The 72,089-nt window shown below is 35.4% G+C and overlaps 4 protein-coding genes across 5 annotated transcripts; all 4 read right to left on the reverse strand.

The window, feature by feature from the left end:
* Window positions 1–15,234: 15,234 nt before the first annotated feature.
* Window positions 15,235–15,833, reverse strand: LOC115931863 (keratin-associated protein 19-3-like). The gene has a single exon (XM_055373841.2). The coding sequence runs from the start codon at window positions 15,794–15,796 to the stop codon at window positions 15,551–15,553; it is 246 nt and encodes an 81-aa protein (XP_055229816.1). The 5' UTR covers window positions 15,797–15,833; the 3' UTR covers window positions 15,235–15,550.
* A 7,371-nt stretch (window positions 15,834–23,204) lies between these two features.
* On the reverse strand, window positions 23,205–23,597 carry KRTAP19-2 (keratin associated protein 19-2). Its single transcript, XM_031005246.2, has one exon. It carries the CDS (start codon window positions 23,507–23,509, stop codon window positions 23,351–23,353), a length of 159 nt encoding a protein of 52 aa, XP_030861106.1. The 5' UTR covers window positions 23,510–23,597; the 3' UTR covers window positions 23,205–23,350.
* A 4,030-nt stretch (window positions 23,598–27,627) lies between these two features.
* On the reverse strand, window positions 27,628–33,275 carry LOC109024460 (keratin-associated protein 19-3). Of its 2 annotated transcripts, XM_031005245.2 has the most exons (2): window positions 33,191–33,275; window positions 27,635–27,970 (listed from the first exon to the last, which is right to left on the reverse strand). In XM_031005245.2, exons 1-2 carry the CDS (start codon window positions 33,273–33,275, stop codon window positions 27,879–27,881), a joined length of 177 nt encoding a protein of 58 aa, XP_030861105.1. In that variant the 3' UTR covers window positions 27,635–27,878. The 2 variants fall into 2 exon arrangements, with proteins under 2 accessions (XP_004062722.1, XP_030861105.1); XM_004062674.4 differs by lacking the exon at window positions 33,191–33,275 and having other exon boundaries at window positions 27,628–28,180.
* A 4,502-nt stretch (window positions 33,276–37,777) lies between these two features.
* Window positions 37,778–38,284, reverse strand: KRTAP19-5 (keratin associated protein 19-5). Its single transcript, XM_019019960.3, has one exon. It carries the CDS (start codon window positions 38,231–38,233, stop codon window positions 38,015–38,017), a length of 219 nt encoding a protein of 72 aa, XP_018875505.1. The 5' UTR covers window positions 38,234–38,284; the 3' UTR covers window positions 37,778–38,014.
* Between the last annotated feature and the right edge of the window lie 33,805 nt (window positions 38,285–72,089).

Below are 72,089 nucleotides of genomic sequence, written 5' to 3' on the forward strand. Positions count from 1 at the left end.
AGATAAAGGTATGAGGAAGATGAGAGAAAAGTGGCTTCCTTACTTGACTGCTCCCTCTTCACCATATTCCACTAGATTCGGTTCCATTATTTTAACCCTGGATCTTATGAATTTGCCTTCAATAAAGTGACTTTGTTGTTAATTATCTACTCAGATTATGGCCTTTGTTTAACAACAAACACAAAGTATTATTGGTATCCATACAATCTAAAATTAGGTATACTGAAAACAAATGCTATAGATAACTTCACAATTGCCTTATACTAGAGGCTCCCTGCATGTTCTAGTAAAAAAAACCTGATGATTTCAATCAAGATCCATTTTCTCTCTCTTTAATTCAGGGTCTTAGAACTCTATTGAGTTTTACCAAACTTATACTCAGTCAGTGAATTACTCTAATTAACCAGTGAAGACAACAAACTCAATCTACCATCTCTCTCAGCCCACAGCTCATCCAAATATCACTCCTGATGCATGCTTTCTGGCAATAACAAGAAGTAGTAAGAAGAGCAAACATGGATTTTAGATCAAGATTCTAATCCTAACTTTACAACCTATTGGCTGTGAGGTCTTGGAAAAGTTACTTAGCCTCTCTGATTCAGTTTCTTTATTCTTACAATGGGAATCATAATGTTTTCAGAGTTTATGTAAGGCATTTAAACTATGTGCTTAAATTAAGTAATCAATGGTTGTCCTATTTTGGTATACAATGTTTCTATTATTATACTTGTCACTTCTAAATTTCGTAGCATATTTAATGCTAGTTAATCTCATTTCTCTTTTCTCCATCTATATTTTTCTCTCTATTAATTGTTTTGAACGACTCAATACTTTATAAAGTCACCCATGGACGTTTCAGTACCTTTTACTCAAACAGAAAAAGCAAAGAAGCGGAGAAGTGCACCAAGTGAGAACTGACAGAGTTATATAAAATTTTCCTTAGATCTAAAAATTTATACAAATTATCTAGCCCTAATCATGGTACTTCGCAGTTTGATAAAAACCCAACTCGTCTAAACAGGAGTTTATTAAACTTAACAGAAGCTGATTTTTAAACACCAAATCAAAGACAAGTGTTGTGATTAACTTTCAGGGAGCAATTAGGTAAATATGAGAAACTAGTAAACTCCTTGTTTCTTATCCATTGTATGACAAGGGTAAAAGCAATTTAACAAAATATTTCTTTTGTTTCCTTTGTACTTCTCAGTTTGATGACTGAAGATTCAATTCTCTTCCTTTAGAGACTCAAAGAAAATACACAGGAGGGGATACATTTGAAATTATACCTTCAAAATCTCAGTGACACTAACTGATGAACACTTAAGCAGAAACAATCAACTTTAATACTTTTCAACACATATAAAAATATATTCCTGTTTTATTTCTTTCTTGATTTTAGGTTAGATTCTTAAAATCCTTTCAGCCACATTATCTGCATTCAACAAGGAATATATTCCTTTTAATATTGATACAGATGAAGATTGACACAAATATGTTAAATGGCCTGCAGGGATAGTCTTCACATATAAGGAAGAAAGTTTAAAGTCAGATGTAAATACACATGTGCATTTGTTCAAACGTCAACACTTTACTTGATATTTACAAAACTGAGGAATATTTTTGACACTTATTGTTTCTGTCCAATTTGTTAAAATAATATTTTGTTGATTTTATGCATTCTTCTATTTTCCATTTCTTCTATTTTTTTTAACTTTAGAAACATACCATACTCTAGGAAGAACTTAGGAAGGCAAACATGTTATAAAGAAATTTTTGTTTGTTTTGAAAGTGTTTAATGGAAATTTTAGAGAAAAAAATGAGAAATTTGAGTAAAAGAGATAAGATAGTCACCTAAACGATGTATAATGAAGAAAGAAATTAGACAAATAAAAGAAAGTTGGGGAGTCTAAGGGTAATCCTGACAACTAGTATCTCATGAAAAAAGAGACAAGAAACTCAAGGAGTTTCATGAAGTGGAAAGGTTTTTGTGCTTCTTCCATATACATTGTGTGTGTGTGTGTGTGTGTGTGTGTGTGTGTGTGTGTGTGTGTGTGTTTTCAGATACATATAAATATAATACAAATGAAATATTCAGTGTCGAATTGCATGTTAAATGGTGGACTTTTTACTACATTCAAATAAATTTGACCCGGTTGATTAGATTTGAGGCCCACTAGAATAACTAATTACTAAGCATTATAATTCAAGCTCATCATAAAGCATATGTTCACTTGTTTTTACAGTAAATATCAATTCATGAAAGGAAGAAAAGTCTTAAAAATAAAAATCAGTTAACCCAAGTTATTTCAAGTCATAAATTTAAATACCTACTAGATTCTTCAGTGAACGCTGAAGAGCAGTTATTTTTATGGTTTTGTACTTTATGTAAAGCTGGCGACATATATTTGACTTGAAACGTGTAGCACTTTTTAACAGATCTTATAAGCTACCTATTAGATAACCAGATGCATAAGACAGGCAAGCAGCATTATACACAATTCTCTTAAGACAAAATTAAAAATGCAAAAAAACCACATACATTATATAACAATAAGAATTATAAATAAGAATGTAATAAGTACATAATAAGTATGCTTAGCCCTTTTTCCTAAAACAAGAGGACTTACATTTTTAAAAGGTATTTGGCTTTATTTTCTAAGTGAAATTTGAATGTTCAAAAAGAAGTTCTGCTCAATAGTAATGGCAGAAATAAGATCATAGAATGTAACCTTGGGTGTAAAACTTGTGTAACACTTATATTTTACAGATGGGGAGAGCAAGCTTGATGACCTATAGAAACTTATACCTGCCACGAGCATCACCTGTAACTGATTACGATGTACTATACCACTCTTTGGAGTAAAAGTTGAAAAAAAATCATCCACTGATAAAGTCACTTATAAAGTCACCATAGATTATTGACTGGTGTTTCCAAAAGGAAAATGAGATCGGTTTTTGCTAGAGGATTATTGTATCAGCTACGTCATTTAAATTCACTTTGAAAGATACCCAGCCATTATAATCAGGTGACTATGGGGATAGCATATATTATTACTAAAAGCAAGAAATCATTCTTCATTTAGAAGGCCCAATCAACACCAAAGAAGCATGATTCTCACAAATTATTGCCTTTTGAAACAATAATAAATAGATTCAAAGGAAACAATACAGAGGGAAAAATAATGCCTCACATGGTCATTATGAAAGTTACAAATTGAATACTGGAGTGAAGGTCAAGTAAATGTTAAAAAGTTAGTGCACAAACAATCACCATGTTAAGTGAGCTGCAGGTAAAACTGACTTTCTAATTTGGAGGATTAGTACCATCAAAAGGGTCAAATAAGTTGTACATGATGACATAATCTTGATGTTCATCGCTTAAATCTTTATTGAGATTAGGTTGTCATTTCTTTCAAGTCTTTTGTCATTAGTATGGATTTTTTTTTGCCAAAGACTGAACCTTTTATAAAGCAAGAAAAGTATTAAAGAAAATTAATAAATAAATGAGTATTTCTCTACATAGTATAAAATCAATTTGTTTGATCATTTGCTTGGATTAATTTATTTTCAATGATAGAGACTTAGTTTTAAAATAGCATTCCATGCTGCTCCTGAGTATTAGTTACACATTTGCTTTACTTGTTTTAAACATTATGGTCTTTTAATATTTTCTACCACTAAGAATAAGAAAAAAAAAACTGTCCATACCAACAAAATACTCCCATAAAGAACCTGACTATGATATGCCCCTCAAATGAAAAAAATCCATCAGAAGAATAATGTCCTTTCAATAACTCCGTCACATCACATCTCACTCATTGAAAGCACCTTGTGAGTTTATTTCTTCCTTCCCACGGAAACCTCCTTTCACGTGGTATCTCTGAGGTCGAAATTCAGCAGCCTGGAAGACTCAATATGATGTGAAAGGTATCCAAGCTGAGATTTATTCTACAACAATTAAATACCAAACTAGTCATATTCCAAAATAGTTTGAGAAAAAAATGTATGTCATACTTTAAATATCCTGGCTCACAAATGATCAACACAGGTCCCAGGGATGGCACAAAGATGGTTCTAATTCAATGAATGCAGAATGTTAGTATCTTCTTAATGGATATTGATCTAGTTACAGGGAATATGCACCTTACATGACCACAGAGAGGCCAGAATTTTATTTTTATCCTGTTTGCCAAGGTCTTTATCTCTACAGCCAAAATAAGAATGGTGATTTAAACAATTGAAGTCACAGTACTCACCCCAAAGCTTTTGTGGAAGCCTAGATTGTCAGTGACTGCAGCTATTAGGGAAATGAATTCAGCTGGGTAGAAAAAGCCACATGACTTGAGTTCAAATGTCACTCTCTGTTCTCTGTACAGTAAAATTGTAAACCCTCAGAAGTGGGGCTGGTAAAGCCTACAGGCTTTACATCTCAAATAGCACACGAGCCCCTCAAACCCTTTAATATTCCCTTGATTCCAGGAAGGGAGGGCCTCTTGAATATTAACATGTTTGAATTTAGTATTCCTTTAATCAACTTGTGCCTGTAAGAGGTAATGTTTCCATTCTCAAAGCCTTGGCTTTTATCTGGCCCCAATTGAGATCCCCATAAATTTAGTCCATGACATGAGGTAATCCCTCAACTGTATTTCAAAAGATTATTTTGCTTCACTAATTATACATGATGGCTTCTGACATTCTCTGTAAGAAGGTATTTATGTAAACATCATGGTCTGTCCACCATTATTCAAAACCAACTTCTATTAAAGGGTTAACCACTTAAACTGAGTCCCTGGGATAGACACATCTCTTAACCTGGCAACAATAATCTTAAGAATAGTAAGTGTTTATGAATACTTATTATACGCCAGGAACTTTAGATGTTTCGATTCACTTAACACGATCCCCTATGAGGTAAGTATTTTTATTACCCTCATTTTATAGATGGCCTAGAGAGCTGAAGTAATGGAATGCCTGACGTCATCATGGCTATTAAGTAAGTGTGCGTGTTGAATCTGAATTTAGGTAAGTTGACTTCAGAGGCTATGCTTTTCCACTTCACTGAATTGCTGATTTATAGAGCTCACCAGAAGGGGAAAAAGCAGACACCTCTTGATGGTGTTTTCTATAACACACTTAGATCACCTAAAGGCTTGGGGCATAATTTTTGTAGACATGGTTTATCTTTGTTGACTTCTTATCCATGACCCTTTGATCTCCACCCTTTGCCCCTGCCACATCCATCCTGAAGACGTCAGTCACTACGTGGCCTCTCTTGGGGGCTAGGTTTTATTACTGAGTCACTCCATCCATGTGAGTTTCTTCCCTTGACTCTGCATCTCTGGTTCCATGTGTGTTCCTCTGCTTTCTCCTTTTCCTCTCCCTTTTCCCTCCCAACATGTGGGTGGCAAGTATTCCAGAAGTAAATGGTAATAATGTACAGGATGGTTCTCTTCCCAAACCCTCAGGAAATGAATTTACATTCTCACCATGACCACAAGTCTTAACCCTATGTGCTAGGCAAAGGTTTAATTCAGAGAATTTTAGTCACTTTAGAAAACTGGATAAATTGTTTGGGAGGTATAGTTAAAAAATAGATTTCAGTAGCACTCTTGTTACTTAACTAAGAGTGTGCTTATTTATATTCTGGGCTGAATCTGGTATGGAAGAAAATATAGACATTTGCTCTAACTTGGGCTCTGTGTCATTGACATTTATGACTTGTTTTTGTGAGGCTACTCAGTATCTAAGACTTGTTTCTGTTTAGGAGGAGACAGTACTGTGGCTCCCAATGCAGACCTTAAAGAGGACTAGATAATTCCTTTCATTGCTCCCAGTAGCGATGTCTTAGGCATTTGAATTAAGCTTGGCTAATCAACTGTCTCAGCTGGTCTTGGATTTTTAGCAAAGTAACACAAAGACAAAAAACGGTATTCAGAATGTATCTAGAGCAGAGGTATCCAGAAGTAGAAAAAAATGGCAAGAGGAATGTCAGTAGTAGCAGGACCCCACTCTAGTGGTGGCTAAAAAGAAAAATGGCAGTAATGACAAAAACAATACCCTAACAAGACTATTGCTGTGTCATTGATTTGGGTGCTATATTAGCTATATTGACAACCCTGGGTCACATCCCACTTCTCAACCCAGTCTCCCAGATTTCCCACAGTTCGTCAAACTACCCACAGTCTCAGTAAAGTTTTTCCATGCTTATTAAATAGTCTGCCTGGTAGACAGGGCTTGCGTTTCAGTCTCTTCATACAGTACAGACTGTTGACATAAAAGTTCTAATAAATTACTGTACTTATATTTTCCATTTACTCTTTGCCTAGGAAGTAATCCAGGTGTTTCATAGGAGCTGTTTAAATCTTTTGAGCAAACTATTTCCCTTATTATTTTAACATGAAAATAGAACATATAAGGCATACAATTTAAAATGGGAACATATCAAGCTTAATAGCCATCTTGCATTGTAACCATGACTGATATAATAAGTAATACATTTAGCTTTATGAATCTGTAATGATTTTCAATTCAAATGCATTAAAGTTGAGTAAATCTAGATTGCAAAGAAGAAGCTCATTATTGAGCAGGAGAGAAAGATAAGCAAACATCACATTATATGATAAAAGTGGTTGTAAGAAAAGAAAACGTGAAAAGAATACAGTTGAGGATAGGGTGTTTGTTCATTTTTCATGAACTATGATGTCAGAGTAGTTTTTACACATTAAGACTTGCAAGATGAAAAGATATTATGATGGGATGAAATAGAGACACCAGGTATTATAAAAGAATAAGTGCATTATAGTAATAATAATCATTATTATTACAGATAATATCTACCATTTATTCTGCCTGGCCATTCTTTTGTACTTTGCAAATAATAGATCGTTTAGTCCTCACCACGTTACAGGGAAAACAATGAGATTATTTTCAACTTGCGGATAACAAAAATGAGATTTAATGAGATAAAATAAATTTCCCAAGTTCAGAGAATTAATCCGCAGTCAAGTTAGTATTGGAATCCAAGCAGTTTGACCTGAACTTTGAGTTTCTAACTAGTAAGAATGGCACCTTAAGATGTAAGCAAAATAAAATTTGAGTTAGGAATATCCTTAATAGAGACTATTGTGATGAAGAGATGAAAAAACATAAAATAAGAAAGAAGAATTGGTGATGCAGACAGTGTGCCATCTTTGAGAAAAATATAAATGCCAAGGTTAAGGGGAATTAGTAGCCAATAAGTGAGGAGAGGGACATAAATGGATAATTATTTTCACAAAAGTTTAATTTTGCAGCACTTGTTGGATCAAAATGCTGGAAAGGGGTTTGTAGAGAGGCAAAAAGGGTGCATGTCTGGGAAGAAGAATCTATTGGTTAGAATAAGTTTAAGCTCAGCTGTCTATGGAGACTTGCATTTGGAAACATTCTTCTGGTAGATAAATATCAAAAGAAAGACCGGACTGGGAGAGATGCCATATATGGCAAATAAAAATACAGGATGCCCAGTTAAACTTGAGTTCTAAATAAACAACATTTTGTTTAGCATAAGCACGCTCTATATAATATTTTAGACATACCAAAAATGTTTCTGTTACTTATCTGAAATTCTAACTTCATAATTTGTTCATTATTGTGTCTGGCATTCCTATAGACTGGGAATGTAGATTCGAGCACCACAACTTGCAGAGAAGTTGTCAACTACTGCTTAGAGTAAAGGCGGTTAGCTTTAAATAAACAAAGGCTAGACAGTGGGTTCTCTGGTAGAATAAAAAGCTTTATCTTTTCCCTCTCATCTACTCTCTTTGCGTTATAACTTTGAAATGTTCTTTCACTCTGATTCCTGGCACAGTCATATAACATGGTGTTACCAGCCAAAAGGCAGAATTGATGATGTTCTGGTTCTGAGCATGAAAGTTCTTGGAAGAATCTAGTTTGCTCTCATACTCTGGCCATCTTCATGAGAACACAGTAAGTAGATCTAGCCTAATTTTAGAGTGAGAGATTGACGGAGCAAAGCCAATTCCCACTTTTACCCCAGTCAACAGTAAGTTAAACGCCAGTCATGTGAGCAAACAGCAAGGCTATCTTACTTCCCCCAGCCGTTGGATGGTTGAGCATGAACCATCTTATTATACAGCACTGAGGCTTATCGTTGTGTGTAATACAGCAGTATGATGGCAATAGAAAATGGAAACCAAGTCAATTATAATAGTGTCAAAATAAAAGTAGCAATAACTAATATATATTGATTGCAGACTACATGACAAGCTATGCTTTGAGGTTTTGTATGCATTACTCATTTAATTCTCACAAGGATCCTATGAAATTGTTGCTATTGTTACCCCAGTTTTACAGATGAGAACGCTGAAATCCAATGGGTTTAAGTAACTTTTCCAAGGTCACCTTGGGAAGTAACAGAGCTGACAGTCTGACTTAGGTGAATTTGCCTTCAGAAAGTTCATGCCTAACCACCTAGTGGCACTGCATCTCAACAAAACTTTGAGGATGTCACTGGATTTGACAATAAAGAAGTTGTTTGGAACATTTACCACATTAGCTTCAACTAAGTGACAGACTGTTGGAGGAGGATGGAAGACTGCACTAGAAATGAGGTACAGAGGAAGAGAGAGAATGCAGAGGGGGTGCAAGTATTCCTTTAGGTCATTCAGTGACATGAAGAAAAGGGGAAGAGATGACAGTCAACTTAAAGATAGACCAAGATGACACTGAGGTTTTAACCTTGGTTTCTTTGGTTGTGTTTTTCATAGGACTTTGTGTATGTCTGAAGATAGTATATTGCACTCAGACTTCCTGGGTTGAAAACCCAGCTTTGCCTTGTATAAACATCCAACTTTAGGAATTTTTTAGCCTCTCTGAGCTTTACTTTTTTAGCACACAAATACCTCAAAGAGTTTTGAAAAGACTGAAGCACAGTATCCCAGAATATAGATGGTGGTTCCAGGTAGGTCAATTTCAGGTGTCTTCCTACAAGGGGAAACTGCAAATAGAAGGATAGGTAATAGTGAATAAAACAATAAGCCACAAGATAAGAAAGAGAAAAACAGGAAAAATGAATGCCTCAAGTCTTACAGGGGAGAAGGAAAACTTCTTTCTCAGAGACAGTTGAGAACAAAAAATGGGTGAACATAAATCTGCAAAGTGAGAGAGGGAGATCAAGGTATATCTCTCCTGATGATACCATAGAAGAATTTTGACTGGCGCCTCTACTTCTTAAATGTGACCAGTGACATCCTATGATTAAAACATTGGACTTTCTTTAGGGGCATTTGCCTCGCCTTCACTGCTCAGGTGCACAAACTTATGCTTAGAGTCAAAATACTTTTTAACTTATCACAGGTTATATAATACCTCACAACTCACTACTGCATGGTTTGTGGAAGTTATTTAAATTTTCCAAAGTGCAATTTCCTCACCTATTCCACAGGAATAACAAAATCATATACCTTATAATGTCTGAAGTTTATGTGTGACATGTCATGAAAGACAGAAAATAAATATGAACTATCTTTACTAGCTATATTGCAGTTGCAGTTGGCTTACGTTTATGCCTGTATACTTAACAGAGCGTCCAGCACATTGCAGAAGTTAATGTCTACCTATGGAAAAGATAAATAAAACATGATATTAATTTAGCATAAAAGTAGAGCTTTTCTACATTTTCATCAATAAAATCATATTATTATAAGAAAAGGACACAGGATTCAATGAGGATACTGGCATATAAATTAATAACCAATGGTTTGGCACTATGATAGATTTATTTGGCACATATTTTATGAAATATTTTCTGTAAGCCAGGCATTATTCTAGGCCCTGTGGATGCACAGATGAGTAAAAGAGATTAAATTTCTGCCCATATGTAGCTTCCATTTCCTGGGGAGATACAAAATATGTGAGTCAACTAGCAAGTGTATAGCATCTCTTGGTGATAAGTGCTATGAAGAAAAGGCTATATAAACGACCACAGGCCAATAGCGTCTCAGGGAAGACCTCTATGCAAAAGTGACATTTGTGCATGATGCTGTCAAGTGATTGCTGGAATCTGGAAGGCATCTCAAGAGAAGATACTTAAATTTTTTTAATTTGTATTTTACTTTAAGTTCTGAATACATGTGCAGAACGTGCAGGTTTGTTACATAGGTATACATGTGCCATGGTGGTTTGCTGCACCCATCAACACAACATCTCAGTTTCAAGCCCTGCATGCATTAGGTATTTGTCCTAATGCTCTCCCTCCCCTTGCTTCCCACCCCCTGACAGGCCCCTGTGTGTGACGTTCCCTTCCCTGTGTCCATGTGTTCTCATTGTTCAGCTCCCACTTATGAGTGAGAACATGCTGTGTTTGGTTTTCTGTTTCTGTGTTAGTTTGCTGAGAATGATGGCCTCCAGCTTCATTCATGTCCCTTAAAAGGACATATCTCATTCTTTTTTATAGCTTTGTAGTATTCCACGGTGTATATGTGCCACATTTTCTTTATCCAGTCTTTGCTATTGTAAATAGTGTGGAAATAAACATACATGAGCATGTGTCTTTATAGTAGAATTATTTATAATCCTTTGGGCATATGGGAGAAAATGTTTGCAATCTACCCATCTGACAAAGGTCTAATATCAAGAATCTACAAGGAACTTAAACAAATTTACAAGAGAAAAACCAAACAACCCCATCAAAAAGCATGCAAATTATATGAACAGACACTTCTCAAAAGAAGACATTTATGCAGCCAACAAACATATGAAAAAAAGCTCATCATCACTGGTCATCAGAGAAATGCAAATCAAAACCACAATGAGATATCATCTCACACCAGTCATAATGGTGATTATTAAAAAGTCAGGAAACAACAGATGCTGGCGAGGGTGTGGAGAAATAGGAATTTTACACTGTTGGTGGGAGTGTAAATTAGTTCAACCATTGTGGAAGACAGTGTGGCGATTCCTCAAGGATCTAGAACCAGAAATACCATTTGACCCAGAAATTCCGTAAGTTAAATTTTGAAGGTGAGTAGGAACTCTTTATGAGAAGTGAAGAGCAGCGCATGCAAGATAGTGGAGGAGCTAGTATAAAGGCAGATATTTAACAAGATTATGGATCATTTAGGTAAATACATATATTAATTCAGTCGGTGTTTGCTGAGTGTAATATCATACCTGATGAGCCAACTGCATGGTCCAGGCTCTTCTGTAACTTGCCTTTTAATGAAATTTCCTTCCATATCAGCATATTGAGCGCTTCATTGTTTTCATCATAATAGCAGCATTATGTGTCATTCCAGGGAGAGATATAAGCAGTCATTTTAAACAAATAGCTTTTAACAAAGGGACTAAAGAAAGGTGGCAGGTTTTTAGTTCTGGAGATCAGATAGGAATAGATGAAAAGGTGCAGCCATAGTCCAAGTGGCAAATTATGACCATGAGCATTAGACAAAAGGTAAAATGAAATTGAATATATTTATAAAGAATTATATATTTTATGTATCTGTTAAGAAGATAGCACAAAATAGCTACCAATTGGCTATGGAGATGACAGAGGAGACATGTGAAGCTTCTCCATATTCTGACTTGAGTGGCTGTAGCGATCACAAATTGGTTGTCCTTGTCAACCAATTAAACAATAGAATCCACATGGTCTCTACAACCCATAGTAAGGTGCTTGGCAGAAACATAACTAAATATATAACAATATTAAGCCTCAGAATCTCCAAGTTAGTAGCTCAAACCATAGATGGATTCATAGCTGCAACCTAGTCCTCTAAACTTCAGAGGCCAGCAGCGATGTCTGCCAAACGTATTTCCAATAAAAGGGAATACTTTTATTCAGATTACCAAATTGCTCAGGTATCCTGAATTTTTATTCTATACACATATCCAATACAATATTGATTCAATTGATCTTTCATAGTAATAGAGCATTTTTAATTGATTAAAGAGTTTTTATATTGATTTGCATTATTAGAGGTTTCTGTGACCAATCTGAGTGCAGTAGTAAGATGTGACCATGATTATTATGTCTGAAAAACCTTTTTCGGTGGAAGAAAGAAATTTTAATTTTTTTATCCATGTTTCAAGAAATTATTCATTCTCCAATTTTATCCTTTAACATTAATCTTGGATCCTAAATTATGCAATCACTATGCACAAGCATGACTAGGTACACATGACACTATTATACCTTCCTCAAAATTAGAATCTATAGTTTTCATCAGGAAATTCCCCCTCTACTTGCATTCATAAGAATTGTATGTTCTATAGTATATTTTAAATTTTGAAGGTGAGTTCTACAGTATATCTTACTGATATACTGTAATAGACATCAACAGAAATTCAGTTCTCCCAGCAGAACTACTTACTGACTGCAATTTAGAAATATCTTTCACGTTCCCAGCTTCCAATTCTTTAACAATCTAATCAAGAATAAAAACATCTTTTGCAATATACTTTTAAAAGCCATGACATTCGGGAGTATCACAAATTATATTTGGGAACAAATCAAATTTAACAGCTCCTGGACAGTTCAGATCAGAAATCAAAAAGACCTTCAAGTAAGGCCAGCACTTAAACCTAATGAGGATGATTTTTGTTGTTTTTGCTTCCCTTGTTTGGTTTTCTAATTTGAAATAGAAAGTGTGGTGTAGTAAAAAGGTAACAGATTTTCTATCTACAAGGTCATTTTAGTAGGATATAATGTCTGTCTGGAGAAAATTAGGTTGACTAGTCACATACTGTACATTCTAAATAATTGTTCTCTAAAAGCACCCACCATTTTTTATGTTTATAAAGGGAAGCTTTATATATGCTTACAACCCTCATAGAGCAAATATAAATATGCAGACTAATTCACACATTGTTAAATTTTAGAGTTGACAAAGGACAATAAAAAAATCAAAGATCAAAATCATACAGAATGGTAACTACAGTTCCTATAATCTACAGGGGCTACGGGCTATTCTCCTGTAGATTTTTTGTTGTTGTTGTTAGAACATAAAATAATTAGCTAAAGCTAAAAATTAGCTTAATTAAATAATTAATTAAGTCTTCTATTTTGTCCAAGGAATTTAGAACATACTAAAACTTAGATTGCAAAACCTCACTAGCAAAATTAAGCATTTGCCAAGGGTATCTGCTGAAGGGTCTTTGAATCACTGTCTTTCAGTTTAACAGCACTTGGACAGGTATTATATCTGGTTCTCATTTCAGCTTCACAAAAGATCAATTATCCATGCTCATTATCCTGATCTGATTACATTATATATATCAAAGCTTCACTCTGTGCCCCATAAATACATACCATTATTGTGTCAATTAAAAAATAAAATAAAATAAAACATGGAATGTGTCCTAAATGTGATTGGGCCCTTAACCTATGAATTTTTCTCTCTTTCTTTTTTGATTTCTTTCTTGCTTCTTTCTTTTCTTCTCTCCATTTTTTTGCTTCCATTGTTTAGTTTCTTAATTTGAAATCAAAACTATAGTATAGACAAAAAGGTAACACTTTTTCTATGAGAAATTATTTATAAATGGTGTTCCTCTTTTAGATTTACAAAAGGATAAAAAGATTTTCTAAGATAAATAGTAGGGTTCCAAATTTGAATTTAAGTGGATCCAGACATGCCTAGTCATGTCAGACAAACTGGTGAAACAGGCTTCTCTCGCTACTTTGAAAGTTGACTGAGAAACATCGCAGAGGACGGTTCTCTCTGTGTTTACTGTTGGTGTTCCAAGATGCCTGGCCACGGGTGGTGAACTTGTAAAACAAGCCTGAAAGGAACGGAAGAATTTTTTGGGTGAGAATAAATTCCTAGAGAAAAGAGAGCCAGGCTCCTTGAACTTGACTGAGAAATGAAGCCAGAGTTGACAGCCAAGAAGGGCTCTTATCAGTAAAGACTCCTGTGTATTATTCTCATGTGACTTTGTGTCATCATCCATTCATGACAAGCCGTATAGACTATTAAGAGCCTCTAATAGGGTGCAACAAAAAAATCAGAAGGCGTCCCTCCGGCTTATCCCAATTTTTCTTTCTTTTAATTTTTTTTTAATTTTTTTACTTTTGTGGGGACATAGTAGGCACATATATTTATGAGTTACATGAGATATTTTGGTAGAGGCTTTCAAAGTGTAATAATCACATCATGGGAAATGGGGTAGCCCTGTCCTCAAGCATTTATCCTTTGTGTTACAAACAATCCAATTTTACTCTCCAAGTTATTTTAAAATGTACAATTGAATTATTATTGACTATAGTCCCCTAGTTGTGCTATCAAATACTAAGTCATTATTTATTCTTTCTATTTTTTTTTGCACCTATTAACCAGCCCCAGTCCCCTCCCCAAATACCCTTCCCAGACTTTAGTAACTGTCCTTCTATTCTCTACCTCCATGAGTTCCATTGCTTTGATTTTTAGATCCCACAAATAAGTGAGAACATATGACATTTGTCCTCCTGTGCCTGGTTTATTTCACTTAACACAAGAAACTCCCAGGATGCTGGTCTGGGCAAAAATTTCTTGAGTAATACCCAGTAAGCACAGGCAGTCAAGGCAAAAATGGACAAATGGGATCACATAAAGTTAAAAAGCTTCTGCACAGCAAATGAAACAATCAACAAAGTGAAGAGACAACCCACGGAATTGGAGAATACATTTGCAAACTACCTCCAATTTTTTGTACAACATTGTGCCACTGGGTTTCAGTGCCGCATTTCAGTGGGAGTTGCCTCAGTCAAATATCGGACAATGGCCTTCAGGGAGATGCTAAACATAGAATGTAGTTCTGAGTAGGAAATGAGTGAAACTTCCCAATCTCCTTGCCGCAACCTCAACTGAAGGTGGACAAAAAGCAAACACATGCCTGGCCAGAACAGGGGTACCAAGAAGACGTTCAGCTAACAGCAACCAACGTTGCACAGCAGAATATGAGAATGACACTGTCCTTAGTGATTCCAGGAACACTTGAGGGACACTTGAGAGGGGCTGACATCCTGAGTAAATAGACAGGCAAGTTATTTTTATCTCTTGTTAATATGATATCTTATTTGTTCTCAAGCTTCCGTTAACACAGTAAACTAGAAACATTTTCATCATATTCCACCATGGAGCCACAGATCTCACTGCCTCATAAGTAAACTTTTTATAGTAGTTGCAAAATAAAATGTTAAATATGACAATGGAAACATTGACAAGAACCAAAATATTTATACTTTACTTCATTTATTAGATAAAAGCAAAATACAAGTTTTTGCTAGGATCTTGATAGAAAGATAACATCACGGTAATGGTGGTAAGAAAAATAAAGCAAATTTAGAAGAACAAACTAGAGTAGTTATACATGAATATGATTTCAGGTGATGGATTCCGAAAGTAAAAAGACAACAAATATTCACAGAAGCAGCTTAAATCTATTTTAAAGATTTAACATAGCTAAATATCTCTCCATTGATGCTGAAGGCAATAGAATGGATTTTTGGAATGAAAGCATGGGACAGGACAAAACGTATTTGGAGGTTTCTCCTCTGCTTCCGATTTCAGCAGTTCTTTTAATAAAAGCCAGAGAATCCGTATCCTCCATAGTATGATGGGCGGCAGCAGCCATATCCATAGCCTCCAAAGCCAGAGCCATATCCGTAGCTTCCAAAGCCAGAGCCATATCCGTAGCCTCCATAGCCACAGCCAGAACCCAGTCTGCGGAAGCTGCCACATCCACAGCCATAGCCATAGCCCAGGCCACCGAAGCCTCCACAGCTATAGCCCAGGCCTCCGTAGTAGCTGCCGTAGTAGCTCATGGTGTCAGGGGTAGTGAGTTTGGTTTGCTGCTCAAGGCAAGGTCCTGAGTGTGAATGCCAGCATGTGTAGGAGGTTTATATACCCTGGTCAGAGCATGCGATAAACATGTGCCCCTCTTTTTGTGTCATTCCATGAATTATACTTGCCTGAGGCAGCTCGTTAATCTATTGTCCCCTGACAACACTCAGTAAGAATGCCTGAGCTTGTTTGGCTACCTAGTTAGGTTGTCCCTGAGCTTGCTGCTTTAATTTTATTAGAAGGGATTGCTGCTTCTTCAAAGTCTAAAACATACCAAACCTTAAATAGAATTCTTTATTACCAGTCACTTAACATCAGTCACATTAAAAATTCTTGAATTTCTATTCAAATATATTCTCATCACAAGCATTTTTGGACGTTGTTATAATTGATTCCACAAAATTTCAAGAAATAGCCAAGGTCAAGACTCTTACATTCATCAATTTCTTCATAAAGCACACATATTTTGTAGAGTGAGAAGCAAGAAAGATTTGATTCACCTGTGTATGTACCTGAAAGAAACAAATGTCACCTAATTTGTAGACTTTTAAAACTTTGATCATGCACAATTGTTATATTTATTTTGGGCCTTGCACAACAGCATGCAAAATATTTGTTTTGTTTTAAGAACATAGCACAGTTGTAGTCATAAGTGGAGAGACTCTTACAGGGATCAAAAGCCCATCTCATCTGGTCTTTCCAGAGTTTTCTATTTATATCTCAAGTCCCTTCTCCATTATATGTTCTAACCTCACTGTTACCAAAAAATGAAGATTATAATCTACCTTCATACAGAATCGTTTCTCTTTCTCTACCTTTTGTCATTAATTCATCCCTCTTGCATCTTTTGCTGATCTCACTTCAAACTTCACCCAACTTCCTTTCCTCCACAATTCATTACTATAACCAGGTAAAAGTTTGAAGTAGGTAAAATGTTCTGGCTACAACATATTTACTCAAATCATCATTCATTCTTTCCATTTAGATCTCCATAGTCAATATTTGCCCTTGTCGTTACCTATTCTGTGCCCATGTTTTTTGTTGTGCTTTGTTTTAACCGCTTTCTACTTAGCTTTTCCTGAGAAATCAACTAGATCTTCTAAGATATTGATTATGGTGTTTCTTGTTTAAAACATTTTTCAGCTCTTCAAATTATCTGAAATTTAAAAAAATATTTGTGCAACTTAGATTAACACGAAATTTTCTAAATGTAAGGGACAACTGTTAAAAATATAGAAAAGAAGGAGTAGCTCTTTAGGGAGAGTTGACCAGAGAGTCCCTCAGCTCAGCCCATAGAGTTAGAAATGCCCAAGGCTTACCTCATACCTGATTAAGCCTCATCCAGATGTACCTGTATCTTGAAACTTGGAACTCCAGAAATGTATCAGTTTTATATGACCATAATCATACTACTAAGATTTTTTTGAGATTTATGAGTAACCGAATGACACATTTTAAAATTTTTATTTTATTTAAATTTTTTATTGATACATATTTTACATACTTATTAGATACGTATGATATTTAATTGCATGCATAGAATGTATAATGTTCAAGGTAGGGTAATTGAAATATCCATCACTTTAAATATTTATCATTTCTTTATGTTGGGAATAAATCAAGCTCTCTCTTCCAGCTACTTTGAAATGTACAGTATATTGTTGTTAACTATAGTCACTCTACAATAGAACTTATACCTTTCATCCAACTTTTATCTCTCCTGCACCCACACACCCATCCCAGCATCTGATATCTATCACTCTTTTCTCTACATTCATAAGATTAATTTTTTTATCTCCCACTTATGAGTGAGAACATGTGATACCTCTCTTTCTGTGCCTGTTTATTTCTCTAAACATAATGACTTTCTGTTCAAGTCACACTTTTTTTTTTTTTTTACAATGCGGTGTTTCTCTGACCTGCTGAGTGTCAAAACAAAGTCTCATATTTAGTTGGCATTCAAAAATATTATTTGAATGAAGCATATGACTTTGACATCAATGCAAGGGCCATGAATAGCATAACATGAGCAACTTACTGGCTATTCTGGGAGATGTTGTAAGGCTGAACGCAAGTTCCAACAAGATTCCTGCTGTCAGAGTAGCATTTAACCCAACACTAGCCTTCCTCTTTGATGTCTGTGTTACTGTAACCCAATTTCATTCCATTTTTATTCTCCATTTCAGAAAATCAGTCAAGTGATACAATTCATATATACATTTCTAATGAAACACTTAGAATTATGAATAAATTACATAGCATTAAGAATTTCACATTTTCTTGTGTAGCTCTGTCAGAGCATGTGACCATGATTAAAGGCTATTTTGTTTGTTTTTGATACATAAAACTGTCTCTATATGGAAATAATATGAGACACAAATGCGAAACTTCAATAGTACAATAAACACTAAATGGATTTTCAAAGAATAAAACATATGACTACGACACGCATAGCTTATTTTGTCCACTAGCCATGTAAACTAGAAAAAAAATTTGAAGAATATGTAAAAAATCTGATTTATTTTCTGTATATGCAAGTGAAAAAAGTTTCAATGAAATTTCCTTTGAGGGGTTATTCTGTTTCTATCCATTTATTGGATCAAAAGTAGATTTGGATCATTATTGCTTTTTAAGAACTGTTAGCTCATGACCCTATTTTCTGCTCATGTTGATAGGTGGAAGAGTGAAAAATATTCTCACATTTTTCCTGGAAGTAAGGAAATTTTTGTTATAAATTTTCTATCATCTCAGAAATTATTCAATACAACCTTAAACAGCATGAAATTATAATATTGATTATAGTAATAAAAATAGCAGTAATAATTATATTGATTACTGCTTTTCAGCCCCATGGAAACTATCCCTGGGACATTATCCAAATGAGAAGAAAATGCTTCTAGTGAAATCCTATTCTACTGGGTCAGACAATATTGCTGACCTCCCATAGAGTTACTTAGCTGTATTTCCCCTGTTCAGCCCGTTGTTGTAGTACACAGAATGCCCTGAGAGCATTGACTCAAAGAAGAGGTCATGGCGCTTTGTTTTGTTTTTTAACTTAGAGTCTGATTTTAACATTGCTCATTGGTTAGTTACAATCAGAAGTAGATAAACTAAAATTTGATTGGTTTAATTCTCTGTATCACAACAATAAAAATGAAACATCAATGTTAATGTAAGAAAAAGGACCAACCTTCATAAAAGCAGTTGAGATAATTTAGCTTTTCTTACAACTATGACCAGAACTTTCAGAAGGGTTATCTGACAACAATCAAGAAGAAAATGCATAAAAAGTGAGTCTGCAAAGTATAGTCTAAAACCTGGGACTCAGGATGGCATGATTCTGATGCTAGTCTTGGCACCAATTATGATAAAAATAACATATTCTGAATTTGTGTGTCTCCAAAATTGGAATACAGCATTGCAGAATTGTAATGCCTTTTTCTGCTCCTTGTGTGATTTAATTTTTGTCCTCATTTTATTACATTTGGCGAGCTTATACAAAACATCTGCAGGCACATATCATTGCCTGAAATTCTGTTTTAGAAAAACAATATTGTTTTGGCCATTTCTTGAAAGGATGAAGTTTCACTGAAATTTATCTTCATATGTATATATATATATATGTGTGTGTGTATATATATATATATATAGAGAGAGAGAGAGAGAGACAAGTATGTATACATAATGATATTGATATGACATATAGAAATATATAAAATGATATTTATATAAAATATATACATTATATACAATATATACTATATATGTATGTATTATATATTTATATATAATATATAATAAATAAATATTTCATTAATATTTAAACATATACTTCTATATATTAGTAAATATAAATAACAAATTATCAATAATCATATTGAAATATAAAGAAAATAATATTTATTATTCATAATACATATAAATATAAAAATATATTTATTTATATTTAATATATCAATTTATGTAATATTTAAATATATACTCCTATATATTTAAATGTAATATTTAAATATATACCCCTATATATTTAAATGTAATATTTAAATATATACCCCTATATATTTAAATGTAATATTTAAATATATACCCCTATATATTTAAATGTAATATTTAAATATATACCCCTATATATTTAAATGTAATATTTAAATATATACCCCTATATATTTAAATGTAATATTTAAATATATACCCCTATATATTTAAATGTAATATTTAAATATATACCCCTATATATTTAAATGTAATATTTAAATATATACCCCTATATATTTAAATGTAATATTTAAATATATACCCCTATATATTTAAATGTAATATTTAAATATATACCCCTATATATTTAAATGTAATATTTAAATATATACCCCTATATATTTAAATGTAATATTTAAATATATACCCCTATATATTTAAATGTAATATTTAAATATATACCCCTATATATTTAAATGTAATATTTAAATATATACCCCTATATATTTAAATGTAATATTTAAATATATACCCCTATATATTTAAATGTAATATTTAAATATATACCCCTATATATTTAAATGTAATATTTAAATATATACCCCTATATATTTAAATGTAATATTTAAATATATACCCCTATATATTTAAATGTAATATTTAAATATATACTCCTATATATTTAAATGTAATATTTAAATATATACTCCTATATATTTAAATGTAATATTTAAATATATACTCCTATATATTTAAATGTAATATTTAAATACATACTTCTATATATTTAAATATACATACTTCTATATATTTAAATATTAAATGACACTTTTAGTCAGTTGAAACTACACAATATTTTGCCTCATAATAATGTTTCTGTGTGTTTATAGTCCCTACTGCGTTACAAATCCTTCAGTATAATAATGATGATAATAAAGAACACAATATTCCTATAAAAAGACAAGTGAAATGAGTTGAATGACTACAATTCACATTTTATTATCCAGTTTATCAAGGACTTTTAGGTCAGGCTTGTTTTACATGCATAACAAACTAGATGAAAGCAGAAAATTATGAATAAAGGAAGATTATATATAATGCAAAGATTCGTAGAAAAAGAGAGTTCACTTCTCTTTAAGTTTTAGGGATATGGATTATAAGATTTGTGAGAAGAAAGTTTGTTTTTATTACAGTTTTAATGATACGAATGTTGTGATGCTTAATATTAAGTGTCAATTTGACTCCGTTAAGGGATGCTAGGATAGTTGGTAAACTATTTCTGGGTTGTCTGTGAGGGTTTTTCCAGAAGGATTCATATTTTAATCTGTAGACTGAGTAAAGATCACTCTTACCAGTGTATGTGAGCATCATTTAATCTGTTGAAGACCTAAATAGAACTAAATGGGGAAGGCAAAGGGAGTTTGCTCTCTGAGCTGGGATCTTCATCCTCTCCTATCCTCACACATCAGCATTCCTGGTTAGAGCATTTGGTCTCAGATTGAAACTTAACATCATTGACTCCCCTGTTCTCTAACTTTTGGGTTTGGACTGGAACTACTAGACCAGCTTTCCTGGGCCTCTAACTTGCAAACAGCAGATCATGAGACTTCTCAGCCTCCATAATTGCATGAGTTCTTCCCTAACAGTACATATTCTTCTGTATATCTATGTATATCCTATTGATTCTGTGAAATGCTTTGTATGTGTGTCCCTGCCCATATCTCATGTCAAATTGTAACCCCTACTGTTGGAGGAGGGGCCTAGTAGAAGGTGATTGGGTATGGGGGCAATGTCTGATTGCTGTCTTGTGATGGGGTTCTCCCGAGATCTGCTTATTTAACAGTGTGTAGCACCTCCCTTGACCTCTCTCTCCTGCTGACCATGTGAAGATGTGCTTGCTTCTCCTTTGCCTTTCACCATACTTGAAAGTTTCCTGAGGCCTCTCTAGGAGAAGCCTGTGCAGCCCACAGAACTGTGAGCCAATTAAACTTATTTAATTTATAAATTACCCAGTCTCAGGTATTTCTTTATAGCAGTGTGACAATGGACTAATACAGAAAATTATTACCAGAGAAGAAGGACATTGCTATAAAGATACTTGAAAATGTGGAACGACTTTGGAACTGGGTAACAGGCAGAGGTTGGAACAGTTTGGAGAGCTCAGAAGAAGATAAGAAGATGGGAGAAAGTTTGGAACTTCCTAGAGATTTGTTAAATTGTTGTCACCAAAAGGCTGATAGTGACATGGACAATAAAGCCCAAAAGAAGTGGTCTTAGATGGAGGTGAGAAACTTATTGGGAACTGGAGAAAAGTTCGCACTTACTATGCTTTAGCAAAGAGACTGGCAGCACCGTGCCTGTGCTCTAGGGATCTGTTGAGCTTTGAACTTGAGGGAGACAATTTAGGGTATCTAGCAGATTTCTAGGCAGCAAACCATTCAAGATGTAATATGGCTACTTCTAACAGCATACCCTCATATGCTTGAACAAAGAGATTATCTGAAGCTGGAACTTATATTTCCAGAGCATAAAAGGGAAACATAGCATAAAAGTTTGGAAAATTTGCAGCCCAGCCATGTCATAGAAAACGAAATCTCATTGTTTGGGGAGAAATTCAAGCCTGCTGCAGAAATTTGCATAAGTAGAGAGGAGCCAAATGTTAATAGCCAAGACAATGGAAAAATGCCTCCAAGTCATTTCAGAGACCATTGCAGCAGCCCTTTCACCATAGGCCTGGAGGCCTAGGAGGGAAAAATGATTTTGTTGGCCAGGCCCAGGAACCCACTGCTCTGTGCAGCCTTGGGACATGTTGCCCTGAGTCCCAGACACTCAAGCTCCAGCCATCGGTAAAAGGGCTCCAGATACATCTCAGGCTGATGTTCCCAAGTGTGCAAGCCAGGAGCTGCCAAGGTTTTCACATGGTGTTAAGCCTGTGGGTGCACAGAGGGCAAGAGTTGAGGCTTGGGAGCTCCTGCCTAGATTTCAGAGGGAGTAAGAAAATGCCTAGATTTCCAGGCAGAAGTCTGCTGCAAGTGTGGAGCCCTCATGGAAAACCTCTACTAGGGCAATGTGGAGGGGAAATGTGAGTTTAGAGCCCCCACCCAGAGTCCCTACTGAGGCACTGCCTAGTGGAGCTCTGAGAAGAGGGTCACCATCCTCCAGACCCCAGAATGGTAGATCCACAAACAGCTTCCACTGTGTGCCAGGAAAAGCTGCAGATACTCAATGCAAGCCTGTGAAAGCAGCCAGGAGAACTATACCCTGCAGAGCCACAGAAGTGGAGCTGCCCAATGCCGTGGGAGTCTACCTATTGCATCGATGTGGACTGGGTGTGAGGCATGCAGTGAAAGGAGATTATTTTGAAGCTCTAATATTTAATGACTGCCCTGCTGGGTTTTGGACTTGTTTGGGGTCTATAGCCCCTTTGTTTTGGTCAATTTCTCCCTTTGGAATGGGAGCATTTACACATTTACACCTTTACCCCCATTGTATCTTAGAAGTAAGTAACTTGTTTTTAAATCCCTTCAAGATAACAGACGCTGCATCACTAGAGCAGCAGCTTAGTAGAAGCCAGTGAATCTATATCTTCTGTAGCATGATGGGCAGCAGCAGCCATCTCCATAGCCTCTGTGGCCACAACCATATCTGCATCCTTCATAGCCACAGCCATAGCCCAGTCTGCAGAAGCTGCCACATCCACAGCTGTAGCCATAGCACATGCCACCAAAGCCTCCACAGCCATAGCCCAGACCTCCACAGTAGCTGCCCTAGTAGCTCATGGTGTCAGAGATAGTGAGTTGGGTTTGCTGTCCCAGGCAAGGTCCTGAGTGTGAATATCAGCATGTTTAGGGAACGCTTATATACCCCGAGCAGAACATGTGATAAACATGTGGCCATCCTTTTGCAGCATCCCAATTTATTTATCTACTCTATACAAATAATCAGTTTGTTAGCACAAGGAGCGACACAAACTCATTAAAATCTTTGAGCTGGCTTAGCTGCATGGTTAGAATGCCCTTGAACTTATTACATTTTTTTTTAAGATGGAGTCTTGCTCTTGTCACCCACGCTGGAGTGCAATGTTGTGATTTCAGCTCACTATAAACTCCACCTCCTGGGTTCAAGTGATTCTCCTGCCCCAGCCTCCTGAGTAGCTGGGATTACAGGTGCCTGCCACCACTCTCAGCTAATTTTTATATTTTTAGTAGAGACAGGGTTTCACCATGTTGGCCAGGCTGGTCTCGAACTCCTGACTTCAGGTGATCCACACACCTTGGCCTCCCAAAGTGCTGGCATTACAGGCTTGCGCCACTGCGCCCAGCTGATACATTCTTTTTAATGACAAAATAGTCTGCATCTTCAAAGTTACACAATTTTAAAAAAATCCTAAATTCTTCATCACTAAGCATATTGAATTATTTGTATTTGACAGTGTTTTTATTAAATTTTTTCTCATTTCTCATTTTTACACCATTCCTTAGATTGTTCTATTTTACCTCCACCTAGATTCAAATAAATCGATCAAGTTTAAAACTTTTAAATCTAGTAAAGCCTTCAAATATCAAATATTTTTATTGGGTTGAGAAATTAAGGCTATTCCTCCTTCAAAAGAAAAGGAACTTTTTGAATAAATAAATTTTCTTATCAGCTGTGGTAAACACAAAGTAATGGAAAATATGTATGTAGACATAATATAAAACTACTTTAATTTTCTATATCAGCTTGCAAAACGTTGTTTTGGCTTATCAATGTAACAAAATTTATTCCAGAAACTGATATATTATCCAAGAGAATAAACTCAGCTTTACACCAGCCTGAACAGCAGTTCAAAAACATTCTCTTCAGGTGGGGTACAGTGGCTCACCCCTGTAATTCTGGAGGCCAAGGTGAGAAGATCACTTGAGATCAGGTATATTAGTTTGTTTTCACACTGCTGATAAAGACACACCTGAGACTGGGAAGAAAAATAGGTTTAATTGGACTTACAGTTCCACATGGCTCTGGAGGCCTCAGAATCATGGCAGGAGGTGAAATGTTCTTCTTACATGGTGGCGGCAAGAGAAAATGAGAAAGAAGCAAAAGCGGAAACCCCTGATAAACCCATCGGATCTCATGAGACTTACTCACTATCATGAGAATAACAAGGGAAAGACCAGCCCTCATGATTCAATTACTTCCACTTGGATCCCTCCCAGAACACATGGGAATTCTGGGAGATACAATTCAAGTTGAGATTCGGATGGGGACATGGCCAAACTATATCACCAGGAGTTTGAGAGTAGCCTGGGCAACATAGGGAGACCTTGTCTCCACCAAAAAATTAAAAAATAGCCAGGTGTGAGGTGCACACCTGTGGTTCCAGCTACTCGGGAGGCAAAGGCAGGAGGATTGTTTGATCCCTGGGAGGTCAATGCTGCAGTGAGCCATGATCATGCCACTGAGCTCCAGCCTGGGTAACAGAGTGAAACTGTCTAAAACAGACACATACACACACACACACACACACACACACACACACGAACATGAAAACAATCAAGTCTATTCTTATCGTTATACAATTTTCCAGAACTGGCTCTAAATAAAGTATTACCTAGAAACTCAGATGAGCTTGGCTTCATGCTTTACAGATACCACTTTTCTTCCACTTCCTACTCTTCCTCACTATGTATATATCAGTTCTCTTTATCAAACCTTTTCATTTTATGCTGCATTCATTCCCAATATGTACTAGTGCCAAGTAGGTATTTGTTCTTATCCATTTTTTTCCAATCAGTATTTTACCCTTCTACCCATATATTTAATTTTATCACAATATTTTTGTCCTTATGTTTTCTTTTCCAATTCTGTGTGCCTCATCTTCCTACTTTCTCTCAACCAGCAAACATAAGACATTATTTATTTATTAAGGTTATAAATTTTTAACAATATTTTATATGACTCTTAGAGTCATATAATATATCTAACAGTCTCTTAAAATTCTGATGCCTTGAAAATCTCAAATGCAAATGTGCAGTGGTGAAATAACTGAGATAGGAAGCAAGGATGTGAGGAGGGCTGGCCATGCTCCACAGATTTTCTGTGCTTACTCTAGGAAGATAGTAAATCAATCCCAAGTTTAGCTCCACCAGAATATGACCATATATTGGATTTGGGTCTTTAAGCAATACTTTGCTTTACAAGACTTTAAACATTTTGCCAAGGGTATTTTTTGTTGTTTTGTTTTCTGTTTTGCTTTGTTTTGAGGTCTATAAGCAACATTTTTGATAATGCGTTTTCTCAACTTGATTTGTTCACTACTCTTCCAAAAAATTTGTTGGATAAATGAAAGAATGAATTTTGCCTGCCTCAACATGTAGTGCATATCTAAGGTGGAATATGCACTCAAAATGGCTTTCAGGTTTTAAATGAATATTTAACTCAATATTTGCCATGGTTGTTTTCTCCTTTATCAAAATTAATTCCACCTTTATTTTCGTTCTGAAAAAGAAAACTGGACAATGTTTAAATTCTCAATGAGTAGTTGTTGAAGACAAACAATAATAAGTAAGTCTAACTACTTTAATAATCTCATGAATTCTTGGGTAAACCTGCAAGATTTTCTAACCCTCATGAAAGGCTAATGTACATTGCTATTTCCAATGCATATAACCATCTCCAAGAGAAATATCATCCAATAGATTTTACAAATTAAAGGCAAATTTTATTATTTATTACAAATAAAATATTATTTAATAAAATATGCCCTACTTTTCTTATGTATTTTCAAATAACAAAATAATAAGATATACCTCATTGTGATACACAAATACACACATATATATACATGCATATATATGATCATATAATGCTGTGAAAGATATGAACCAAAACAATCAAATACTTCTGCTTTTTTTCCTAATTAAAAAGTAGGACAATTATAGTATCTTTTGGATAGCGATTAACTTTGGAAACTGAGAAATGTTTATTTTTCAATTTTTTTCTCTTAATTCAGTGGACTCAATGAGTTGCACAATTATTTCTCTGTTATGCTATTTTGGGGATATTTTTCCAGGAAGATCATGAGTTAATTGTGAAACTCAGATCCTGTGTTGGTGTGTGAAATAATGAAAATAAAGTTTTCTACTGGCCAAATCATAACTTTGCTATATCATGCCATGACTTTGCCATATCATACCGTGAAGACCAAGTAAGATAATAGAAAAGCTAGCTGAAAAAATTATCTAAAATATTTTGAGTTAAATATGTTAATCCAGTGTGAAAAAAATTCTATACTAATTTAATAGTTACGTACATCAGTTGTTCAATGAAAATGTCAAATAAATTAATGGACAGAAGAGTATGATAGGGTGAGGTTATACCAAATACAATAATTCTTGGAAAGAAAATATACTTTCATAATTAACCTAGAAATATCATTTGATCTGTCACCATTTGCTTGCTCTTACAATAAAAAGAAAGAAATTTTGAATGGATAGAAGAATTCATTACACATTCAGAGTGAGTTGACAAATGTGATCTGAATTAAATAAAACATATATGCTTGATATATAAATATAAAGACATGTTAAGTAGGTATTCCTTTTTGTTGTTGACTTAAATCTGAATACTATCTAAATAAGAGCAAAATGTTGAAAAATATCAGATTACTAACCATTTTGCAGTTCTTTTCATTTCAATCTAGAATTATTCTTCTTTGGAGCTATCAATGTATTTATCTATCTGCATGCATGTTTATGAAGTATATGAAAAAACATAGATTCTCAACCAAGGAGATAGCTTCTCTCATTGACATCATCACTTACGTATAATTGAGTTTCATGAACAAAACAGAACCATATTGTGTTTTGAAAATAGAATGTTTTATTGGAAGATACACAGATAATTCAATCAGTTTTAAAAGCAAAAGTAGAGAATACTAGGATTATGATAGAGATGTGGGTATACAGAGAAAAAAAATTGCCTGAAATTCTGAGATGTTAAATTCTTTTGTGCAAATAGCTCCAGCATGATCTTTGTTGTCCAATGATTGAAGTCAGCTCTGGGAAAGTCCTCTTATAATTTCACACATTGTGTTGCTGGGGCAGTAGTTTAATAGAATCCAGAGAATCCATATCCTCCATAGTATGATGGGCGGTAGCAGCCATATCCGTAGCCTCCGAAGCCAGAGCCATATCCATAGCCTCCGAAGCCAGAGCCATATCCGTAGCCTCCATAGCCACAGCCAGAACCCAGTCTGCGGAAGCTGCCACATCCACAGCCATAGCCATAGCCCAGGCCACCGAAGCCTCCACAGCCATAGCCCAGGCCTCCGTAGTAGCTGCCGTAGTAGCTCATGGTGTCAGGGGTAGTGAGTTTGGTTTGCTGCTCAAGGCAAGGTCCTGAGTGTGAATGTTGACATCTGTGCAAGCATGCTTATATACCCTGACACATCACGTAACAAAACACTTGCTGCCTATTTTAGTGTAGTTGTATATGTTACACTTACCTGACCCAATCCTGACATCTGAAGAGGCCCTCAAACTCATTAAAGTGTTTGAGCTTGCATTGCTGTCTTTTCATGCTGTCCCTTTAACATATTGCATCATTTTTATGAGAAGAAATTGCTGTAGCTTCAAAGTCTATGCATACCAGACCTTAAATAGACTTCTTCGTAGGCATATTGCATTACATAGTTGGTAATGCTATGTTTTGAAATTAAATATTGCTTCATCTCTGGCTTTCCTCGAATTGTTTTGCTTCATTTATAATTAAATAACAGACTTTGGTCAAATTCAATGCTCTGAAATCTATTATATTCTTTCAGAGGTATCTGTTACCTCAGGTGAGGTCCCTTTTTAAAGGGAAGCAAACATTTGAAAGACTGGAGCCATCTGCTCACCTGCTATGCCTAACAGTAAAGAACTTCATGGGGTTAAAAAAAGTTAAAATAAAGCCATCATTCTTCTATTACTCTAGAACATTGGCCATCATAACCAATATTCTCTTTTTTTGGTTTTACTAGTTTAAAAAATAAAAACCATTTTGATTTAACAACACAACAGTATATTGCTCAAACATTAAAGTCAAATCACAGTAATCAAAAATCTATTTCCTAAGCAGCTTTACAAACTGTTGAAAATTGTTTTCACATCCCAACTCCCTTACTGGCATATTAGACATCCAAGGTGCTACCAAAAATACAGATTGTATTGCCCTCCTCCCATTCATTCCTTTTTCCTAATCCACACAATTATCCTCTTTTCTTTTCTTTTCTTTTCTTTTTTTTTTTTTTGAGACAGAATCTCGCTCTTTCGCCCAGGCTGGAGTGCAGTGGCACTGTCTCGGCTCACTGCAAGCTCCGCCACCCGGGTTCACTCCATTCTCCGGCCTCAGCCTCCGGATTAGCTGGGACTACAGGCGCCCGCCACCACGCCCAGCTAATTTTTTTTGTATTTTTAGTAGAGACGGGGTTTCACCATGTTAGCCAGGAAGGTCTCGATCTCCTGACCTCGTGATCCACCAGTCTCGGCCTCCCACAGTGCTGGGATTACAGGCGTGAGCCACCGCGCCCAGCCTCTTCTTTTCAATATATTCTTTCAGTTCCCATTAGGGTCTGGGACTAGGTGAGATGGTGAAATACATGCAATTCTTTTTGCCTCCCATCCATTTTCATTTAATACTTACTTAAATTCATATATATATAAATAAAATCTTCGATTTTTCAGATATTTTTGCCTTTATGTTACCTTTACCTATTGTGTGTTTCTTTTTTTTCCTAAAAGAAAATAGCTAACTAATCTTTACTAAGATGTTAGGTATTTATTAAAGTGTTAGATGTTAAAAATAGATGCCATCGCCAAAGACCCTGGGGAATTCAGTAAGAGACTGTTAGCATTGTGAATGTCTTAGGAATCCCCTAAAAATATGTATAATATAAAAAGACAGGATGAAGAAAATAATAATTAAAGACAAAGAGTACCTCAGCTGACTCTAAGAATTTAGTCACCTAGACCCAAGGCTGACCCCAAACCCCACCCACATATGCCCTTAACTTTAAGCTTAAATATACAATTTCTTGTTGAATTTTTATTACTTTGAATATACTGTTCAGCTTTTGATGAGTTTATAAGCAATTTTCAAATTGTGCATTTCTCCAGATAGATTTGCTGGCTGCAGTTCAATGACCAGCATGCAATAGAAACTCAATATATAAGTGTTGAATAGATGAATGAATTCTAAAGTTCTTACAGGTAAAAATCTTACATCTCATAGAAATGAACAATACTGTGAATGTATCCCACAATAAGAATTTAAAAGAGAAATTACCTCAAATAGCTTTCTTTCTTTAGAGGAACAAATAACCTATCATTTCATTTGCTTTTTGTTGCTGTTGTTTAAGGCATATTTAAAAATACTTAAATCTTAAGTATACAAGTTGGTGATATTTTTCTTATATTTATAGACCACCTATAACAAGCACACTCTAATTCCCAAAGTCTGGCGCTTGACTCTACCAGTCAATATTATTCCTTGTAGAGTAACAATTAACATCCTACATAAGGCTTTCTTGTTCTGTACTTCACTTAGGTGGTCTCATGTAGTATACTGAAACTTCCCATTTCCATCCCCAATTCTTCTGTGTGTCACTATTAGGTAGATCTCTGTCGTATGTAATGTGAATTTTGTTGTTTTAATTTCTGAAAAGTAGTCTACTACATGAATAGAGCACAACTGATTTATGATTCTGCTCTGGTAGGCCTATATTTGAGGAGTTTAGTGGTTTCAGTTTTGGTTTGGTTTGGTATTTTATTGCTAGAGTGAATAAAGAAAGCTGTTGGCCAGGCGCGGTGGCTCACGCCTGTAATCCCAGCACTTTTGGAGGCCGAGGCGGGCGGATCACGAGGTCAGGAGATCGAGACTATCCTGGCTAACATGGTGAAACCCCGTCTCTACTAAAAATACAAAAAATTAGCCGGGAGTGGTGGAGGGTACCTGTATTCCCAGCTACTCGGGAGGCTGAAGCAGGAGAATCGCTTGAACCCGGGAGGCGGAGCTTGGAGTGAGCAGAGATCGCGCCATTGCACTCCAGCCTGGGCGACAGAGCAAGACTCCATCTCAAAAAAGAAAAGAAAAGAAAAGAAAGCTGTTTTGTACCTTTTTATAAAGATTCTTTTCTTCTTTCTTTTTTTTTTTTTTTTTTTTTTTGAGAGGGAGTCTCACTCTGTCATGCAGGCTGGAGTGCAGTGGCGTTATCTCGGCTCATTGCAACCTCTGTCTGCCAGGTTCAAGCGATCCTCCTGCCTCTGCCTCCTGAGTGGCTGGGACTTCAGGTGTGCATCACCATGCCCAAATACAAAATAATTTTGTATTTTTAGTAGAACAGGGCTTCACCATGTTGGCCAGGCTGGTCTCAAACCCCTTACCTCAAGTGATCCACCCACCTCAGCCTCCCAAAGTGCTGAGATTATAGGAGTGAGCCACCAAACCCGGCTAATATCCTTATTTTTAGACCTAGGCTTTCCTATACCTTTCTTATAGCTGGGATAGGAATTGCTAATTTATATCATATCTATACTTATTTTATACATGATATATCATAAATAACAGTTATATATTATATAATATATATTTAACTTCCACAGATTCTACCAATCTCAAGATACAGTTATTACATTTACCAGTTGTTAAATTTACTGTACCAACAGGGACGTATGAGAGTTCCAGTTGCTTCACATCCTTACCTACACTGATCACTTGCAAACTCTTTAAAAAATTGACTATTTTTGTGAATACATAATGATACCTGATTATTGTTTTAATATGGTTTTATTTGATTAATAATGATATTCAACAACTTTACATATGCTTATAGGCCATTTAGATTTTTTTTTAAGTAACCGTTGAAGTATTTTGTTCACTTTTGATTGAGCTAGTGATATTTTATTATTGATTCTCAGGTGATCTTTACATATTTGGGCACAGGTTTTTTTTCAGATTTATGTATTAAAAATATTTTCATTCACTATGTAGATTTTTTTCATCTTAAAATGGTGTCTGTACATAAATAAAATGCAATAATATAGTAAACTCCCATTTTAAAATCTTTTTGTTTTATGTTTAATGTTTTTGGTCCTAATTTAAAAAATTTTGACTACCTCTCACATTGTTATTTAAAACTTTTGTCTGTTTTCTTTAAAATTTTTCTATTTTTGTGATTTTTTTAAAGGCAGTTGATGATTTGAATATTACACTTTTGTTAACTCAGGCTAAAGCAACATAATCGCAAATAAACAGGTTTCAGATACTGCCTATTTAAGTCTACCAAATATGCATCTGTTTTGGGGCTTATGGTATTGTTGTAATGTATTCTTCCTAAGAAAAGCAAAGCTATTCGCTGAAAGTAAAGATATTCTGGAATACTTATTTTAAATCCTTCAGTGATCCATAAAATCAATAAATTCAAATTCTAATAATTTGATCATACCACAGTGTACTAGAAGTATCAAATGCCTTTTCTAAGTAGTTAAATTGATTATTATACTTGTTCTTAGCTACAGAAGGCCTTTACCTGTATTGTGAGAAAATGCCACTAACAATCAGGAAAATGGAAGAGCTATTATCATATTCTGTCAAACTAAGTAGTGTAGTCCTCAAATGGAATCAATTGACCCAGTCCATGGAGAGTGTTATGTACTCTGACTAGTCTCACTGAAAGTGTGGATCTTACTAGCTGGCTGTATAAACCTATTTTTATGTTTAGTAAACAAGTCTGAGTCTTTCTAATGCTTCTTAATTTTTTATACCATTTGAATTTATCATTACTTACTAATAACTTTTATTTAGATCTAGATATGCTAGAAATTAAGAGGTTCAAGATTCATCAAAATCTTAAATAAAAAGAGGCATATACTGTGAAAAGTAGACTAATCTTCAAAACTCAGCTGTGATTGTTACACGAATATAAGACCAGAATTTTAAGATTATTGGGAAGCATCAAGAAAAGAAATATGCAATGGAATTAGGAGTCAGCATTTAAACAAATAGACAAAGAAATAAACAGAAGCCATGTGTGCCATTTCAAATTGAGACAATTTATTGCAAAGGGAACTAAGCAATTACACAGTTAGGAAAGTATAGGTAGTGGATGCCAGTAGACACGATATAGGCAATTATAACATAATAAATATTCCTAACATCTTAGATGCTATTTTTTTTAATCTTGGATTGATCTAGTGTGCCCTTGTTTGACTCAATATTTGGTTAAATTGAATGATCTTCTTATGACCTCTGATATTGTGTCCTCAGGGTAGGATTTCAGTAGAATTGAGAGAATCCATATCCTCCATAGCATGATGGGTGGCGGCAGCCATATCCATTGCCTCCAAAGCCACAGCCATAGCCCAGTCTGCGGAAGCTGCCACATCCACAGCCATAGCCATAGCCTAGGCCACCAAAGCCTCCACAGCCATAGCCCAGGCCTCTGTAATAGCTGCCATAGTAGCTCATGGTGTCAGGAGTGGTGAGTTGTTTGGCTGCTCAAGGCAAGATCCTAAGTGTGAATGGCAGCACGTGTAGAGGGAGGCTTATATACCCTGATAAGAGCATGTGATGAGTCACATGTGTACCTGTTTTTTTTTGTTTTTTGTTTGTTTGTTTGTTGTGTGTGTGTCTGTGTGTGTGTTTTAAATTAGTTACTTAACACAAGTCATTCATTTTTCCCTGGCACAAGGAGAGGCCCTCACAATCGTTAAATTGTTTGAGTTTGCTTTGTTGCTGAATTGGAGTGGCCCTTAAAAGTTATCACACCACTTAATGAGAAGAAATTGCTGTATCTAAAGTCTTGGCATACCAGATCCTAAATAGATTTCTTCATAGCTAGACATATTGCGTATTACAAATGAAATTAAATGAAGGTTATATGTTCCTCTAAAGTCAGATGCTATTGGAGCTCATTTCTTTGTCTTCTTTATTTTGCCCAGACTGGTCTCAAGCTACTGGGCTCAAGTGACCCTCCTCCCTCAACCCCCAAAGTGCTGAGATTAGAGGCATAAGCCACCTCACCCAGCCTTCATTTCATCTTTATATCCCTATTGTTCAGATGTAGCCAGAGAATTACTCATGCCTTTGAGAAGCATAGACTTTAGAATTTATTCATCCTTTCAGCATTTATGTATTGTGTTGTTACTACAAGGTAATTATTGCAAAGAGGCATGCAAATTCAGTTGTGAAAGCACAACATTTGGAAATTACTTATAAGACTAAAAATAACTGATCACTGTATTTGAGATCGTATAAGGTTAAAAAGAACTTAAAAGCTCAAAGTTGAAATTAAGGGCACAGCTGAATTAACAATATTTGGGGTCACCTGTGGCTGTATGTGACTAAATTCTTGGAGTCAACTGAGGACTTGCACCCTTAGTTATTTCTTCTGCCTGTTATCTTGTAATATTATACCTACATTTTGGAGATTCTGAAAACATTTCTAATGTTAATGGTATCTTATTGAATTTCAAAGAGCCCTTAGATTTAAATTATCTTTTTATATATCCTATACCTTAATAAACATTTAACAACTTAGTGGACTAGCATGGTACTTCCTGAGAAGAAAAAGGTGTGTGTGTGTGTGTGTGTGTGTGTGTGTGTGATGAATTTGATGAATTTTTGCATATGTGCATACACTACCTACACCAAGCACACTCTAATCTCCAGAATGTTTCCATTGTTCCATTATGGCAAATATCATTCCCTAGAGATAATCTTCTTTCCAGTTTTTAACACCAGCTTCAAAAGATCTTGTCAATAGTATTCTAAATTTACAGTCTCATCAGCAATGTAGAAATGTATAGTCTCATGAGCAATGTAAGAAAATACTAGTTGTTCCATATATTTGATAATGCTTGTCATTTTTAGACTTTAATTTTGACTATTCTTGTGGGCATTTAGTAATATCCAAGTATTGATTTAATTTAGTTTTTGCCTGATGAGTTATGATACTGACCACCATTTTATATGTGTATTGGCCATTTAGATATTCTCTTTTTAAAAGTACCTGCTCATGTATTTCATCCATTTTTAAGTGGGTTTGTTATATTCTAGCACTGATTTGTGGGAGCTTTTTACATACTTGGATACAGGTATTTTGTAAAAGTCTGGTTTTGAAAATATTTTCTCCCAGCATGTGGTTTGTTTTTTCACTTTCAATTAATGTTTATATGTAAATAGATTATCTTAATATCAGATAAAATTTTTTAATATTTGTATTTTATGTTTAATGCTTTTTTGTCCTAATTGAGAAACTTTTGATTACCTCACATCTTATTCTTAATTTCTTTGTCTTGTCTTTTCAGAACCTGTTCCATTTTTATGGAGTATCCTAAATCAAAAGATAGTGACTAATTTGAATATTAAATTCTCATTATTTCAGTTGGAAGCTATAAAATCACAAATAAACAGGTTTAATGTTATCACGCTGCCTATTTTTCTCTGTCAGATCTTTGCTCAGTTGCGGGGCTAATGATCCTACGATGCATTTTCTCTAGACCAGGTGACAGCTTTTCCTTGGTAGGAAATGTATTCTGAAGGTATTCTTTTAATTTCAACACAAATCAATACAATCTAACAACTAGAGATGTAATAATATGATAAAATTGCATTAAATTAAAAGTGGTACTTTCTCTAAACGGTTATATTAATTGTTCTTCTTTTGACATAGATAGCCTTTCTTCAGACTGTGATGCCATTGACCACTTAGGGAGTAAAAAGTTTTCATGTGAAATTCTGTCATACTCAGTAAAACTAAATAGTACAGCCCTGCAATGGAGACACTAAGATATTTTTACCGAGATCTATTTATGGCAAAACTGCAACATCTCACTTGAATTGAATGAAAGAATTGGTCATAGCATCTAGCTAAGCAAATCCATCCATAAGTTCAGTAAACAAGCCAGAGTTTTTCAAATGCGTTATGATTTCTTTTAAATATTAAAATATTGGATTTTCACTATTAACAAGTTCTTTTTACACAGATAAAGCTACATTAGAAATTGCTAAGTTCAAGATTCTACAACAGAGTGTTTACAAATGAAATTAAATAGAGGTGGTCATTTGGCCATGATAATTAAACTCTTCAGATGCACGTGAACAGAGCCTTCAAGATGCTTCATGTGACAACACACAAGAAGAGAAGTAAAAAACGAATGGAACAGTGAGCATGGGGAAGTAGAATGCCTGATACTCAGTAAAACTGGGTTCTGGTCTGGGCTGTCCTTGTCATGCCATTTTTGATCCTTAGCAAATGATTTCACTTTTTGGAGATCTTTTCCCGTTCAAGATGGTATTAGGGTAAGCACTGGGAAAACTTTATAGTAGTTCCCCTGCACGCTCCACAGTTCTTTTATATTATTTTCCTGGCATTTTTGAATTTGCTTGACTCCAACTAAAGACATTCACTTTTATTTCAGTACTGAAATATATTATTCTTGAAACATAATAATATGTTATTGCATATTTTTCATGGGCAAGATACTTATCTGAAATACCAACACGAAAAGGCCCACATTTGCTTGTTAAAGGTTAAAAGAGACTTGGCTAGAGTGTATAAAGCTTCAGGTCAGTCACAGCCTTAATATGAATTACTTCACAAGTGATGGCAACGATTTCTATATTTCCTAGGTGTGTTGCAAAATATAAATGTGCTGATAATATGAAAGTACAACTTCGTGTCACACCACGATGGACCAGGAATAAAACATGATAGAAAGTCACAAAAGGGCTGGGTGCGGTGGTGGCTCATGCCTGTCAACCCAGCACTTTGGGAGGTTGAGGCGGGCAGTTCACCAGGTCAGGCGATTGAGACCATCCTGGCTAACACGGTGAAACCCCTTCTCTACTAAAAATACAAAAAATTGGCCAGGCGTGGTGGCGGGTGCCTGTAATCCCAGCTACTTGGGAGGCTGAGGCAGGAGAATGGCGTGAACCTGGGAGGTGGAGCTTGCAGTGAGCCGAGATTGCACCACTGCACTCCAGCCTGGGTGACAGAGCAAGACTCCATCTCAAAAAAAAAAAAAAAAAAAAGTCACAAAAAGAAGTTCTTTTTCAGTGTATATTCAGATATATACCTTGTTTTATCAGCACTTTTCTTACCATTAAAGGGGCCATATAAACATACATTTTGAACAAACTATAGAAATACATACTCTTCATGTTGGTCTCCATTTAAATGTGAAAGTTTATGAAGTTGGTATTTCAGGGCTGAATTTAAACACTAACATGATCTCACTGAAAGCATTGAAATGAAAAAGATATGGTCAATATGGCGCAGTGTTCCAAAGAAAAAGGCTTCTTTTTGATTGAGTGTTATGGTTTTCATTTTTGCATGTACAGTTTACCTTTGGACAAAACGGGCTTGGACTGAGTGAATCCACTCATACTGAGATTTTGTTCTACCTCTGCCACTCCTGAGATAGCAAGACCATTGTCCCCATTCCTCCTCCTCCTCAGCCTATTCAATGTGAGGATAAAGACCTTTATGATGAGTCGCTTCCACCTGACAAACAGTAAATATAAATTCTCTTCCTTATTATTTTCATAACATTTTCTTTTCTCTTATTTATTTTATTGTAAGAATACAGTATATAATGCATATAAAATACAAAATATGTGTTAATCAACTGTTTATGTTATCAGCGAGGCTTCCAGTCAACAATTGGCTACCAGTAGTTAGGTTTCTGGAGAGTCAAAAGTTATATGTGGATTTTCAACTGCATGGGGGAGTCAGTACCGCTAACCCCTACATTATTCAAGGGTCAACTGTGACCTTTGAATGTGAATATATACATGCACACACATACATACAGCTATATAGATAGGTGCATGTATATACAAAATTATTTTGTTATATATAATATACTTCTATATGTATAGTAGTTTGTTCTTTTTTCACTGGATATAATTACAAATAACCACTTTGCCATTTTGAGTCAAGCAAAAAACAAAAGTCATGTATTTGCTTTCAGTTAGCATAATTTATTCTAAAAGGAACAGAGAAACCCCACAGTTATAAAGGTACAAGTAAGACACATCCAGAGACATAAAGCAAAGAATTATGGAATGATAGGTATTCTTAAACCTCTTAGATGCTAACTGCTCTTGATCTTGGCTTGATCCAGGGTGACCTCGTTTGTTATTGCAGTCAGGTTTGGGTGATCTTCTTATGTCCTCTCATGTTAGGTTGTCAGGGAAGGATTTCAATAAAATCCAGAGAATCCATATCCTCCATAGCATGATGGGCGGCAGCTGCGGTATCCATAGCCTCCGAAGCCAGAGCCGTATCCGTAGCCTCCGTAGCCACCGCCATAGCCCAGTCTGCGGAAGCTGCCACATCCACAGCCATAGCCATAGCCCAGGTCATCGAAGCCTCCGTAGCCGTAGCCCAGGCCTCCATAGTAGTTGCCGTAGTAGTTCATGGTGTCAGGAGTGGTGAGCTGGTATGCTGCTCAAGGCAAGATCCTGAGTGTGAACACCAGCATGTGTAGGAGGCTTATATACCCCGGTCAGAGCGTGTGATGAGTCATCTGTATACCGTCCTTGCTATAGTTATTTGTATTACGTTTGATGTTACAACGCATTTATCTATTGTCTTCTGATGTAGGGAGAGGCCCTCATTCTCATTAAAATATTTCAGCTTACTTAATGTCTTATTCAGGACACGATTGAACTTACTGCTTTGCTTTTATGAAAAGAAATGGCTTACTGTTCAAAATATGCACATTCCAAATGCTCAACAGAATTGCCTATTACCAGGTGTATTACATCATCTACACTTTATGGTATTCGTTTTATAATGAATAATTTCCTTTGCCCGTCATCTTCCAAACTGATAACTTCATATTCAACTAAATTTACAGCTGTTTTTTCAATTTACAGATGTTAAATCTGTAGTTTTAAAAAGCAAACTTATTTATCAAGGTGAGGTCTTCAGAAAGTGCCTATATGCACAATACAGGAAAACATTTGAAATCAAAATGATTTTAATGCCCCGCTGTGTACAATCGCCAAAGGACTCAAAAAAAGAGAGTGTATGCTGATTTTTAGCATTTTATTCACAATAACATTTATACTATTTTTGACTTTGCACACCAGCTTCAGAACCTTTTGGTTGCAAAATACATAAGAATCAATTTCAGAAATTGAGGGCACAAAATCCATCTCCTACGCAGACTTATCAGAGTAGCACTTTAGTTTTCCATTCAAGTCCTGAAACTCTCCTTTATAATTGGTTTTATTCAAAGTCCTGGTAAAATTGCAGATTGCGTCTGCCTCTGTTTTGCACATTCCAGTCAATTACTTTCCTTCTTTATCCTTTTTCAGTAGTGTATATATGACCTCTATTTCCTTTCTCATTTCAGCTTTTATTCTTCTTCCCATTTTCTCAATGTCTATAGAAACAGCCAGGTAGAAGTTTATTGCATACATTTCCCCAATGCCCTCTGTCTTCCATCGACTTATCTCAAGGCTTTTTTTTTTCTATCTCCTCTTTGTATTCATTGTAACATCTTTCCTGATTTTTTTGTTTGTTTGTTTTTTGAGACGGAGTCTCGCTCTGTCGCCCAGTCTGGAGTGCAGTGGCACCATCTCGGCTTACTACAAGCTCCGCCTCCCGGGTTCACGCCATTCTCCTGCCTCAACCTCCCCAGTAGCTGGGACTACAGGTGCCCGCCATCACGCCTGGCTATTTTTTTTGGATTTTTAGTACAGACGGGGTTTCACCATGTTAGCCAGAATGGTCTTGATCTCCTGATCTCGTGATCTGCCCGCCTCGGCCCCCCAAAGTGCTAGGATTACAGGCGTGATTCTGATGTTCTTCTATGTCTATCCTGTACTCATTTATTCTGAGGTAATTTCTAACCACTGCCTACTGATCTGTTAATAGTTCATTAAAATATCATTTTTAAAGCTTTCTATTTTTGTACTTACTAAACATCCTCACCTCCCACCCCAGCAAAAATACTTAGAAATAATGAATAAGACCTACTATTTGATAGCACAATAGGGTGACTATAGTCAATAACAACTTAATTGTACATTTTAAAATGTCTTGAGTAAAATTAGACTGTTTGTAACTCAACAGATAAATACTTGAGGGGATGGGTTTTTAAAAATGTACTCCAACTCCTATGGCTTTCTGAAATTTAAAAGGTATCCTAAAATTCAAATTGTCTTCAAAGTTTTCAAAATAAAGGCACCATGGTGAAATGGCACAGAATAGAGAAACATATGTAAAGAAATTTGCCCTGGGCTTCATAGAGTTCCTCAGCTGACTTTGTTGAGTTAGTGAAACAGATACAACATTGAGCCTACTCTTGATTAATCTCCATGCAGCACCTGTCTCTTGGCTTCGACAACTAAAAATTCATTTAATTTACATGACTTTGAACATGCTGGTGAGTTTTTGTGAGATTTATAAGTATTTTATCAAACATAAATTTCCTAAAAGGAATGCTTCAGTTCTTCTAAGCAACAGACTAGGGAATTAAAAATTGTTTATTGAAGAAATTCTAAGTAAATTGACAGTAACTACCACAGCAACCACAATCTGTGCACAACCCTGACTATGCCTTAGTGAGCTACCTTTTTAAGACAGAAAAATAGCTCAATAAGTCTTTCAATTTATAGAGTAGGATTTAATCCAATATTTGCTACATTTCTTTTATCCAAATATTGGTTCATTCTTATTTCTCATCTGTACTTGAAACAGTCAATAAGCTGAGTTCTCAGTGAGTCCTTTTGAAGCCATAAAATCACAAATAACTCAAAATCACAAATAACTATATTAAGGATATCACAGTTTGTCCATATAAATCAGCCTGATAATGTAAGAGTGTTTAATAGCTAATTTTTGTTTGGGATGCATAAACAATGCATACATCTGAGATATAAAACCAAACAAGATATAAATGGAAAACCTCAATAGCCAAATAAGAATTAGAATGTTTTAAGGAAATAGACTATGTGGTAATTTTCCACAAGACCAATTAATGATCGTAAGCAGTAAATGATTAATACTAAAATAAAAAATATAAATCTACATATTTTATATATAAATATATAGAACAAATATTTTGTCCTTTTTTCGAAGTGAACAAATAGTAAAATGAAAGCATCCATTGTAAAATGAAGACATATATTCATTTGTAGTGATATTGGTTTTATGCTGAAAGAGATTGTTAGACTCAAAGTTGATTAGACCCAAAGTTGATAGAACAATGATGTTTTATATTTTCTCCTTCTTTTCACTTTTAGGAAGTTTACTTTGGAATATATGCTTAATAACTTTATGATAATGGATAAGGAAGAAGAAAATATGTTCTTACTTGGGATAAGTAGTAACTTTTACCTGGAAAGAAAGAAAGCTTTTGTTATAAATTCCAAAGACTTCGTTTAACTCAGACACAAACCAATAATATATAAAAATGTAAGTTACAAAAATATGTTAATATTGAATTATACCAGCAATGCCACAAGTGCTTTTTCTCGTTATAATTATATTGATCTTTCTTTTAACTGCAAATTTTTAATACTTTTACTCAGGCTAGGAGGATATTTACCTGTATGAGAATAGAGCAGTTTCATCTGAAATTCAGTTATAGGGTCAAAATTCCTTTAATGAAATTACCAAACTTTATCTACCTTGCCCTCCCCTGTGAAGGTACAGCATCTACAGAGAGAAATAACAAGATTTGTCTGAGTTGTTTGTTCATATTTCATCTTTACATTGCATAAACAAACCCAAGTATTTCTCATAAAAATAAATAATCTTGAGAATTGAGCTTATTTGTTCTGTTTTTGCCTTCAAGTAAAGCTAAGTTAGCAATTCAGAAATGTGTTATATATATAACAAAATAAAAGTTAACAAGAAAAATTTTAAAAACAGCAACAAAACATAGTTAATCTAAGAGATGAAATTAGTCTCCATATACTCTGCTCTAAAATTGAAACCATCCACAGTATTATTACAAGAACTTTCCAGATGGCATTCAGATTTGGAAGTATGCAGTGAAAGAGACTCAGAATGATGGACTAGAGCATTAGGTTCAGGTGAACTGCTTTCTGGTCTTGATTCTGACACTTAGATTTTAACTCTAGGCATCACTTAACTGTTCGGCATTTCCTCACCTGTACTATAGGGGGCAGCACGGTACAATCTGTAATAATCTAATGTTTCGTCCAGCTCTCACTTCTTTTGTCCTTATATTATTGAATTTCCCCAGGAAGGGGTCCAGTTTCAGTTTCTGCAAATGGCTAGCCAGTTTTCCAAGCATCATTTATTAAATAGGGAATCCTTTCCCCATTGCTTGTTTTTGTAAGGTTTGTTGAAGATCAGATGGTTGTAGATATGTGGTGTTATTTCTGAGGTCTGGGTTTTGTTCTATTGGTGTGTATATCTGTTTTGGTACCAGTACCATGCTATTTCGGTTGCTGTAGCCTTGTAGTATAATTTAAAGTCAGGTAGCGTGATGTCTCCAGCTTTGTTCTTTTTGCTTAGGATTGTCTTGGCTATGCAGGCTCATTTCTGGTTCCATATGAAGTTTAAAGTAGTTTTTTTCGAATTCTGCTGAGAAAGTCAATGGTAGCTTGATGGGAATAGCATTGAATCTATAAGTTACTTTGGGCAGTATGGCTATTTTCACGATGTTGATACTTCCTATCATGAGCATGGAATGTTTTTCCATTTCTTTGTGTCCTCTCTTGTTTCCTTGAGCACCGGTTTGTAGTTTTCCTTGAAGAGGTCCTTCACGTCCCTTGTAAGTTGTATTCCTAGCTATTTTCTTCATTTTGTAGCAGTTGTGAATGGGATTTCATTTACGATTTGGCTCTCTGCTTGTCTGTTATTGGTGTATAGGAATGCTTGTGATTTTTGCACAATGATTTTCGATCTTGAGACTTTGCTAAAGTTGCTTATCGGCTTAAGGAGTTTTTGGGCTGAGACGATGGGGTTTTCTAAATACAGAATCATGTCATTTGCAAAGACAGACAATTTGACTTCCTCTATTCCTATTTAAGTAGCCTTTATTTCTTTATCTTGCCTGATTGCCCTGACCAGAACTTCCACTACTATGTCAAATAGGAGCAGTGAGAGAGGGCATCCTTGTTTTGTCTGGTTTTCAAAGGGAATTCTTCCAGCTTTTGTCCATTCAGTATGATATTGGCTATGGGTATCTCACAAATAGCTCTTATTATTTTGAGATATGTTCCATCAATACCTAGTTTGTTAAGAGTTTTTAACATGAAGGGATGTTGAATTTTATCGAAGGCTTTTTCTGCATCTATTGAGATAATCATGTGGTTTTTGTCATTGGTTCTGTTTATGTGACGGATTACGTTTATTGATTTGCATATGGTGAACCAGCCTTGCATCCCATGGATGAAGCCGACTTGATCATGATGGATAAGCTTTTTGATGTGCTGCTAGATTCAGTTTGCCAGTATTTTATTGAGGATTTTTGCATCAATGTTCATCAGGGATATTGGCCTGAAATTTTTTTTTTGTTATGTGTCTGCCAGGTTTGGTATCGGGATGCTGCTGGCCTCATAAAATGAGTTATGGAGGAGTCTTTCTTTTTCTATTGTTTGGAATAATTTCAGAAGGAATGGAACCAGCTCCTCTCTGCACCGCTTGTAGAATTTGGCTGTGAATCCATCTGGTTCTGGGCTTTTTTTGGTTGGTAGACTATTAATTACTGCCGCAATTTCAGAAGTTGTTATTGGTCTTTTCAGGGATTTAACTTCTTCCTGGTTAAGTTTTGAGAGCGTGTGTGTGTACAGGAATATATCCATTTCTTCTAGATTTTTTAGTTTATTTGTGTAGAGGTTTTTATTGTATTCTCTGATTGCAGTTTGTATTTATGTGGGATCAGTGGTGATATCCCCTTTATCATTTTTTGTTGTGTCGATTTGATTCTTCTCTCTTTTCTTCTTTATTAGTCTAGCTAGTGGAATATCTAATTTGTTAATTTTTTTTTCAGAAAACCAGCTCCTGGATTCACTGATTTTTTTCATGGGATTTTTGTGTCTCTATCTCCTTCAGTTCTGCTCTGATCTTAGTTATTTCTTGTCTTCTGGTAGCTTTTGAATTGGTTTGCTCTTGCTTCTAAGTTATTTGCCTAGCAGGAAACCTAGGCAATACCATTCAGGACAGAGGCATGGGCAAAAACTTCATGACTAAAACACCAAAAGCAATTGCAACCAAAGCCAAACTTGACAAACGGGTTATAGTTAAACTAAAGAGTTTCCTCACAGCAAAAGAAACTAGAATCAGAGTAAACAGGCAATGGGAGAAAGTTTTTGCAATCTACCTATCTGACAAATGTCTAATATCCATAATCTACAAGTAACTTAAACAAATTTACGAGAAAAAAACAAACAACCCCATCAAAAAGTGGGCAAAGGATATGAACAGACACTTCTCCAAAGAAGACATTTATGCGGCCAACAAACATATGAAAAAAAGCTCATCATCACTTATCATTAGAGAAATGCATATAAAAATCATTATGAGATACCACCTCACACCTGTCAAAATGGCGATTATTAAAAAATCGGGAAACAATAGATGCTGGCAAGAGTGTGGAGAAATAGGAACACTTTTACACTGTTGGGAGTGTAAATTATTTCAACCATTGTGGAGAACAGTGTGGTGATTCCTGAAGGATCTAGAACCAGTAATACCATTTGACCCAGCAATCCCATTACTGGGCATATACCCAAAGGATTATAAATCATTCTACTATAAAGACACATGCACACGTATGTTTATTGCAGCACTATTTAATACCAAAGACTTGGAACCAATCCAAATGCCTATCAATGATAGACTGGATGAAGAAAATGTGGTACATATAAACCATGGAATATTATGCAGCCATAAAAAATAATGAGATCATGTCCTTTCCAGTGACATGGATGAAGCCGAAAGCCATTATTCTCAGCAAACTAACACAGGAGCAGAAAACCAAACACTGCATTGTTCTCACTCACAAGTGGGGGTTGAACAATGAGAACACATGGACACAGGGAGGGAAGCAACACACACGGGGACCTGTCAGGGGGTGAGAGGAAAGGGGAGGGATAGCATTAGGACAAATACCTAATGCATGTGGGATTTAAGACCTAGATGACAGGTTGATAGGTGCCACAAACCACTATGGCATATGTATACCTATGTTATAATCCTGCACATTCTGCACATATATCCTGGAACTTAAAGTAAAATTTTTTAAAAAAGAAAGAATTGCTTTCTGGTGAATGGTAATTGATTTAAAATCTACTTTACCAAAACAAAACAAAACAATAAGTCTTTTGGATGAATGATGACTGTCATCAATTAAAGCTGCAAAGTGCAGAGGGACCCATTTCTTGATTATATCCAGCCGTTTATTTTCCATTTGCAATTGTAAAAAGCTTTAGTGTCATGAGGATGATGATGATTGTAAAAAGAAAGCGTATCATTGAATGCCACAGAGGAACTGTGACATAAAAAAACTAACTAAAACAAATTTTTAATACTACATATATTTTAATCACCTAATTTGAAAAAGTTTTAGTAACTTTATAACACAACCATTTTCATGATAATTCTAAGTTAAATGACAGGCAATAGAGAATAGATCAAAGAAGATTATATAGAATCAAGAAAGCCATGAAACATATATTTTCTTTCCTAGAAGCTTAGAGAAATATTTTGTTCTAGCACTCTTCCTTTCTTACCACAAATGGGCTGAATAAGCAACACATTTTGAAAGAAGAAATGGATTACTTATATATTTGGACTGCATTGATAAATATAATTGCATAGAATTAAAACCATGTAAATCCCTTTTATTACCATAAACATATAGTTCCAAAATGTTGGAGTTGAATTTTTTATTGTTGTTGAGTTTAAATCTAAAAATTATCTAATTAAAAGCTAGGAAATAAAAATCACTTATATTTGGCCAGGCATGGTGGCTCACACCTTTAATCCCAGCACTTTTGGAGGCCGAAGTGGGCGGATCAGTTGAGGCCAGGAGTTCAAGACCAGCCTGGCTAATATGGTGAAACCCCATCTCTACAGCAAAAATACAAAAATTAGCCAACTGTGGTGGCACATGCCTGTAATCCCAGTTACTAGGAAGGCTGAGGCATGAGAATTGCTTGAACCTTGAAGGCGGAGGCTGCACTGAGCTGAGATCGCACCACTGCACTCTATAGCCTGGGCAACAGAGTGACACTCTCAAACAAAATTACATATATTCAAGGAATCATCATTCAACTCAGTCTAAAGTTACTGTCCTTTTCATGTATCTATCAATGTGTGAAATAAATATTTAATACACAGATAGTGTTTTAGTTTTCACATTGAAAGTTGAGTAGTATTTATACTTAGTAACATATATAATTGAGCCAAATGAATTAAACAAAAGCTATATTTGCTGTGTCTTGAGAGACTTCATTAAAGAAATCCAGGAGAAAAGATGGAGACAAACTTGTACAATTATAAATGTACTGAAAGTCTTAGGTGCTAATTAATTTAAACAAATAGACTTGGCATAATGTTGAAAGATCGGTCCAATGATTGAAATCAGGCTTATCAAGTTCACTCAGGGAATCAGATATTAGATTGATAAGGAAGAATTTTAATAGAAGCTAAAGAATCCATGTCTTCCCTAACAGGATGAGTGGCTGCAGCCATATCTATAGCCTCCATTGCCACAGCTATACCCTGGTTTACAGTGCTGCCACATCTACAGCCGTAGCCACATCCCAGACCACAAAAGCCTCCACAGCCTTAGCCCAGACCTCTGTAATAGTTACCTTAGTAATTCACGAGGTTAGGAGTTAAAGGCTTGGTTTGCTATTGATGGTGTGCTTTCTAAGTATGAATCTCCACACCTGTGCAGAGGTTTTATATCCTATGTTATGGATGTGGTAAATTATTCAGATTTACCTCATTTTCATTACTCAAGAGAAATTACATGAAACACATATTACTGGCTCTCTGTTTTGTTTAGCATGCATGGAATTACTTTCCATTGCAATATAACTTTTAAATTAATTTCTAGTTCTATTACGATTTCCCTGATTAAATTGTGTCTATAATGAGAAATGTTATTTGCAATTTCAAAGACTATTCTTACATCAGGACACACATAATCTCCACCTAATGTAGGCTTCCGAGCATCTCTATAATCCAGTTGAGCAGCTGTATGACATCGTCATCAAGGTGATACTTCTTTCCTGCATATGCTTTCTGTAATTTCTCATGTTCATGACTACGCCTTATCATTTGAGATAAGCAGGGCCCTAATTTTACCTTAAATCCATGCCTCTTTCAAAACTGTAATCACTTAAATGTCAGGTAGTTATAATATTAATATACAAACAAATTTTACTTGACTTCTGTGCAGTTTGAGTCCACATGGAAGCCATCTTGTTAAAAGTGTCTCTCATGTTTTTTATACCAGATTAAATATATATTTTGCTTTGTTAAGGGTTTACACATGATACCAATGGGCATTTGATATTCCACAGCCTGGTATCCACATTTCATTTTTGAGAACATACTGTATAATAACTTGGGATGTATTTGAAGTTTTCCCAGGAAGAGATCACCACGCAGCATTGAGATAATTAGGGTGATATAAAAAGTCACAAAACATTTCATGTTCTGACTTTATTCTATTATCTCAATTTTGGATTCTATTGAGATATATCAAAATTCTAGTTACAAGCACAATTCCAAGTCAACCAAAACATTAGTGCTGGCCCTACCCCAGGCAAGACTAATGCAACAGAATATAAACTAGCCTGATTTTCTAAAGTCTTTATTAATGCCAAATAAGATAGGAATTAAATGTTTTCTACTGCTTTCTGCACCAAAATACACTCAAACTGCATGGAAGGAGTCAACAAATTCCTCAAAATAGAAGTTAACTAAAACTAACACAAGTAGAAATAAAGAATTGTAAAGTACTACATCTCTTTAAAAAATTAAATTTATGTAAAAACAAGAAAGGCAGACCAGGTATGGTGGATCGCCTCTGTAATCACAGCACTTTGGGAGGCCAAGGCAGGTGGATCACTTGAGGTCCAGAGTTTGAGACCAGCCTGAGCAACATGGTGAAACCTGTCTCTACTAAAACATACAAAAATTAGCTGAGTGTGGTGGCACACATCTGTAAACCCAGCTATGCAGGAGGCTGAGGTAGAAGAATGGGAAATAATGCCCCTGGGAGGCAGAGGTTTCAGTGAGCCATGATCAGGCCACTGAGCTCCAGCCCAGGTGACAGAGCGAGTGAGATACCACCTCAAAAAATAAAAATAAAAATAAAAAAGAAAGGCAGACTTCTAACAAAGAAAACTGCAGGTCAACATGGTGAATTCTAGCAACTGTTTTAAAAGAAATAGTAGTATTTTACACAGTTTTTTCCTCAATCTACAAATTCAAGATGCAATAATAAATGAAAAATTGGAAAATAAAATGCAAAAATATTACCAATAGTTTCAGACAACATAAAATACAGATAAAAGTAACAAAGACATATTCCTTGATAATTACAAATTAATGCTTGAAGAAATTCATAAGAACTGTTAAAATGAGGGTATATCATGTCTGCATATTGACAACAGACTAAATATTCCCAAATTATATATTTAGCAAAATCATAATCAAACTGCCTGTATATTTACAAAATATTCTAAAATGTGTAAAGAAATCCAAAGGACAGAATACACAATGCAATCTTTAAAAAATAACAAAGTTTGACAACTTATATTAACTGATGTCAAGACTGATTATACTAGAATTATCAAGAGAGTGCAGTATTGATGTGAGGATACACAAATAGATCGATGGGAAAAATTAAAGTCTAGAAATAGACTTTTTTTCTACAAAGACTCTAAAGCAAAAAAAAAGACTTCATCAAATGGTGCTGAAACAATGAAATATTAACATGGAACAAGGAAATAAATATCCTTAATAACTACTTAATACTATACACAGAAATTAATTTAAGATGTTTTATAGATTTAAGCATGATAGCTAAACTACTAAAGCTTCTAGAATTTTATAGGACAGTGAAGGCACTGGCTATGAAACAAAACATAGTGAAATTAATTTTATTAACAGTAAACAGATTAGGAGAATCAAAAACTAAGAATATATACATTGATATAGATATAGATACAAATATCACCTGTAAAGATCTGCTACAACCTAAATGTCAATAGAAAAGCATCCCAATGATTTGGGCTCATTGAAAGCAAGATGTGCAAATATCCAATAAATAAAAAGTGTTAACATCATTAGGTATCAGAATTATCAGGAAAATGTGAATTAAAACCACATTTTTAAGTCCAAGCACGGTGGCTCACGCCTGTGATCCCAGCGCTTTGGGAGGCCGAGGCGGGAAGATCAGATGGTCAGGAGTTCAAGACCAGCTTGGCCAATGTGGTAAAACCCTGTCTCTACCAAAAAAAAAAAAAAAAAAAAATTAGCCAGGCATGATGTCGTGCGCCTGTAATCCCAGCTACTTGGGAGGCAGGAGAATTGCTTGAACCCGGGACACGGAGGTTGCAGTGAGCTGAGAACGCAACAGTGCACTCCAGCCTGGACAACAATGTAAGACTCTGTCACACACACACAATAACAAAAAAAGAACCACAGTTGGATAACACTACTCACCCATTAGAAGTGCTAAAATGGAAAACAAGGTATATTTTTTCTAATTAATAAGCTATGATTTAGATTAATTGTGATTTATATAAAATTTCCCAACAGGTTAATTTCAAAATGTTTCTAACATGCATTAGTGCAATTTTCAACTCATTTACCATGGTAATGCCTGAATTGAAATTATGACTTTCTGTTAGATTTCCAAAAGAGTAAATCCAAGGTTTTGATACATAGCATAGTACTTCAATACATTCTGTTAACATGCTTCATTTAAAGCAATAAAACAGTGAAAAATAACAAGAGTCCATGGAAAAGGAAAGCAGTCCCCAAAAGTGCTGGCTAATGAGCAGATTACATTATCCTCACCCTACGAATGACTCACAAGGCAGCTAGTCAAAACAGAATCAATAGTAGGGAATGTGTGATAGGGTTAGTAGACAGGTTTTGTGATATAATATGAAGCTTCACATAGCTCCTTGATATAAATTTCCCTTAAGTCATTCAGAATAATGGATGTAACCAGAGGCCAAGTGACCAAATAAAGTTGTGATCAAGACTATTTATTATTCTAGTCCAGGGACTTTAGCACCTAAATATTATTGCCATAAATTAGAGTTCACACTAACATAAATTTTGATTAAGAACTCAAAGTCATTTAAGTCATATTTATTGTCAAATAAGTACCTTCAGTGAAGATTGATAAGCCTCCTTGGGACTGGATACCCGGGAGAAGGAGACTAGCAACTGGGAGAGACCAGTTATGTCTCTCCTTCAAACTCAATCTATGATATTTGTTTTTTGTTCATTTAACAATAGGAATAAATGGTATCCTCGAGAAGAAAAACAGTTGCCTTCATTTCAAATATCATAAAATAGGAGAAACTTATTAAGATATATGACTAAAGTTAAGACCATATTGCAATGTCACATTAAACACATCTATTGGAAAATGATTATAGAGGCATTTCCCAATGTAAAATACACCACAGAAAATCCAGATGAAAAATTAGTACCGTTGAGAATGAAAGGAGAAATAACTGTTGTAGGAAAATATCCAGTATTTATAGAGTAAATACAAATTGCTATTGAACAGCTGGATATACACAGACAGCTCTTGAATCATATGCCAACAAGCTTGTAAAGCCAGTAATTCATCTTCCCTGCCTGCTATGAGCGGTGGATATATTTGAAAGGACACAACATTTGAAGAGTTGTATTTTGTTATTGGATCATTTTCCCAAGAATCTTAGGTCCCAACTCCGAGTAGAAAGCAGAGGCCCAGTATCTTCCATAACAATTTGGGTGGCAGCATTGTATCTATAACCACCATACCCAGAGTCATATCCACATCCTGCTCTGCAGAATCTGCCACATCCACAGACATTGCAATAGCACTGGGCATCAAAGTCACCAAAGCCAGACCCCAGCCTCCAACATCGATGCCAGAATAGCCCGTTGTTTAGAGTTGAAGTCTGATATTAAAAGATACTTAAACATCTTTAGTGATAGTGTGACAAGTCTTAGATACTCTCTATATAACATTTTTACCAAAGAGTACACATGAAACAATCTCAGTGATTTGTTTCTCCTTATGTAAGGAGGGGGCCTCATGTCTATTAAACCCTTGGCTTGCTTTGGCAGAACAATTACTACTTCCCAACTAGTGCTCTTAAATTTTATTACTATTTATAACATACTCATTGTGAGTTCAGATGTTGTATTTTTCATGTCTTTGAGGGGCGCATGATACCATGCTTTAAAATGTTATTTTGAATTTTTTTCTCTGATGGAATATCTTAAGCATGTATGAAAAAGCAGATGGCTAGAATAGCAAGCTGTGGTAACTCTGAATTTACGTACTGGTATATTTTGTGCTCACAGCACAAATGATATTGTGATTTTACTTTTAGAAAAAAAATTCCTTAGTGTCAATTTAACACCCATTTCAAAGTCATTCGTCTTCTCTACCTTTCTTCATTGATTATATCATGTTTTGTTGTGGGTATTTGAGACATGTCAGCATCTACTTCTTCTCTCTAAACACCAGATAAGTAGATCTAGTAGAGTGTGTACTGGATTTCTCATTTATGCACAGACTGCCTACAACCTAAAGTATGTATTCAATATGTCTTTCTGAGTGAATGAATGTGATTTATTTGATTTGATTATATAGAGAATTCCCCTCCCTCTTATCCACAGGGTGTATGTTCCAAGATCCCCAGTGGATGCCTGAAATCACAGATAATACTGAAATCTATATACCCTGTGTTTCTTTTCCTATACATGCAAACTTATGATAAAGTTTAATTGATAAATTAGGCATAGTGAGAGATTAACAACAATAACTAATAATAAAATAGAACAATTGTAGCAATATGCCAGCATCAGGATTCTTGCACTTCGGGGATATTATGACATAAAGTAAGAGTCACTTGAATGCAAGCACTGTGATACGCCCACAGTTGGTCTCTTCATTGAAAGAGTTCTTGAGTAACTAACAGGCAGGGAGTGTCTACAGCCTGGATCCCCTGGACAGAGGATTCCTGTCCTGGGCTGGATGGAGCAGGACTGCACAAGATTTCATCATGCTACTTAGATTGGCAGGCAATTTAAAACTTATGAATTGTTTATTTCTGTGATTTCCCATTTAATATTTTCAGCTATAGTTGATGTCAAGTAACTGAAACCAAAGAAGGCAAAACTGCAGATAAAGAGGGACACCTGTTCACAATTCTACATCACCATAACAATGTATTTGGCACTCTGAGAGGCAGGGTGTATTAATTGGTTTTCATGCTGCCAATAAACACATACCCGAGGCTGGGCAATTTACAAAAGAAAGAGGTTTAATGGACTTAACAGTTCCACGTGGCTGGGGAGGTCTCACAAACATGGCAGAAGGTAAAAGACACATCTCACATGGCAGCAGATCAGAAAAGAAAGCTTGTGCAGGGAAATTCCCCTTTTTAAAAACATTCAGATCTCCTGAGACTTATTCACTATCACAAGAACAGCTCAGGAAAGACCTGCCCCCATGATTCAATTACCTCCCACCAGGTCCCTCCCACAACACATGGGATTTCAAGATGAGATTTGGGTGGGGACACAGCCAAATCATATCACAGGGGTTTCTGCTTTTCATCTAGAGGTTCACTAATGCTCTGCTTTGGAGAAGTCAAACTTTCTTTCTCTGACGTTTTGATATGGTTTGGCTGTGTCTCCACCCAAATCTTATTTTGAATTGTAGCTCCCATAATTCCCATGTTTCGTGGCAGAGACCAAGTAGGAGGTAATTGAATCATGGGGGTGGGCCTTTCCCATGCTGTTCACGTGGTAGTGAATAAGTCTCATGAGATCTGATGGTTTTATGAAAGGAAGTTCCCCTGCACAAGCTCTCTTGCCTGCCGCCATGTAAGACATCCGTTTGCTCTTCCTTCATCTTCCGCCATGATTTTGAGGTCTCCCCAGCCATGTGGAACTGTGAATCCATTAAACCTCTTTCCTTTGTAAATTACACAGTCTTGGGTATGTCTTTATTGACAGCATGAGAATGGACTAATACACATTGCTAGATTAGTAAGCCTTCATCCAAATGCAAGAGCTTATGTCTTCTTTCCTACTCTTTAAGATTCTAACTTCCTAAGGAAGAACGTTTTCCTTAACAAAGTTTCTCTAACTCTGCTAAGAATGCACCAAAACTGGAATTCTTTTAGTGCCACTATTTTTCTATTTACCCTTATTTAACACTGAAAAGAAGGATCACCTGAAACCTGAAGTGTATTTGTAAGAGTCAATATTAATATTACTTGTATTCCAAACACATGAAATGTTTAGCACTCTTAATCTGTAATTCTTTTAAAAAATTAAGTTCTATCAAACAAGCAAAGTCCAAATATTCCTTGGAATATCTTGCCTCAATCACTTGAAAGAGTGATGTCCAAGGAAGTAACTCTGGGGGAAAAAAAAATCCCACTCCAAATGGGAAATTTAATTTTCTAATTGGGAATGTTCTTTATTTTTCATCAGTGGGGAGAAGGGTGAACTTATGATTTCATTAAAAGCTTTAATGAAACATCACTACAGAGATGGAATCAATAACTACATATTAGTACTTTAAGGGTTCTGAGATAAATATGAGTTTTGACTATAGGATCCACAATCATGCTGTTCACTCTGCTGCGACTGCAGCTGTTGCCACTCCTAGTTCTTGTGGAATTTTCCAATTAGGGTTATGTAGGATTTATAGAATCCAAAAAGAACTTACTAGAAAACCCCTTAGATTAAAGGATCTAGAAATTGAGCTTTATGTTTCTAGGGTCAAGAAACATGAACAAATTTTTCAGTAGAAGTCAAATCCACATCTCCTGAAGCCAGAACAATAGCCAAGACCTCCTTAGCTAGAGCCTAAGCATCAGATGCTCCCACACTACAGCAAGTACCGGAGTCCAGGCCTTTCTTGCCTAAGCCCAGGCCTCCAAAGTAGTCCATAGTGTCACAAGATCTGTGAGTGTGGTTGAAGGTTGTCTAAGTTCCTCTGCATGTGAACTAACACCTGCAGAGTTGCTTTGATAGTCCCTCAGTGGTAGATGTGGCAAACCACACTAATTTACTTCAAGTTTATTCAAGACTGTTGTAATATAGAAATCCAATTAGACTATTTTCTTAATTAGAAGAGACTGAAATAAGGAAGCTTAAATTTTTAATGTAATTTTCCTACTGAGCTTGCTTTCCACCAAACCTATTATGCCCATAATAAGTAAAGTTGATGGACTTTGCAAAGTCAACCATGACTTAATTCTCCAGGAAATTCCACGTGAGTCTTCAGGGCATCAGGTAGCCCTCTAATTACATCACCTGAGGTGTGGCTCCCAATTCAGTTTATTTCCTTGACCACTTATTTTTCTCTAGATCAAATGAAGTGCATTATTTCCATCTTTTCAATTTCTAAGACACGTCTGAGGTCTATTATTCCTTAAAGTTGCAATGCTATATAATGTGCTTCATTGATATGGCATTTAATGTAACAAGTTTTCTGTTGTTCAAATTTTGTAAAACAGCTCATGTTGCATTTTAACGTTATCTCCTGAATCTTGTTTTAATCTTTGGGTAAAAGTATTTTAGGGGTGGGAATTTTGAGCTTCAAATTCTAGTAGGCAAGCAATAAGACTAGTATTTATTTAATATTTATGACTTTTGTTCAGGTAAAATCAAGAAATAGCACATTTTCATATTCTTCTGGCAATGATACTTCCATTTCTTATATTAAAAAGTAGTAAAAAAGTAAATTGTTTCTTCCAAAATATTCTTTAGATTTACAAGTTTAAAACACTTTTATAATTTTGTTATGTTTTATTTGGTTATTGAAGCAAAATATACTTTATTATTTCATTTATAGTTTATTTACTAAAAGATATTATTTTCTTCCTCCCTTTTTCTATTTTCCTTTCTTTCTTCCATCCTTTCTCTCAACTTTGTTCTAATGCCATTTACATACACATGTACATACATATACACACATACATATGTATATATATATATACAATAAAAGGTGAATCATACCTGGTTCTTCTGTTACAGAGTTTACTATTATTAAAATCAGTAGGAAATAAAGTATGTGCGTTATAATTCAATATTGTCAAAGTTGTGGTAGAATCTAAAAATCTAAATATTTAAGAAAGCTGAAGATGGAGCAGCTAGGGTGCCCAGCCATCCTGGTTTTGCTGGGACTGTGCCAGTTTGAGCACCGGCTATATCAAGTGCTGGAAAGATTTTCAGCCCAAGTAAACCGGGATGATTAGTCACCCAAGAAGTAACTCATACATGAGACAGTCAACCCAGAAAACTTCCTATGAACCCAATTATGAATGCGTTAGATCTTTCGGGAAGAATGAATAAGAATGTAACAGGTTGGGGGTAAAAAAGGAAAAATGACCTTTCATAATAAGAGAAAAAGTAAGTGGCACACTGTGGAGCCACGAAAGTATGTAGAATAGAGTTAAATAATGATAGAATACAGAGTGTGTGACAAATTAGCATAAGATGAGGCAAAAAAAGGTCACATTTTTAAAAATTTGTATGTCCATTAATTTTTTCTAATTTTATCGTCTAGGTTTGAAGTCAGCAAACTATAGCCAGAGAGTCAAATCCTGCCAGTCCCTATAATTATGAATACAGTTTTATTGAAACACAGGCATGCTCTTTATTTGTACATCATCTACGACTGCTTTCTTACTACAACAATAGAATTGAATAGTTTTGCTGGAGAATATTTGGCCAGAAATTCTAAAACATTTACTGCCTCGCCCTTTACAGAAAAAGTTTGCCAGACTCTTACTCCAGGTAATCAGAAATCCCTCACAGGTATCCTAGGAGAAGTACATAATCAGTCTTACCAAGTCTTCTTTATTTAAGTAAAGAAACTTCTAATATCCCAGCAGGTCATCTACTCAATATGTAATTAATCAGAATATGAATTACTTGACTTTTTATCCTTTAAGTGAGATTCATCCTTGAAATAATTTATTGTCTTCAATGTTTCCACTTTGTAACTCTTTTCATACCTCTGTAAAATGCTTAAAAGAGAGATCAGGGTTGGTAGGTAATGGGAAAAATAGAAGCCTCGATATATTAAAAGAGATTTGGCAATATTTGTTTGTTTGTATAGGCCTAGGGGAAATAGAGGTAATGTAATAATATACCAAGTCTGTAATATGGAACCAACATGAATGAGAACTCATGTGAACAAAGGAAATTTTGGGAAAAAAGCATCTCAATAGTTTTTCAAAATTAACTGTTGTGGAAAAAAGCCCCTGAGTATCCAAACCCAGTGTGAGTTCTATTTTATTCCCCAAAGGAACAACTGAGTCCATCTGTATAAAATGACCCACTATGAGTTTCTGTGCTTTTGGGGGCATGGCTTAAGAAGGAGCTCATTTTGAATACAGAATTTGGAAACAAATTTTTAGCAAACAGGAAAGATGAAGAATTTAATGTGTATCAGATATTTTCACTTGACATTTATCAGGAAAATCTCCTTACTTTAACTCACAGTGAACACAAAAATGAGAGGAACAATGAATTATTCCTTGTGACATGGAAATCTTCCTTTGAATCAGTTAAGAATAGCAGTGAAGGGCCGGGCGCGGTGGCTCACGCCTGTAATCCCAGCACTCTGGGAGGCCGAGGCTGGCGGATCACGAGGTCAGGAGATCGAGGCCATCCTGGCTAACATGGTGAAACCCTGTCTCTACTAAAAAATACAAAAAATTAGCCAGGTGTGGCGTCGGGCACCTGTAGTCCCAGCTACTCGGGAGGCTGAGGCAGGAGAATGGCATGAACCTGGGAGGCAGAGCTTGCAGTGAGCCAAGATCGCGCCACTGCATTTCAGCCTGGGCGACACGGAGAGAATCCAACTCAAAAAAAAAAAAAAAGAATAACAGTGAAATTAAAGACCATTTGATTTTCTAATCATCTCCAGTATAAACATTGAGATTGGTATGGGCATAGTCTATGTAACCATCTGAATTGAATTTTTCAGAGAAGTCTAAATTATAAATATTATGTATACCCCATTTGAGGCCTGATTAAAGAATAATATAGCCACATGAATGACTCTCTAAAGAAAATTCTATAGATAGCACAGGATGCAAAAGAAAAAACTCCCTTTCTTCCAGTTGATTATAATTTAGTAAGGGAGATACATAAGTATAACCTCATCTAATGAAGGAAAACTGTAATAAGTGTTCTTGAAAAAGCAGTGGATTCAAACAGAAGGAAATAATTAATTCAATCAACAAATGGCTACAGGAGGACTCATGAAATAGCTAGGACTTGAAACTCCCCTCATTTGCAAAGTTTCTAAGGTCAACATTCCACCTATTAAGGGAGATTATCTCACATTTCACAAACAGATTCTTTTGTTACATCTATATTCCATCCTGAGATTCTCATAACTTCCTAAACATTTGTGAATGTTTTTGTAAGTGGTATTTTTTCCTCTTAATTTCAAATGTCAATTGTTTATTGAGGTTAATGGCAAATATATATGCACACATTTGTATGAAAGCAATTGACTTTAATATATGGGACTTGTATCCTGTAATTTTTCTCTGCTCACTTACTACTCTCAAGAGTTTCTTCTGTAGATTATTTTGGGTTAGATATACTAGACAGTCAGATCATCTATAAGTAAAGAAGTTTTATATCTTCCTTTCTGATCTGTATATCTCACTGCAGTAGCTAAAACCACCAATATGATGTTGAATTGGAATGATAAGAAAGGACATACTTGCTTTGTTCACATCTTACAGATGAAGTATGTAGTTTCTCCTGATTAATTAGCTGTAGTTTTTTTAACTTTATCAAGTTGAAGAAGTTATCCTTAATTCTCAGTTTGAGAAAAGTTTTTGACATAATAGGGAATCATATCTTTAAATAACTTTTCTGCATCTGCTGATATAATCTAATTTTTTCCCTTTTAGCTTGTTAATATGGTGGGTCACATTTTCAAATATTGAATCAGCCTTGCATACATAAGTGAATCCTATCTGGTCATAAGATTATTTTTAAAGATTGTTAAATTAGAGTTGCCATTATTTGATTGGGACTTTTACAACAAATATCAGAGACAATGTTCTGTAATTTTCTTTTCTGCTAACGTCTTTGATTTTGATAATGGAACAATATTGTCCTAATAGAATAAATTTGTAGGTGTTCTCTTTGCTTCTATTTTCTGGAAGTCTGGAAGTCATTATGAAGAATTGGTATTTTTTGGTTGTTGTTGTTGTATGTTTTCTAGAATTCCCAGTGAAATCAGGGAGGTACTGGACCAAGTGCTCATTTTCAGAAGGTTTTCAATTATTAGTTGAGTTACATATATATATATACACACACACACACACACACACACACACACATATATATAATCTATTCCTTTCATGTGAGTTTTGGTAGTTTGTGGCTTAAAGGAATTCATCCATTTTATTTAAGTTATTAAATTTGTGAGCATAGATTAAAAAGAAAAGATTACATCTTTTGCAGGAACATGGATGGAGTGGAGGCCATTATCCTTAGCAAACTAACGCAGGAACAGAAAATCAAATACCACATGTTCTCACTAATAAGTAGGAGCTAACTGATGAAAACTCATAAACACAAAGAAGGGAACAACAGACACTGGTGCCTCTTTGAAGGTGAAGAATGGGAGGAGGGAGAGGAGTAGAAAAAAACTGGTTACCTGGTTTAGTACCTTGGTGACAAAATAATCTGTACAACAAACCTCCGTGATATGAGTTTACCTGTGTAACAAACCTGCACTGTACCCCTGAATCTAAAATAAAAGGTAAAAATAAATAAATTTGTGGGTATAGAATTGTTTTTAAGTTTCTTATTATTCTTTTAATGTCTATAGGATTAGTGGTAATGACACCTGTTTCATTTCTAATATTAGTCATTTTTTTCTTAATGTTTTTTCCTGTCTGGCCTGACCAGAGGCCTAGCAATTATTGATCTTTTCCAAGAAACGGCTTTTGGATTTGTTGATTTTTTCCTATTGTTATTCTGTTTACAAGTTCAGTGATATCTGCTTTAGGGTTAAATTGTTCTTTTTCTAGTTTACTAAGGTAGACTGAAGTTATTGATTGTAAGGTTTATTTTTTTCTTTTTTGATAAATACATATAATGCTTTACATTTCTAAGTACTACTTTTGCTACATCCACATTTTAACAAGTTCCACTGTCTTTTTTCATTTGTTTCAATGTATCTTTTTCCACGCACACTTGAGACTTTAAAAAATTTGTGTGCTATTTATAAATGTGCTGCTCTACTTTTCAAACATGTGGGAATGTATCTTTCCATTATTGATATCTAGTTTATTTATTCTGTGATCTAAGAACATACTTTGTGTGTTTTCTATTCTTTTAAAATTGTTAAGATATATTTTATGGCCCACAATGTTACCTATCTTGATGAATGTTCTGAGTAAGCTTGAGAAAAAATGTATTCTGCTTTTGTTGGATGGAATGCTTTAAAAATGTGGATTATAGCAAATTGATTATGTGTACTCTTCACACCATCTGTATTAGTCTGTTCTCATGCCACTAATAAGGACATACCTGAGACCGGGTAATTTATAAAGGAAAGAAGTTCAATAGACTCACTGTTCCCCAGGGCTGGGGAGGCCCTAGGAAACATACAGTCATGGCAGAAGGGGAAGCAAACATGCCCTTCTTCACATGGTGGCAGTAAGGAGAAGTGCAGAGCAAAGGCAGGGAAAAGCCCCTTATAAAACCGTCAGATGTGATGAGAACTCACTCACTATCATGCGAACATCATGCAGGTAGCCACCCCCAGGATTCAATTACCTCCCACTGGGTCCCTCCTAGAACACATGAGGATTATGGGAACTACAGGTCAAGACGAGATTTGGGTGGGGACACAGCCAAACAATATCACCATCTGTATCTTTACTGACTTCCTGCTATCTCAATCTATCAATTATTGACAGAAGGGTACTGAAGTCTCCAATTACAATATTGAATTTGCCGATTTCTCCTTTCACTTTAATCAATCTTTGCCTTATGTTTTTACACTCTTATGTTAAGTATATACAGTTTAAAATTGTTATACTTTTTTAAAGAATTGATCCTTTAACCTTTATTTAATGCTTTTTTTTCTCTTGATAACCTTCCTTGTTCTGAAGTTTCTTTACTTGAAATTAATATAGGAACCTCAGCTTTTTTTTTTGATTAATGTTTTCATGGAATTTTTTAAAATACTTTTACCGCAACCTGAATCTTGGTAGTCAAAGTGTGTTTTTCTTTTATAGTCACAATGTAGTTGGGTCCTGAGTGTATAAAGTTGTTTTTTTTTTTTTTAACCCATGCTGGCAAGCTTAGTTTTATAATTGCTTTATTTATATCATTTACATTTAAGGTGATTATTAATAAGTTAGATTGATATCTGTTATGTTTGTGACTATTTTCTACTCATAGCATTAGGTCTTTATTTCTATTTTCCTATGTTTTCTTCCTTTTCTGGTATTAAATGTATAATTTATATGATTGAATTTTATCTGCCCTCTTGAAAGGTATATCAATTATACTTATTTCTATTTTTATTTTTAGTGTTTTCCCTGGAGTTTACAATATACGTTCTTAACTAATATAAGTTCACCTTCAAATAATAGCATAGCAATTCACATTTACTACAGGTACCTACTAATAGAATATCCCAAATTTCTTTCACCTCTCTTTATAATGTTTCACTTATCTATATTCTCTTTTAACCAATACCTTGTGACTATTTTTGCCTTAACTGAACAGTTATGTTAAAGCAATTAAGGATAGAAAAATTAAACAATTTACCTTCTTTCATTTCTTCTCTGTTCATTTCTTCTGTTGCTCCTCTTTTGTTTACATAGATCCAAGGTTTTTAACCATCTTCCTATGACTGAAAATCTTTTTCTTAACATTTCTTGCAGGGAAGGCTACTGATACTTCATTTCTTTGTTTATTGTTGTTGTTGTTGTTTGTCTGAGAAAGCATTTATCCCCTTTCTACATTTATTCTCTAGCCATCCAGAACAGCCTAGGATTTGTTACTGATTCCCCTAGACACAACAGTTCCTTCCATGCTTTATTCCCATGATTAATGTGACCCTGGGGTATAAAACTCAGAGCGGGCTGCTTTGGGGGGATCCCTCAGCTGTAGTACAAGTGGGGTACATACAGTGAAGACTCTATCTTCTCCAGGCAGCTTTTCTGAGACTTGGGGGATGAACTTACAATGAACCCTAGGCTTCCATTGTCCCTTGCTCCCTATCTGTAAGTAACAGGTCTGTTTCATGTAACTTATTGCATATATAATATTCTGTCTCACCAGGAAAGGATGCAGAAGTTATCTTTCACTTGCACAACTAAGCAAACAAATGACTATGGGAGAAATGCAAAAACCACACGGAAAACATCAAAACATCACCCTCTTCTTATATAATGAAGATTTTTAGGAACTCAATGTTGTACCTAATTCAGAATAAATGTCATCAGTGGTGACAAAAAAAAAGGCTCTCTGAAAAAAGTCTAACTTGTAGCATTTGCTGATCTCTGTAGCATAAATACTCCCATCACATTCTCTTTCAACTTAGCAATATGACGCCTCTAAACACAGAGCTGGAAAGAGATGCTCAAAACTGCCTTTTGTGAGCTGGTATGAAGTGGCCCCAGCAAACCCATGAAAAAAAATGTACATGAAGGGAAATGCCAAACTTACTGGAATTTGAAATGTCTAAATTATTTAGTTTCCATGAATATCATATAATAATGGAAGTCTGCTCTTAGCAACAAACCACATTAACTAAACAATGTGCCCTCTTAAAACTTTGATCACCTTCAAAGATAAGGAATAATAGGTATAAAGTACATATTTTCATAGGGAAAATTTTTTAAATGAGAGGATTTTTTTAAATGTAAAACTCAAATGCATTGGAATGAATTAAAAATGATGTCAGGCTTTATAGGCTTATGAAGAAAATTTACTAGAAAGTATCTCCAGAAATGTCACATAAGAATGAAGTCAGTGGCATTTTATTATTGTAGCATAAAAGACAATACCTAGCTTGAGTGATGAAATTCTAGGTCAGAAAAGCAGGTCCACACTGAAACAAATGTGCCTTTTGCATGGTGAGATCTTCATTAAGAAAAGCCCTCAGAAAATATCACTGGTGATACTGAAGGGCATAAAACCTATCAGGGAAAGAATCCTAAAATTTTGAGTTCTAATGTGATGATCAATTTTTTTTCTTTTCAGTAGAATCCAGAGGACCAATAACTTCTATGGAAAGAGGAGCATGGTTTTAGATTCCCATAACCAAAGTTTATTAGGGAATATGTCCAGAAATATCATCAAAGGGATAAAGAAGAAAAGCTTCATGCTAATAACACAGTGGGAATGTGGATACCTCGACTAGACTGGTGCTAAGATTCCAGCTAAGGGAAACAAATCCCTGCAGATTTGGAGATTTGGTCTCCATTATGATGTCTTCAGGGGCTCATGACTGGCTCTGAAATATGTCACTGATAACAGTGAAGAAAACAAAAGAACGAAGATGAAAACAATATAAAAGCTCTGAATTTATTTGCAATAGACTATATTTTCAAAAAGAGCGAAGATTACCAATATCCTTCATAGAAAGAGGGATAAGAATGGTCACAGTCATAACCACCATCAAGCCCATAACTAGACCCATAGCCATAGTCCAGACTACCAAAACCACCAAGGCCATAGCCAAGTCCACTGTAGTCCTTGCTGTACTAGTAGCTCATTATGTAGGGGGTTGAATATTGGTTTGATGTTGAAGTTGAATTTCCTAAGAATAAATATCACCACCCACGCCTAGACTTTTATATTCTCTCGGGGGTGGGGGGGCACTACATAGATATTTCTCATTTTTGTTTCTTTCACTAATGTGCAAAACAGCCCAAGTATATTCTTGCTTTGTGATTTGAGAAGTTTTGTTTGTTTGTTTGTTTGTTTGTTTTTGAGATAAGAGTCTCGCTCTGTCACGCAGGCTGGAGTGCAGCAGCACGATCTCGGCTCACTGCGATCTCTGCCTCCCGGGTTCACACCATTCTCCTGCCTCGGCCTCCCGAGTAGCTGGGACTACAGGTACCCGCCACCACGCCCAGCTAATTTTTTGTATTTTTAGTAGAGACAGGGTTTCACCATATTAGCCAGGATGGTCTCGATCTCCTGACCTCGTGATCCGCCGGCCTCGGCCTCCCAAAGTGATTACAGGCATGAGCCATCGTGCCCGGACAATTTGAGAAGTTTTAATGCTACTCATGTATAATTATATTTACTTATTTGCTTTCTCTGGACTTCTTAGTGTCAGCTCTTACAATAAAAGGTAATGACTGCCAATTCTTCAAAGCTTATGACTGTGCTTAACATAGCCTAACTAGATTACTTGATGCAATCTGACATCTTGCATCATATCTAATTTTGTTAGTCCTTGTCTCTCATTCTCTCCTTTTATCAAGAACCACCGCTCTCCTCCTAATCCAGAAATTACAGTTTCCTACTTATTAATTGGCATGAGTTTGAAGGTGTTAGAGCACATTGGTTGAAAGCCCAGTATATGCAGCAATGCCTGTTGTTATTTCAAAGTCCTGTTTCTACCCACTTGAGTGAGATTCTCAATCTTTTAAAATATCTATTTTCATATATGTGCAAAGACAATAATAATTTACATCTCTGTTTTCGACATTTGCTGCAAAGCCCCCTAAGCATAGAGCAACAAACCCTTCATAACTTACCTCTCTGTCAGCTCACAAATGTAATTATATGAAAGAAAAATATATTACACTGTGAAAGCTTACCTCCTTATATAGCTTTGAGGGTCCTTAAATGTGAGCAAATTGAAAGAAGAAACATAAATAAACGGACAATGGCCTTTTCATTATTGGGAAAATCTGTGCTTAATTCTAAAGTTTTTGAAGTACAATAAGGGAGTATCACTCTAAGAAGGAAAGACATTAAGTCTTTTATAAGTAAGCATTAATAAGAAATATAATTCAAAAGGAAAATATATTGTTAATTGCAAAAATATTGGCAAAACTTAAATGAAAAATGTCTATTGAGGTGAATAAGTAAAATTTAAATTATGTTTGCTATATCAATAAAGCAATTTTATTGGAAACATGTACAGATATTTTTTTCCATGGAATAAGGAAGTTAGCACAATGTTACTAATGTAGCAATGATGAAAATTTTTTGACTAGATTAATGAAATTCTAAATCAGAGAAATAGAACCTCTAGTTTTGGCTTGGCCCTGAGTATGCAGTCTGCAGTATGATTGCTTCATTAGGGGTTCATGCTAGGCTATCGGAAAAGGAGTTGTTATTAAAGAGGCCAAGACTGTGCATGGTTTTGATGACACTGAAGGAACAAAAAAAGCACACAATCAACAAAATAATGAAGGTGTGAAGGATTACAAGACCAACAAATATTTGAGTGGAATGTAAGGAACCAATTTCTTCCATAGAAAGAAAGTAGTTGGTGGCCATGAAGTCCACCAGATCCTAGTTCTGACCATCAAATCATCAGGACCCATCATAGCCCCATTTGCTGCAGTTGTTACCATCGAGGCTTACAGGGGCTAGAGATTAGTTTTGATGGTGAAGGTGCCTTCTGAGTCCAAAGGACACCAACCACAGAAGTATATCTATAATTCATTTTTGAGAAGAGTGGCCAACATTACCAAGATTTATTGTAAATTTCGAGAGAAAAATGCACAAAACAAGTTTTCAGCTGCTTTATTATTTTAAGCTGTGATTAAATTTTATTACAGTTTATTTCATTTAATGTTTTTCATAGTCAGAATTCTCAATCTCAGCTTCTTTCAAACTCTGCTGCTGCTGTATCCTTACTATTTGACCTTTAAAAAGTACTTAAACTATTTCTGTATTCTTGTCTCTATTATGATGATAATTTTTAATGAAATATTGAATAGTTAAGGATTTAATTATATAAAATGCACCCTTAAAAACTGGAAGCTAAGGAAACACACACACTTATTCTCTAGTTGTGTACAGCCGCAGTGAATTTACTTGATAGCAATTATTCCCAACAGAATCTTCAAAATTATGGCAGGATGATGAGGGCAGGGCCCTTGATAGATTGACAGATTAATGAAAAGTCCTTGTAAGTCAGAGACCACAAGAACATTTTACAGTTGATCCTTGAACAACATGAGGGTTAGGAGCATTAACCCTGCACAGTCAAAAATCCACCTATAACTGCTGACACTCTACAAACTTAACTACTTACATAAGCTACTGTTGACCACATTTTTTATGTTACATGTATTACATGCTATATTCTTACAATAAAGTAAGCTAGAGAAGAAAAAATGTTATTTAAAAAATTATAAAGAACAGAAAACTCACGCCTGTAATCCCAGCACTTCGGGAGGCCCAGGCGGGTGGATCACGAGGTCAGGAGATGGAGACCATCCAGGTTAACACGGTGAAACCCCGTCTCTACTAAAAAATACAAAAAAATTAGCCGGGCGCCGTGGCGGGAGCCTATAGTCCCAGCTACTCTGGAGGCTGAGGCAGGAGAATGGCGGGACCCCAGGAGGTGGAGCTTGCAGTGAGCCGAGATCGCGCCGCTGCACTCCAGCCTGGGCGAAAGAGCGAGACTCCGTCTCAAAAAAAAAAAAAAAAAAAAAACCAGAAAACATATTTACTATTCATTTAGTGGAAGTCGATCATAATAAAGTTCTTCATCTTTGTCTTCACATTCAGTAGATTGGGGAAGAGAAGGAAAAGATATTGGTCTTGCTGTCACAGGGGTGACAGGGGTGACAGACAAAATTATTTGTGCAAGTAGATCCACACAGTTCAAACCCATATTGTTCAAGGTCAACTGTACATAATGGCACTTGTTACACATTAATCCCAAAGTTCACAGTTCCGTGTTACTTAGAGCAAGAAAGTGGAAATTGTGAAGACCTAAGATTTGTGAATGTAAATTGCGAAAAAATGATTAAATTCAAGTTAGTCAAGCCTCACACCTAAAATTAGAGTATTTGTCAAGGGTGAGAAAAAGTTTAATAGTCCTAAAAGCACTTCAAAAGAGTGTCTTAGCAAAATTATTATGAAAATAATATCCAAAGACTTGGCCTAGGTAAAACAATCCTGAAGGAAAATAATTGTTTGATACAAAAATATATTGCTTAGATATTGCAAAACTTATATAAAACAGGTTCATCTTAATGCATGGACAAGAAATCAAATTTACAATGGCAATAAAATGTTTATTAGAAGTATGAATAGAATTATTACCTTAAAGTAAGGAAAGTAGCACCATTTTAATAAGCCTCAATAATGAGAAAAATCAGCCCTTAGTATTGAACCTTGTTCCAGGATGAATAGTTTTGGTGGGTTTTTGATTTTTGTAGACAAAGCTGGGCTGTAAATAAAGTAGTTGAGATTAATAAGTCTAAATAGAAAATTACATTGATAACATTAAGGAAACCAGTAGAATGCTTAGACTTTATTAATATAAAAGATCTGAGGTTCATAAAATATCAGAAATTTATTTTAGTAGAATAAAAGGTACTGGTACGTTTCATGAAACAGGTACAGTAGAAACCACAGCCATACGTGCTGTTACCATTAATCCATACTTAGGATCAGAGACAGAGACAGAACCCAGGCGACCACAGTAGATTCAAAGAAGCTCGTGATGTCACCACCTACGTGAGTTTTTCGTTTGTTTGTTTGTTTGCTTGCTTGTGATTTTTGGGGATTTTTTTTTTTTTTTGAGACCGACTCTCGCTCTGTTGCCCAGGCCGGAGTACAGTGGCGCGCGCTCTCGGCTCACTGCAAGCTCCGCCTCCCGGGGTCGCGCCATTCTCCTGCCTCAGCCACCGGAGTAGCTGGGACTACAGCGCCCGCCATCACGCCCAGCTGAATTGTTTTTGTATTTTTAGTAGAGACGGGGTTTTACTGCGTTAGCCAGAATGGTCTTGATCTCCTGACCTCGTGATCCATCCGACTCGGCCTCCCAAAGGTGGGTCTTTTAATATTCTGTCATGGAGGGAAGAGGCCAATCATGTCCATAAATTATTATTTATGGTCTAGGTCTCAATGTTTATAAAAGCTCCCCAGAGGGAGTGGAAAGGTGGAATTATTTTTGCGTGATGAAGGAGTAGTGAAAACGTTATTGTGGCTATATTTTAGTTAATGAAAAAGACAATATTGGGAGATAAAGTTAGGAAGGGGTTAGATTATGCAGGAGCTCCAGGGCCTTGATGATAATTCTTTAATGAAATTTCAGGTGTAATAGAAAGACATTAAAGATTTCCAGTTAAGGAAGTGATCTGATTAACAACTTGCTACTGTGTGGTTCATGAATTGTAAGAGTTCTAGAATAGAAGCCTAGAGTGTAAGATTATTATAGTAATTCAGGCAAGAGATGGTGGTAGACCCTATATGGGGCTTGTTGGTGGATAGGACACAGATGAGGGGGATAAGAAAACGAGAAATGCAGAGTAACACCTTAGTTTTGCGCTTAAGAAATTTGTTGAATGTCTTAGATATTATATTTAACAGGAAGCTTGGGTATAGGCAGATTGTAAAAACATCAAGAGTTCCTTTTCTATAATATTGAATTGACAGAGATTACATATTTTCAGGGTATTCAATGTGATGGTTTGGTATATTTAATTTGGTATAAGCACACTTTGTGTAATGATTACCACAATCAAATTAATAAACACATCCATTTACTCGTGCTGTAAGTTTGGTCCCCAGAACTTATTCATTGTATAACTGAAAGTTTGTTCACTTTAACCAACACTACCCCTTTCCTCTGTGCTTACCCCGCACGCTTTGCAACCACCATTCTTTCTACTCATGGGATCTATCAAACTTTAAAAAATTTCACTTATACTACGTTTTTCTGCATCTGGATTATTTCACATAGCATAATGTCCCCCAGGTTTATCCATGTTGCCCCATGTGGTAGAATTTCTTTCTCTTCAATGGCTACATTTTATATATGTATATAAATTTATATACATATATAAAATTCCAAAATTTCCTTATTCATTAATCCATCCATGAACACTTAAGATTGTGGCCATATCTCGGCTACTGTGAATAATGCTGCAAGGAACCTGAGGATGCAGATATCTCTTTGAGATTCTGATTTCATCTCCCAGAAGTGGAATTGCTGGATCATATATATGGTAGTTCAATATTTAATTTTTGAGGAACTTCCATATTGTTTTCGATGGTGACTATACAAATTTACATTCCTTCCATCAGTGTACAAAGCCTCCCTTTTCTTTACACCTTTGCAGTGCTAGTTATCTTTGCCCTTTTGGTAATAGTCATCTTAGGTGGTATCTCACTGTGGTTTTGATTTTCATTTATTTGATTATTTACGATATTGAGGACTTCTTCATATACACCATAGCTATTTGTATGTCTTCTTTGGAAAATTGTTCATGTCCTTTGCCCATTGTTTAGCTGACCATTTTTTGCTATTGAATTGTGTGAGCTCCTTATATATTTAGGATATGAATAGTATTCCATTGTGTATATATACCACATTTTCTTTACCCATTCTTTATCTATTAGAAACTTTTAATCTAGTAATTCTATTATACAAGTTTGGTAGCAGAAGTTATGACTACAGCCACATGGAGCTCCATCTACCTAATTGAGTCTTTCTTATTAAGAAAACAAAACTCATAGTGATCATTCATTGCCAAGTCCTTAATAAATATTATCACCTGAACATGACAATCCTGTGAATTAGAACCAGTCCCACATAACTATCAATACCTTGTGAGATAGGCGCTAAACACAATTTGGAGGACAGAAAACGAAAACTTACAGAGGCTAACTTGTCCGAGTTCACCTAGTTAGGGGATAGTGGAGCCAAAACTCAAACCCAAGTCTCTTTGAAGCCAAACCTTTGTGTTTTAGTGCTCATCTATTTTTTTCTCCATTATAATACACAAATATGGATGTCTGAAGACATGGCGTAATGCTATCATCTTATGGAAAGGTTGTCTTAAATATGCAGCTGTTAAATATTTGGACCAATAAGGTTTATGGTTATCTTGCAGTCTGCAGTCTACTTTGTCAAGACCACTTGGGGGACTCAGTTTTGTTTTTGTTTTGTTTTTGTTTTGTTTTGTTTTGTTTTGTTTTGTTTGAGATGGAGTCTCCCTCTGTTGCCAGGCGGGAGTGCAGTGGTGTGATCTTGGCTCACTACAACCTCTGCCTTCCAGGTTCAAGTGATTCTCCTGCCTCAGCCTCTCGAGTAGCTGGTATTACAGGCGCCCGCCACCACGCCTGGCTAATTTTTGTATTTTTAGTAGAGATGGGGTTTCACCGTGTTGACCAGTATGGTCTTGATCTCTTGATCTCATGATCTGCCCACCTCAGCCTCCTAAAGTGCTGAGATTACAGGTGTGAGCCGCTGTGCCTGGCAGGGACCCAGTTATTGGGTGATCAAAATAGTCATTAAGGATAATCCAGAAAACAAACTACAAAATATCTGGAGTCAGACTACAGACCAGACTGTGGAAGCTGCCACATCCAAACCCTCAGTCATAGCAAAGGATTCTGTAGAAATTTCTTTAGGTCATGACATCAGACATTAAGGATTTCGTTTGATAAACAGGGCAGTAGCTGTTGTAAGTACCTATGTGGTACTTTCATATCCACTGAAGGGTGGGTTTAAGAATCCATAAAGATGTGTCAAGCTCTCCTTTCAAATAAAAATAGTACAAACAAGTCAATAAAACCATTCCTTTCATAACTGAGAAGAGGTCGTTTTGAACTTGCTCTTAAAAGCATTCTATTAGTTTTCTTTCTGCTTAGCTTACATTCTTCAAAGGAAACCTCAGCTATGATAAGAAATGATGGTTTTATCTCCAAAGCAATCTTTTCTACATTTAGAATTTCGTAAATAGCTTTCAAAACATCAAGTAGTTTTGTAAAATAACCTGACATTTTGCCAACCATTAATTACATTGCCTTGCTAAAGTATAAAATCTTGTACACTATCTACATTATTTTTACTTTATGGCTAAACGAATAGCATACAATTTATTCAAGAAAATTGTCTACAAACTACAAAAATTGATGCAACCAAAAAACTATGTTCCTCTTTATAAAAGTGATGAAAATGTTTTAATCTGATAATTTCCTTCATGGTCATTTAGCGGTTTTTAAACCATGTATTCTAAACTGTCTCAAATGATTTCAAATGTAAAATAAATAAATAATAACAAAGCATGTAAATCAACAGAGATTGAGTAAAGGGAAAACAAGTTCAAATTATTTAAAAAACAGTTTTCAAAGTACACAATTCATGAATGGCATTAGCATTCATCAGGCGTATCTAAGTGTCCTTAATTATGGAAACGTTTGCAAAATTATTTATCTCCTTGTCCTCTAGCTTTCTCAAGTGAACAATAACATAAAGTAATTAGAAAGTTATTTTCTAAAGTTATGAAGTTCTTTTCTTGTGAACCTTTAGAGAATCTTTAGAGTTTAATACACAAAATGGTAAATCTGTGGGGATAATGACTCTCACTGTTAGACCGACAAAATTGTTGGAAGTATTGCCAGTCGTGAATACTAATGGCCTTGTACATGGGAAGTGGTAGTTTCTATTATTAAATCAAAAGGCAGCACAAGGTGGTTCTGCAGTGATTCGTCAACCAATGGAGCATATCCAATAAGAAATTTGTTAAAACAATAGACGTGCTTACGTGTATAGAGACGAGGCTATTGTGCTAGAAATCTTAACGTTTCTCCTCCTTTACCCCAGATCCGAGATAGTTTATTTAACTTTGGTTTTTAATTGGCAGAATTTTTTTAAGTTTTGTAAAGTGATACAGCTGGAAATAAGCACTGTATTAATACATTCTAATTTTTTAAACTGTAAAAATCTTGTACATGGCATTTATGTGTGAGAGAGCAACAAAATATCTTGCTCAAAGACCCAACACACAGATTTACCTGTTTCTTATTGAAAAGTCAAAAGATTAATTGAAAAATTCTTTGGAAGTGGGGAAGGTTTAATTTTCATTGGATGTAAATATTTATTTTGTTATTCCTGTGAGTATACATTTGGAGAAAGCTTGAAGAAGGCTTTCAGGATGACTAGGTTTGTCTAAGAGGTGAGAAGAAAGAAGTGGAGGAAAGCCCATATATACATTAAAGAGGCTGAAATCTCTATGGCAATGAACATTTGGGGAAAGATCTTAATTTGAATAGTCAGTTTAGGCAGATAGTAAAAATCACAAACGAGTTCTCTGAAATCAATTATAAGCTGCCTTGGGGTAATGCCTTGGCTTTTGTTGATGAGGTTGCTTGACTGTACACATTTATGAGAAGATATAGATTAAAATTACAGGTTCTCTAATGGATAGTTATAAATAACCCTCTAAATGTCAGTTTAAACGCAATCCATTCTAAATCAAAAACATCATTTTCTCCTTCCAAATCTCTTTTAGTTGTAGAAATACATGCTTAGAATTGTTGAAAGAATTTTAAGACTGAAATCGAAAGTCTTATGTTGAATCCCCATTTCTATTCAATCACTTATAAATTATATAATCTGAACAAAGTAATATTAAACACAAAATATAGATTACTGTTATGGTTGAGTTGTGTGTCCTCTCTCAAAAAGATATGTTGAAATCATAATGCCCCAGAACATGTGAGTATGACCTTAGTTAGAAATAGAGTCCTTGCAAGCTTAATCAAATTGAGGTGAGGTCATTAGGATGGGCCCTAATTCAATATGACTGGTGTCCTCATAAAAAAGGTAACTCAAACAAAGAGAGAAGAAGACATAGAGAAGTACAAGAACACCATGTAATCGCAAAGGCAGAGAATGAAGTTATATACCTGCACACCAGGAAGTACCAAAGATTCCCAGAAAACCACCAGAAGCTAGAAAGAGGCAAGGAAGAATTCTCCGCTTGGCTTCAGAGGGGGTATGGCCCTTATAGATACTTTGATCCCAGACTTTAAGCCTGCAGAACTGCGAGACAATACATTTCTCTTGTTTTAAG

This window comes from Gorilla gorilla, chromosome 22 (genome assembly GCF_029281585.2).
Source record: "Gorilla gorilla gorilla isolate KB3781 chromosome 22, NHGRI_mGorGor1-v2.1_pri, whole genome shotgun sequence".
In the NCBI taxonomy this organism is placed as follows: Eukaryota; Metazoa; Chordata; class Mammalia; order Primates; family Hominidae; genus Gorilla; species Gorilla gorilla.

What these genes read in the sequence shown, in the direction of transcription:
- KRTAP19-2 (XM_031005246.2), bottom strand. Translation starts at nt 23,509, where the DNA reads ATGTGCTATGGCTACAGCTGTGGATGTGGCAGCTTCTGCAGACTGGGC.
- LOC115931863 (XM_055373841.2), bottom strand. Translation starts at nt 15,796, where the DNA reads ATGAGCTACTACGGCAGCTACTACGGAGGCCTGGGCTATAGCTGTGGA.
- KRTAP19-5 (XM_019019960.3), bottom strand. Translation starts at nt 38,233, where the DNA reads ATGAACTACTACGGCAACTACTATGGAGGCCTGGGCTACGGCTACGGA.
- LOC109024460 (XM_004062674.4), bottom strand. Translation starts at nt 28,124, where the DNA reads ATGAGCTACTACGGCAGCTACTACGGAGGCCTGGGCTATGGCTGTGGA.